We start from the raw sequence: 72,089 nt of genomic DNA on the forward strand, positions 1-72,089 counted from the left end.
ACCGGCAGCCTTCCTTTCTTAGAATCAGCTCGTGAAGGGCCTTAGATGATGTCACGGCTTGTGATTGGTCGCGCGACCGCCCATGTGACCGCTCGCGCGACCAATCACAACGTCACCGAAGGTCCTTCAAGCGCTGATTCTTAGGAAGGAAGGCTGCCGGAAAGAAGCAGGGCGCGTCTGAGGGTGAGTATATACCTAATAGTCTGGAGTCTGCCAGGACATTTTTATGCATTACTATTATGGATCACAGACTCATCTTATTTTTGATGTCACTCCTCGAGTTTACCTTGACCTACAATTTTTAGATTTTTAAGGAGACCCTCTACCTACAGCTACAGGAGACAGCTATGGGGGCTGCTTTCTCATATCTGTCTTTTCCTGCGGGAGAGGTATTTTTTTTCACAAACTCTACTCCTTTGGTTGCCAATGTATTACACTGAACTCATTATTTTGATGACATTCTTGCTATTTTGTAAAGTATAGAACAGGAACTCCTCATGTTTGTAAAATGGCTAAATAATAATGACCTTTCTTTATAGCCAGACTGTCACCAGTGATATTATACATAGGAGCACTGAACATAGTGTCATTGTACAGATAATACTGTGATCACCAGTAAAAAGTTACACTGGAGCTCTGTATATAGTGTCAGTGTACAGGTAATACAGTGATCACAGGTGACATTATACACAGGAGTTCTGTATATAGTGTCAGTGTACAGGTATACAGTGATCACCAGTGACATTATACACAGGAGCTCTGTAAATAGTGTCAGTGTGCAGCCCCTGTACATAGTATACATTATATAGTGTCAGTGTACAGGTAATATAGTGATCACTGATACAAAGGAGCTCTGTATATTATGTACAGATAATACAGCGACTCACCAGTGACACTACACACAGGAACTATGTATATAATGTCAGTATAGAGAAAATACAGTGATCACCGGTGACATTATGCATAGGAGCTCTATATATGGTGTACAGGTAATACTCCTTTGTGAGTTTAAAGTTTAAATATGCAAATCTCCTCTCCAGAGAGCAAGAGGACTTGAACTCTAGTGCCACAAGTTCTCTTCCTCTCTGCGTTGGCGATTTGCATAGTTTTAGTTTTTTTTCTTTTACTACATTGCTATTTATAGTGTATTATACAATCCATTTTTTTTATTTTCTGGATCTACTGATATTAATTCTTATGCCTCAAGTAATTCAAGTTTTTGACTAATTGAAAAGTAATTTATGTACATTAATTTTAATAATCAAAGCCTGAACTTCAGCTTATAAAATGTGAGAATCAGATGTCACAGCATAGGGGAGATTTATCAATATTGTGAATGAATTCCTTTATATCAGTAAAAATGGCAAAATTCCACCAAACTAATCAAAAATTGTACAACCTACTAGTTTTGTCATTCTTTTTTTTTCTTTCCTAATTCCTCCTCATAACTGGTGCATACAGTATATGCACAAATAATTTGCAAAAAAAGGCAAAAATTTATGATTTCTTTTGCCTAAATACCATTGCGAAATTATGTAGGTATCCATAAAACATATGATAGCTGTGGTGCATATGAAGTACCTGGAAAATAGCATACATGACCATGAAGGCAAAGGAGTTGTATCTGCACAATCACCGCAGGAGCCCAGAAATTACTGATAGCCAAGATCCTGCTGCAACAGCTTGGATTTATGATAACTTCAAACCTGATAATTGAGTACATTAAATGACGCATCTAGGTGGCTGACTTAGGGATGGGGAGCCCTCTGTCACCACATTGACCCTCAAGTAATGACTGTGGGTGTGAAAATGGGTTTGCTATAAATGCCCTGTTTTCAATCCGATGGGCGGTGTTTCTTCTTTTTTCCTCCACCCCATCCTTCCCCGCTATCTGCCATATTTTCCGGAATTGGAGTAGGTGTCCTCCATAGTTCACGCGTGCGCAATGCAATCTTATCTCGCCACGCGCAGTATGCTTTGCCCATCTGCAGGCAAAACCAAAAAGCATTACTGTGCATGCGCTGGCGCACTATGTTCCAGAATTATTTCTCTGAGTTCCGGGACATAGTGTGCCGGCAACTGTGCAGTAATGCTTTTCGGCTTTACCCACAGATGGGCAAAGCATACTGCACATGCACAGGACACGATTGCATTGCGCACGCATGAACTATGGAGGACACCTACTCCAATTCCGGAAAATATTGTGGACAGCAGAGAAGGATGGGGTAGAGGAAAAAAGAAGAAACACTGCCCATCGGACCGAAAACAGGGCATTTACATAGCCCGCAAAATTCAGGTGACAGAGTCCCTTTAAATAAAGCTGCTTTGCTTTTGATACTACCTGGTATTTGCCTTTAGCAAAACTTTCTATTATATAAAGAAGAAAAAAGACGGCACCACCCAATGTATGTGAGGGATCCACCTAAAGCATACTGAAAAAGGATATGAAATCTTGAGAGAAAAGAAGCATGCAAATATAAAGGGATCACCTACAAATAACTTGTGTTTATTCAAATGGAATGATAACAAATCCATAATACTAAAAACAATTAAAAAGCCAAAAGGCTATAAATATCAAACCATAAGCACGTCCACAACAGAGCTAATGCCTAACCTCATATGACTACAGGATAGTGCTACACAGGATAATTGAGAAAATCTGAAGATCAAAGATATAAACATGCATAATGGTGACAGAGATGAAAAGTCTGGAAATTTCAGAATGAATATGGGGACATCGTATATTGTGAATAAAAATGTGCATAAGCTGCCGGCAGAACTATTGTAAATTCTGTAGTACTTTCTCTATGCTAATTTATGGCTTTAAGATTAGATGCAGTTTCTACAGTAAAGCTGGAGTCACACATAACGATATCGTTAACGATATCGTTGCAACGTCACGCTTTTGGTGACGTAGCAACGATCCCGCTAATGATCTCGTTATGTGTGACAGTGACCAACGATCAGGCCCCTGCTGGGAGATCGTTGGTCGTTGGGGAATGATCAGGACCATTTTTTGGTCGCTGATCACCCGCTGTCATCGATGGATCGGCGTGTGTGACGTCGATCCAGCGATGTGTTCACTTGTAACCAGGGTAAATATCGGGTTACTAAGCGCAGGGCCGTGCTTAGTAACCCGATAATTTCCCTGGTTACCATTGTAAAAGTTAAAAAAAAAACAGTACATACTCACATTCTGATGTCTGTCATGTCCCCCGGCGTCCACAGGGTTAAAACTGCTTTCCGCAGGAGCGTTGCTAATGCACGCCCTCCGGCCGAGAGCTTCCCTGCACTGACTGTGTCAGCACCGGCCGTAAAGCATTAGCAGCGCTCTTGCCGAAAGCAGTTTTAACCCTGTGGACGCCGGTGGGGATGTGACAGGCATCAGAATGTGAGTATGCAGTGTTTTTTTTTTACTTTTACTGCTGCAGGGGGACGTTGAAGACCGTTTCAACGATGCCAAAGTCATTCCCCTGATCGTTGGTCGCTGGAGAGAGCTGTCTGTGTGACAGCTCCCCAGCGACCACACAACGACTTACCAACGATCACGGCCAGGTCATATCATATCGCTGGTCGTGATTGTTGGTAAGTGGTTTAGTGTGACTAAAGCTTAAGTCTCACATGGGATTTTGCATGTATCTCCTTGCATTGTTCTGTTCCCTGGATTAGTGCCTTTTTTGTCACATTACAGCACATTTTTTTACAGATTAATTACTAATAAAGATTACTATTATGTATTTAGTTGCATTTGCTTCCCTTTGTTTTTAGTTTTCAAATTGTATTTGAAGTGATTTTCATTATTTGACTGTCCCCTTTTTTCGGTATTCAGAACCATATTCTGCTTTGAAAAAAAAACACAACTCAGAGAAGATTTTGTCTAAAAATGGGTTTCTCTGATTTGACTAAAAAACAAAGTCTTCTTTTAAGGCTTCTTCGAGTGTTGAAGGCCACAGTTTCTTTCTGCAGAATGAGAGATATTTTACATTTTGTATTCCAAGAAGCCTAAAAACTCTCAACTAACTGGAACTCTGTGAGTAAATTTAGTACATTTCTTGAGGAGCATTTCCTTCCCAAATATTAGTAAAATATCAAGTCATTTGCAATCAATATAATAAAGCAGGTGTGCACAACATGTTTTGGTCAAAGGGCCACATTGCTATACTGAACACATCCCAAGGGCCACGATTTTTTGAAAGCGATAGTTACATGAATACATAATCAGAACTACATTAAAACATTTCCAGAACCAAATCTATATATATAATTGTCTAAGGGGTACTTCCGTCTGTTTGTCTGTAACGGAAATCCCGGGTTGCTGATTGGTCGCAGCCGGCTTGCCGTGACCAATCAGCGATGGGCACAGCCCGGCCGTGAATTCGTCCCTCCCTACTTGGGTCCAGTCAGTGCCCCCTTCATACTCCCCTCCAGTCAGCGCTCACACAGGGTTAATAGCGTTACCAGACTGTGTTACACCACATTATGCCGCGGTGTAACGCAGTCTGTTAACACTGCTATTAACCCTGTGTGACCAACTTTTTACTATTGATGCTGCCTATGCAGCATTAATAGTAAAAAGATCTAATGTTAAAAATAATAATAAAAAAAAATCATTGTATTCTCACCTTCCAGCGCCTTTCCCGCTCTTCGCGACACTCCAGTCCCAAGAATGCATTGCAGTCTTGCGAGATGATGATGTAGTGGTCTCACGAGACCACTACATCATCATGTGTTATTGCCACAATAACCAGAGCATCACGAGGAGCATCGCTAAATGCCTGGCCTGGATCCAGGGGCCGCCGGAAGGTGAGTATATAACTATTTTTATTTTAATTCTTTTTTAACAGGGATATGGTGCCCACATTGCTATATACTATGTGGGCTGTGTTATATACTGCATGGGCTGTGTTATATACTGCGTGGGTAGTGTTATATACTACGCCTCTGTGCTATATACTACGTGGGCTGTGCTATATACTACATGGCTGTGCAATATATTACGTGGCTGTGCTATATACTACGTGGCTGTGTTATATACTACGTGGGCTGTGCTATGTACTATGTGGGCTGTGCTATATACTACGTAGCTGTGTTATATACTACATGGGCTGTGTTATACACTACATGGGCTGTGTTATATACTACATGGGCTGAGTTATATACTGCATGGCTGTGTTATATACTATGTGGGCTGTGTTATATACTGTGTGGCTGTGCTATATACTATTTGGGCTGTGCTATATACAATGTGGGCTGTGCTATATATTATGTGGGCTGTGCTATATACTATGTGGGCTGTGCTATATACTATGTGGGCTGTGCTATATACTATGTGGGCTGTGCTATATACTATGTGGGATGTGCTATATACTACATGGGCTGTGTTATATACTACATACATATTCTAGAATACCCGATGCGTTAGAATCCGGCCACCATCTAGCTTTAAATATATAGAGTGTTTCTACTCCAAAAAAATCTGTGTGAACACACGCTAACTTCAACTGAGTTTTTAGAGCAGAAACTCTACAAATCCTCCTCATAATCTCAAACCTGAAAACTTTGACACTTTTCAAGTTTTAACATAGCCATGAAATGTTATGGGTTGCTGCATGTGTACAAAATAAGAACCGCTGTCACGAAAACATCAGAAAAATCACCATCAGTACACAAATGCAGCATCAGAACCACCATCAATACATGAATATACTTTCAATACATGATTGCAGCAAAACATACCATGTCAGTACATGAATGCAGCACCAAAAACACCATATGTTTATGAATTCAGCACCAGAAATGCATACATTCAAAACATGAATGCAGTGCCAGAAAAACCGTCAGTACATGAATATCATGAAATAACCTCCATAAGTACATGATCAGACTGCAGGCCATACAGGAACCACAGCACTGATGTGTATCTGAATTATTTACATTCAGATACTTTATAAGTGACATCTTCTCTGATTGGAGTTATACCCATCATAAAGCACATACGACATAAGATTTCATGCTTCTCTCTCCAAACTTGCTTCATCTTTGTCATTAGCAGCACATCCCAACATGGTGCCCTTAAAATAAAAAGCATCATTATACTGCTCCATAAATAAAAATATCTCCCATGCTCTACCCCTGAATAAATAATTTACCATCACTGTGCTTCCCCCACATACTGCCCTTCTCCAAGAAATCTACCCCACTCTGATATTTTCCAAAATATCCCCAACACACACACTGTCCTTCTCCAAAGTATCCTCCCACACCCACCCTTTATATAATATCACCACAGATAATATCCCCCATAACCCCTCTCTGTAATGTCCCCACACAATACAATGGTAAAATAAAGCAGATCAATGTTTTATTTCCACTATGTTAAGATGTTAAAAAAGAAAAAGGGCAAACAAGATGTGCTTGAACTGTGCGCAAAGAAAGATGAATGTCTTGTTTGACATAGGCTTAATAAAACAAGATGAAATTAACTAAAGGCCTGTCTCTGGCTGAAAGATTACCTACAACAAAGCTTGAGTGCGCCTGTATTTTTCTGCAATATAACATTGTAATAGAGGATTTTCCTTCCACTTTTATTAAAAAACATACTATAACGTCCCTGTAGTGACAATAAAAGTCATAAGAGAAAGATGGATTTTGGCGTCATGATGACTATAAAACGGTAATTCTATTCGGCATCTTTTTTATGACACTTAAAATTTTCCCACTTCAGGTATTTTTTACAATGAATTATCAGGTAAACCCAGTCATCATAAATCTTTGTCATTCATCATAAAAGCAATGCACAGTTCCTGAAATTTACAGCAATAGTTGCGTCCTACAGTTTAAATGTAAAGTTAGCATCAACTGCGATGTTGGTTGTGTTTTTTTGTTATACAAAGCCATTTTTTATGAAATGTCAGTGAAGGCACTGAGAAAAAGTATAATAAAATTGAATAGCTGGATATAATGCATGGGCCAGATCAATGAGTAATTAAAAACATAGAAAGCTATGCTGTTGATTTCATTGGGTTACGTTTTACCTGTAATGGCAGTGCAGGAAAATTGAGCATTTCATGCTGAACTCCCTCAGAGAATACAGCTAACAATGGCTCTTTTGAAATTTGAATTTGACCAATTTTGTAAAAAGATACATTTGTGGAGAATAAGGCTTCTTTCACACTAGCGTCGGAATCTCCCCGTCGCAATGCGTCGGGGAGAGATTCCGACGCCAGCGTTTAGCGCATTGCACAATGGAGGCATCGGATGCATTTCTCCGGCGCATCCGCTGCCCCATTGTAAGGTGCGAGGAGGTGGGGGCGGAGTTCCGGCCGCGCATGCGCGGTCGGAAAAAGCGGTTCGTCAGGAGCAAAAAACGTTACATGTAGCGTTTTTGCTCCCGACGGTCCGCAGAAGCACGACGCATCCGTCGCTTGACGGATGCGACATGTGGCAATCCGTCGCAAATGCGTCGTCAATACAAGTCTATGGGGAAAAAACGCATCCTGCAAGCACTTTTGCAGGATGCGTTTTTTCTGCAAAATGACGCATTGTGACGGATTGCAGAAAACGCTAGTGTGAAAGTAGCCTTAATTTGTGCTAATCTCAATACTGGAAAGCTTGGAATTGCTCGACATATACATGTGTAGGGGAGGAGGGAAATTAAATTTCTTTTATTGTTTAAATTACTGCTCCATACTATATTACATGTTTTCTGTGTCATTTTGGTGTTATATTTAAAAATATTAAATGTTTATGTAGTCAACAATTTATCCAGACACTAAAGCGGTTCTTGTTACATTTCACTGGTATAGTAAACTCCAAAAAAAAACCTTCTAAAACTTTTTATGATTCAAAGATTCATCTATACACTGTAATGTGGCTCTTGTTACATTTCGCTGGTATATTAAACTAAAAAAAAAATTCCAAAACTTTTAGGGATTCAAATAGGCATCAACACACTCTAAAGCGGTTTTTGTTACATTTAGCTGCAACCTCCCAAAACTTTTTATAGATTAAAGGATTCATCCACACACTGCAAGGAACTGGTTAACAGCTGTGGGTGGATCGCGATTCCACCTGTGGCTGTTACGGACACATGTCAGCTGTATAGATCAGCTGACGTGTGCCCGGAAAGGTGCAGGCTCAGTGCTGGAGCCCGCACCAAACAGGGAGAGTCCGATGTGGGGGTAGTATTATGCCCAATGACAGAAAAGAGTTAATGTCATACCGTTGTGAATCCTCCGAGTTAGAATAGTTTTTGGTAACATGTACAAATCTACACATCCAACAGCAATTATCCCCACAACTATAAAAGCCCTTGCGAGTGAGCCAAGTGTGACAGTGCTGTTTAGTTCCAAGAAAATGGGACAATAAGATATTTCTGAAAGTTCTTGCTCTTTTAGCCACCACCGAGCACCCGGAGCCCAAGAATAGTATCCTCCTCTAGTAAAGGTAGATATTTAAATACAATATTTTTAATATAATTGAATTGAGGGCTAAACTGTATGGAAAGAACAGGCTTCTTGTCCCACAAACTATTAGCCCTTGATGAACAATTAATGAATTCTGAGTGATTTTTCTTCCCTACAATACTTCTGACCTATTACGAACCCAAGTTGGGTAACCCCTTCTTGTCAATTTGTTTTCACAATCTAATAGTCCCTCTACCAACTTACGTATATCACTGCAGTTACATTCTACACACATGAACTCACACAACGGCAATGCTTTGGTCATATGCTTTGGATGGCCACTGGCAGCATGTAAGATTGTGTTCCCTGAGAGAGATGGTCATAATGTCACTGCCCAAACCTTCTAATCTAAGATCCAAAAAAGAAATGCATTTATCAGGGGAAAAGGAGGCAAATGACAGGCCAAAGTGCTATTAATATAGGACACAAAACTAGGTATGGAAGATACATCGCCCCTCCAAATGAAGATGAGATTGTCAATGTTTCTCCCATACCAAAACAAATTGGTCAAGAAAGGATTAGATGGAACATATAACCAATTCAATTCCCAAAAGGATATCACAAGATTGGCAAGGGAGGGTGAAAATTTTGCAACCATTGATAGATATCCCTTTGCAATGGAGAAACAAATTCTGTCCAAACAAAAAAGTTGTGAGTCATAAGAAAATGTACTAATGTACTACCTGCAGTATGTATCTACACAAATCGGCAGAATAACTACTAAACTGAGACAAATGAAATCTAAGTGCTTCCATGGCTGCCTCCTGAGGTATACAGGTGTAAAGCAAGGACCCATCACAGCTTACACATGAGAAACTAGGATCCCAGGATAACTGTGACTAGGGTTGAGCGACTTACTTTTTTAGGCTCAAGTCGGGCTTCGCGAAACCCGACTATCTCTAAAGTCGAGTTGAGTGAAATCGGCCGATTATGGCGAAAAGTCGGGGATCGACCGAAACACGAAACCCAATGCAAAGTCAATGGGAATTTTTTTTTTTTTTTTTAATTTTTTTTTTTTCTTCTCTCTCTCTCTCTCCCCTCTGTCCCCGAACAGAAAAGCTGGTGTTACACATTGCAAATCGCTACAGCGCACAAGCGACGAGATGACGATAGGCGTCCATGCCCCTAAGACCTATGTCATCACTCTGCCCACGCTCCTTCATTGGCTGAAAAAATGGCGCCAAGCGCGTCATACAAAACGCGACTTTGGCACGAAAGTCGGGTACCGCATGGCCGACCCCACACAGGGATCGGGTCGGGTTTCATGAAACCCGACTTTGCCAAAAGTCGGCGACTTTTGAAAATGAACAATCCGTTTTGCTCAATCCTAACTGTGACAATTGGTTCAGGTAAATTACGATCTATCCCCATTGAAAAAACTTTGCAGGATTAGTATCGCAGGAAAATTTGCACATCTCAGTGGACTTGTTTCACCGAAGGGTGACTGAATGCTTTTCATGCACATCTGATGCAGTATAAATGGCGTATAATATTTCCATGCTCAGAACAATTTGCAGGATTAAGAGCAAAAAGAATACTATTGTCCCTGAGAAGAACTTTTGGTATGAATTGCAGCAGAGAGAGCAGGCAATTAACCCTATCCTGTCCTACACTATCCCTTCAGCACAATCTCTCCCTAAGTGCTATTATAATTAGCCCTCATAAGGGCTGATGTTGCAGTTGAAAGAAATATAAATGGTGCCTAATCCCTGTCTATATGCAACTAAAACTCTTTCCCTAGTTAGGCAGCACCTCTCCATGCTCTGCCTGTTTCTGTTGATATGTCTTGGGTCTTATATAGACACAATGACACTAGGCAGCCAGCCAATCACAGTAATACAACTGTCAACATGGCTACAGTATTACAATGACTGGCAGGCAATCCCCGCATGTTTATTGGCTGTCTAACAAACAGAAAACATGTGGGGCAGGGACTCTTGCTTGTGCGCGAGCAGGGCCGCCATCAGGGCATTACTGCTGTATGGGGCCCGGTCAGCAGCAGTACACAGAGGGGCCCGCAGATCCGGGGCCCCACTGTTGTGCTTCTACTGATCGGGCCCCATCATGCAGTAAAATACTGTGCACTGCGGCGCTGGGGCCCAGGAGCCTTTTTGGAGCTGTGCACGGCCGTCTCACCTAGTCGGCTGCACAGCTCCTGCTCGGCTGTGGCTAGAATGTATGGGCTCCCTGCAGGTCCTGACTACAGCCCATACATTCTAGCCGTCTCAGTAGTGAATGTGCTAGAATGTAGGGGCTCCTGTCAGGTCCTCTCAGCAGCCCATACATTCTAGCTGCTGCTTCACTGCTGGAAACACTAGACGCCCCGGGAACGACTGAGGTAAGTATAAAAAACATTTTTGTTTTTTTAATAGGTGAGGTGAGGTGGGGGGGAGTGAGACTGCAGATGATGGGGTGTGTTTTAGGGATTACTGTACATGATGAAATAATAGGGGGCTGCAAATGATAAAGTGTATTTGAGGGGGTACTACACATGAAATGATTGGGGCTGCAAATGAAGTAAGGGGGACTGCAGATGAAGTGAAGGGGGGATAGGGGACTGCAAATGATGATGTGGGGGTGATGGGGACTGCAAATGATGTGGGGGGACTGCAAATGATGTGGGGGGACTGCAAATGATGATGTGGGGGTGATGGGAACTGCAAATGATGTGGGGATGATGGGGACTGCAAATGATGATGTGGGGGTGATGGGGACTGCAAATGATGATGTGGGGGTGATGGGGACTGCAAATGATGTGGGGGTGATGGGGACTGCAAATGATGTTGGGGGACTGCAAATGATGTGGGGGTGATGGGGACTGCAAATGATGTGGGGGTGATGGGGACTGCAAATGATGATGTGTGGGGGATGGGGACTGCAAATGATGTTGGGGGACTGCAAATGATGATGTGGGGTGATGGGGACTGCAAATGATGTGGGGGTGATGGGAACTGCAAATGATGTGGGGGTGATGGGAACTGCAAATGATGTGGGGGTGATGGAGACTGCAAATGATGTGGGGGTGATGGAGACTGCAAATGATGATGTGGGGGTGATGGGGACTGCAAATGATGTTGGGGGACTGCAAATGATGATGTGGGGGTGATGGGGACTGCAAATGATGTTGGGGGACTGCAAATGATGATGTGGGGGTGATGGGGACTGCAAATGATGTGGGGGTGATGGGGACTGCAAATGATGTGGGGGTGATGGAGACTGCAAATGATGATGTGGGGGTGATGGGGACTGCAAATGATGTTGGGGGACTGCAAATGATGATGTGGGGGTGATGGGGACTGCAAATGATGTTGGGGGACTGCAAATGATGATGTGGGGGTGAGGGGGACTGCAAATGATGTGGGGGTGATGGGGACTGCAAATGATGTGGGGGTGATGGGAACTGCAAATGATGTGGGGGTGATGGAGACTGCAAATGATGTGGGGTGATGGAGACTGCAAATGATGATGTGGGGGTGATGGGGACTGCAAATGATGTTGGGGGACTGCAAATGATGATGTGGGGGTGATGGGGACTGCAAATGATGTTGGGGGACTGCAAATGATGATGTGGGGGTGATGGGGACTGCAAATGATGTGGGGGTGATGGGGACTGCAAATGATGTGGGGGTGATGGAGACTGCAAATGATGATGTGGGGGTGATGGGGACTGCAAATGATGTTGGGGGACTGCAAATGATGATGTGGGGGTGATGGGGACTGCAAATGATGTTGGGGGACTGCAAATGATGATGTGGGGGTGATGGGGACTGCAAATGATGATGTGGGGGTGATGGCAACTGCAAATGATGTGGGGGGACTGCAAATGATGATGTGGGGGTGATGGGGACTGCAAATGATGTGGGGGTGATGGGAACTGCAAATGATGTGGGGATGATGGAGACTGCAAATGATGTGGGGGTGATGGAGACTGCAAATGATGATGTGGGGGTGATGGGGACTGCAAATGATGTTGGGGGACTGCAAATGATGATGTGGGGGTGATGGGGACTGCAAATGATGTGGGGGTGATGGGGACTGCAAATGATGTGGGGGTGATGGGAACTGCAAATGATGTGGGGGTGATGGAGACTGCAAATGATGATGTGGGGGTGATGGGGACTGCAAATGATGTTGGGGGACTGCAAACGATGTGGGGGTGATGGGGACTGCAGATGATGATGGGGGGTGATGGGGACTGCAAATGATGTGGGGGGACTGCAAATGATGATGTGGGGGTGATGGGGACTGCAAATGATGTGGGGGTGATGGGGACTGCAAATGATGATGTGGGAGATGGGGACTGCAAATGATGTGGGGGTGATGGGAATTGCAAATGATGTGGGGGGGATGGGGATAGGTAATGATGTGGGAGTGATAGGGACTGCAGATGATGAAGTGTGTTTGAGGGGGTTCTGCACATGATGAAATGATAGGGGGCTGCAAATGATGAAGTAAGGGGGACTGCAGATGAAGTGACGGGGGGGATAGGGGACTAAATGATGATAGGGGACTAAATGATGAAGTGGGGGTGATGGGGACTGCACATGAAGTGAGTGTGAGGGACGTGGACAGCAATTGAATTGAACTTGGGGGTGGGAAGAGCAAATGATGTATTGAAGGTGGGGAGAGCAAATAATGAATTTTGAGGGTGGGGAAGATCAATTGATAATGAATAGAGGGTGGGAGAGAGAGAAGACGTGGCAATGAATTGAGGCAGAAGGGGCATGTAACTATAATGAATTGGGGTAAGGGTTAGAGCGGGAGGTACATAGTGGGTTCGTTGAGGATAAAGTAACTGGTAATAAATTGGAAGAATACAGGTGCTAATTAATTTATATATTAAATGAGGAAAGTGGCTATATACAGATAGTGGGGGCACAGTGGCGGATTATAATTTATATTTGGAATGGTGGGTTGCATAATAACCAATTATATATTAATGGTGGGTGAACGTCTGTAGTCAGATGTGTAGTGTAGAAGAAAGGGAAAAAATGGGGAATGTGCTCTGGAAGCGGTGCTCTAGATAACTGTGTTATTTTATGCAGATGAGACGAGTCCTGGCAGAAAGAAGTGATAGCGGTCTGCGCTGGATTAAAAAGAAACACAAAGATGAAGGACTTTAGCTAGAGACGTCACTGGTGAGTATGTTACCTGTACACTGACACCATACACTGTATACTGTATACAGTGCTCCTGTGTATAATGTCACTGGTGATCACTATACTATCTGTACACTATACACTATATACAGAGCTCCTTTGTATAATGTCACTAGTGATTGCTGTATTACATGTACACTGTACCCTATATACAGAGCTCCTGTGTATAATGTCACTAGTGATCACTATATTATCTGTACACTATACACTATATACAGAGCTCCTGTGTATAATGTCACTAGTGATCGCTGTATTACATGTACACTATACACTATATACAGAGCTCCTGTGTATAATGTCACTAGTGATCGCTGTATTACATGTACACTGACACTATATGAAGAGCTCCTGTGTATAATGGCATCGGCGACCACTGTATTACCTGTACACACACTGCATACTAAGTACAGATCTCCTGTGTATAATGGCACTTATGGTGATAGTATTTTTTTTTTTATTAATGATCAGTATTGTACTATTCAGTCACAATGTGGTGGTAATATGTTGTCCGGCCATGGTGTAGTGGTATTTGTTCCTTGTGTGTGCTATTATTCGGTCACTGTGTGGTGGTAATATGTGGTCTGTTCATGTTGTGTTGGTATTTGTTCCTTGTATGTAGTTGGTCACCATGTGATGGTAATATGTGGTCTGGACATGCTGCGGTGGTATTTGTCCCTTGTATGTGATATTGTTCAGTCACTGTGGTGGTAATATGTGGTCTGCACATGGTGTGGCGGTATTTGTTCCTTGTAGATAGTATTATAGGTCACTATGTGGTGATAATATGGTGTCTGGTCATGGTGTTGTGGTATTTGTCCCTTGTATGTGGTATTATTGGTCAATTGAAAAATAAATAAAAATACACCTAAATTGTATTGCATATTTTAACAAATGTTTAATAGATTAGAGTAGAGTAGGGCTCGGCCAAAAGAGTCTACCTTGTTGTCGTCTCAAATTTAAAAAAACCTTTTGGCCAAAACAAAAGCTGCTGGCTATGTGTTTGATCTGGTAATGGGAACTGTTAATGTGTGATTTGTGAGAAGTGGAGTTTTGGCAAGAGACAGCGGTGGGGCTGTTGACAGTTCGAGGGGTGGAGGCGGGGCTGGGGTGGAGCCTGGGCGGAGTCTTAAGGGGCCCTGAAAATTTTGCCAGTATGGGGCCCTGAAATTCCTAGTGGCAGCCCTGTGCGCGAGGTTTCAAAAATATTCACTGAGTAACGAGCATCTCTAGCACCCGGATGCTTGAGCTAGTTACGAGCAGTGACAAGCAAGCTTGCTCATCATTATTGCCCACCTATAGACTATTGTGGTCTGGAGTATATTTCATTGCTAGATAACCATCAAAAAACTTGTTTAAAAATGTATTGTTAATATATTTCTCATGCATAGGGTATCACATCTTCTTGGGTGCATTTCGGTGGTATCTAACCCTCCAAAAAATTTTCACAAACATATCTGTAGCATAATGCTCACCCATACACTATTACGTGTTCTTGGGTCCATTTTGTTGCTATATAACTCTTACAAAACGCGTTTAAAAATTTATTGATATTGTATTGCCCATCCACAGGGTATTGTGTCTTCTTGGGTGCATTTCATTGATATATATGCCTCAAAAAACTTGTTTAAAAAATGTATTGGTATGATATTGATCACCCATAGACTATTCCATGGTCTTGAGTACATTTTGTTGCTATATAACCCTACAACAACTTAGTCAAATATTTATCAGTATTATATTGCTCATCCACACAGTATATGCGCTCTTGGGTATAATTTGTTGGCATATAACTCTCAAAAAATTTGTTTAAAAATGTATTGGTATTATATTGCTCATCTATGGGGAGTGGCCTGGCTATGGAGGAGTAAGGGCGTGTGTTTCCTCTATCCTGTCCCTGGACTCGACACAGACCTCGCCTGGACTATTAAACTCTGCCAAAACTCTGCTACCTAAGAAAAAGAAGAATACACTGCAGACATCCAGGTGCCCTCTCACAGACTCTCCTGCAGGTATTACCCACATTATTAGGAGTGCAGCTCCACACAAGCCAGGAGAATCTAAGATGTAGAGTGATGCTTCTGTGCAGCATGGGCTTTGACAGACTGAGACCAGGAGCAGCAGAGAGACAGCAGTAGGACAGACCCTACCCCCACTGCTAGAGAGCAGGCTCCTGAACAAAGAGGCTGCTGATAATTCAGAAGCTGCAGGGGATGAACAGGTCAGTCCCCCCTCTAAGGCTACTTTCACACTAGCGTTTTCTGCAATCCGTCACAATGTGTCGTTTTGCAGAAAAAACGCATCCTGCAAAAGTGCTTGTAGGATAGGTTTTTTCCCCATAGACTTGTATTGACGACGCATTTGTGATGGATTGCCACACGTCGCATCCGTCAAGCAACGGATGCGTTGTGCTTCTGCGGACCGTCGGGAGCAAAAAAGCTACATGTAACGTTTTTTGCTCCTGACGGACCGCTTTTTCCGACCGCGCATGCGCGACCGGAACTCCGCCCCCACCTCTCCACACCTTACAATGGAGCAGCGGATGCACCGGAGAAATGCATCCGCTGCCTCCATTGTGCAATGCGTTAAACGCTAGCGTCAGAATCTCTCCCCGACGCATTGCGACGGGGAGATTCCGACGCTAGTGTGAAAGAAGCCTAAGACTACAGACACAGGTTCTGCAAAGCTGACAGGAAGAGACATTCCCTGCAGTCAACAGGCTCCTCAGCCTCATGTCCCTCTCTCTGCCCATGAGTCAGCTACTTCTCCCTTATCTCTACATACGTGGAATTCTTCCCAAGGGCTGTCTATCCTACATCCCCTGAAAGGGAAGATTGCCATGCACTTCTGCAGAGACTGAAAAATCTGGGAAAATCTTAGAGCACACATACGTGCTATCCCCACCAGGGAGGATATGGAGAACTATTTATCTAGACTGTGATCACCATACAGGGCTGAAGCTGCCTCTTAGAGGGGGAATGCAACAACTAACAGAGAGGGTGTATATTATAGAAAATAGCACAGCTAATCTGAATCCAAAGCTGATCTCATGAAAAAGTTATTTCTTCTGATTCATACCAATTAGAATACTTGACGGATCTTGTAGACGACATTGAAAACAGGATGGCATAACAATATCGGGGTTAGGGGGCATCCTGAAACAGTGGCTCAGAAGGATCTAAATGAGACCCTAAAATATTTCTTCAACTCCATTTTAGGAGCACACCCGGACTCTGGAATAGAATTAGATAGTGCACATAGGTCTCTGGGTCCTAGATCCAATGATGAAACAAAATCTTGTGACATAATTTGTTGGGTTCACAGACAGAAACAGAAGGAAATCATTCTACTCAAAGCCCGAAACATGGATCCTCTCCTATACAAGGATCATTCAATCCAGCTTTTGCTGGACTTGTTGCTGCACATGCTTCAAAAAAGATGGGACCTGATATCACTTCTGGAGGTCCTGAGACAGCGAAACATTCCATAATAATGGGGATTCTCGTTCCGTCTTCAGGTCCATCGGTGAAGGATGCACTCATGTTCTTCAATGCCCTGGTGACTTATCAGCCTTCATTACAGATCTGAAGATCCCACCCATCTTCATCACATCATGGGACTGGCCTGGACTTCCCTAACCTGGAATATAACCCTCAGCCGCAGAGAGCCCCAAGACGTAAACCTGGAAGGGTCTCCAGGATTGGAGGAGACAGTACACATGTTTCTCTTCCTCCTGCCCCACTGGACTGAACTTTTCCTTCTCTCTCTGCTCTCTTCTGAGATATAAGTTGGTAAAGTTTGGTTCCCTTTTTACACAGATTGTCCAACTTGACCCTTGAAGGATCAATAGTCAATGGTTTGATCAGAATTATTGCTGGTAACAAGTTAATGTTGTTAACAGAATTATACTTGTTAGGGTTTGTTTTCTTTTGTCATCTTCATTGTTCTGCTACATGGGTGGGGTTTGATGTTCGGCCAGGGGGGGAGGAGTCCCCTATAGAAGGTCCGCCTCCATACAGGGGATCTAAACTCTGCTGTGCAAGTGTGGAATAAATCTTTCCCTCACTTATTTTCTAACTTGCATTTTTATATTTCATCTAATCCCTTCCTACCTCCCCTTCGATCCTGCCTCCGTTTTCCATTCCTTTTCTCCCAACCATGGCATCAATCAAAATAATTTCGCTTAACATAAGAGGCTTTAATTTTCCACAGAAGCGATCTCAAGTGCTTTATTCCATGCATAAACAGAAAGTACAAATCCTTATGTTGCAGGAATCTCACTTTAAAACAGGACATATCCCTAACTTAAAAAACAGATACTTCCATCATTTGATTCACAGCACTTACCCAGAGTCAAGATCCAGAGGGGTCTCCATAGCAGTTAATAAATCTCTAGCTTTTACTTTTCTTGATTCTATCATTGATGACCAGGGCAGATTCATATTCATTAAACTAAAAATAGCAGACTCCGTGTGTATAATAGGTTAAAAATTACTGACATGTTGGAAACACATTAGAAATAATGGTCCCCAAAATGAGACCAAAGTGAAGGTGCCGAAGCAACTCCAAGCAACAGTTTAATCCTACAGATAACCAGGAGTTATACCCTCAGAAACACATACAATAGTATGACATGAAGTGAAACACTTAAAAATCTGGATATAAAAGTATCTTTATTATATAAACTCACTCACAAAAGTCCATAGGGGCAAGTTGCCCAAATGCAAAAAAATAAGACGAGATTAAAAATGGGGGGGACAAGAACCAATGAGTGTCACAAACCGCCAAGGGGCCTACACGACTACGTTAGTAGCAAAAGAAAGTAACAACAGTGACCCAGAGCAAAAAAGTACATAAATAATTCTAGCAAATGCTGTGCAATGCCCAAGAAATAGGAAACATATTGCTTGTCATGTCAGAGGAAAAAAGCTTCCCCCGGGGAAGCCAACTACGTGAAACACGCGTCGGGGCTTGCGCGTTCAATCTCTGCCAGGTGCACTCCCTCCCACATGGGTAAGCATTAGAATCTTTTTTCCTCTGATTTCATTCTCTGTCCTCCGTAGTACACGCCTGCGCAAGGCAAGATTGATTCACCCTTTCCTTACCCGCTGGCTGCATGCTGGCTGCAATATTGGATTGAAGTTCATTCTCTGTCCTCCGTAGTACACGCCTGCGCAGGCGTGTACTACGGAGGACAGAGAATGAACTTCAATCCAATATTGCGGCCAGCATGCAGCCAGCGGGTAAGGAAAGGGTGAATCAAACACCCGAAAACCCCGCCCATATGACCACAAACCTGCCCAGCCAAAATCAGGTGATGGTTCCTTTTAATTGCTGGCGGAGACTTCAACTTTACCTTAAAACCCTCATTGGATTCCTCATCTGGATGGGGTTCTGTTCCTGTGAGATGGTTGCATTCACTAAAACGGATCCTCCATGCCCTCCAACTGACAGATGTCTGGCGTGTTCTAAATCTACAGGTTAAAGACTACACAAAGACTACACATATTTTTCCCATGCACACAATACATATAGCCGCATAGACTTATTTTTATTGAGTCACCAGGCTTTGGCTTGGCAACCAGCCGCTACAATAGGAGATATTTTGTGGTCAGATCATGCCCCAATCTATCTTTCTTTAACCCTCCCATCTCTGTCCCAACACTCGTGGACTTGGAGACAAAATGACAACCCTCTTAAGGATAGCCTTTGCATTGCAGAATTATCCGAAGCTATAGACTCCTTTCTTCAGATACATACCTCAGATCAAACCCCATCCCGTTACAGTGGGAGACTCTAAAATGTGCAGTGAGAGGCATATTAATCAAACATGGCTCCAGACTTAAATACGAAAAACAGATTCATTTACTGGAGACCCTACGTAAATAAATGTTTTCATCTTCTATTCTAGGGGAATTATCCAAGAAAAGAACCTCTCTCAGACTGTTGTTAGATCAGAAATATCATAGACAAAGAGAAAAACTTAAATGCTACATGTATGAGACAGCTGATAAATGTGGCCGGCCCTTAGCAAGACACCTTCACTAATGGCTGGCAGTTACATAAGTACCGTAAATGAAGAGACACGATGGGAAAGACTCTCATAATCCTAAGGAGATTTGGATACATTTAGGTCATATTATGAGAAGTTATACAATATTAAAGGACAGATTGTATACCTTTCTCCATTGGATCTGTCTGAGCAAATCTGGAAATATATCAAAGAAACAGCTTTACCTACCCTTGACTGTCGTATCTCGGATGCACTAGAGGAAGATATCTCAGAAATTGAAGTTAATACAGTAATTAAATCCACACCTTCAGGTCAATGTCCTAGACCGGATGGATTTAACCCGGCATTTTACAAATTCTTTAGAGACCAACTAGATCTGGTTATGGCCAAAACTTTCAAATAACTAGATGAAGGTAAATGCTTGGCCCTACAATCACTAGAGGCACATATAAGTGTGATCCCCAAACCTGGGAAAGATCCCTAAATTCCTGTCAACTATAGACCTATATCGCTAATTAATATGGACATTAAAATACTATCAAAGATATTAGCAGATAGGTTAGCCCCTTTACTACCAGCAATAGTAAACACAGAGGCAAAGGATAATACAAACAATGCTTATTATTTTTAAGGCTACATCTAAATTTTTACGCCTAGGTCTCTTATCAGTCAATGCAGAAAAGGCCTTTGATTGGGTCCATTGGGGGTTAATGAAAGAGGCGCTGTGTCAGTTGGACATTGGTCCTTGTTATCTGCAAAAGATCCTTACTTTATATAAAGGTCCTACTGCACTAGTTAGGGTAAATGGAACACTCTCTTCTCCCTTTGCTATTCGAAATGAACCAGACAGGGGTGGCCCTGTCCCCTCTACTCTATATATTAGTGATGGAACATCTTGCTAATGCAGTTAGGAACAATCCTAACATACATGGGATAATTATAGGCTCACCAAATTACAAAACAGCATTATATGCAGATGATCTCCTTTTGCACATATCACAGTCCCAAATCTCTTTACCCTCTGTAATGAAAGAGTTTGATAGATTTAGTTTCCTGAGCAACATCAACATCAAAGTGAATTATTCAAAGTCATATCCGACATTCCAATGAAAAGGTTTACTTAGCAACATCAAACTTTCCTTTCAAATGGAGTGCAGATGCCATAAAATATTTGGGAGTCCTCATTCCTTCTGACCCATCCAAACTTTTCTCTCTTAACTAACAAAAACTTTTAGACCGAACCCTTAAGGACTTCGGATCATATAGCAAACTGAGATTCGGAAGGACGAATGCCATTAAAATGAATATACTACCTTCATTTCTACATATATTTCAGACCACTCCTGTATCTCCTCCCTGCAGTTTTTTTTATAAGCTTTGTTCTGCTAGGATAAGATTTGTGTGGGGCAGATCTAGGCCTAGAATTAGCATGCAATCTTTAACATGCCCCAAAGCATTGGGAGGTACAAGGCTTCCTAACTTTAAAAAATACTTCCAAGCTTCTACCATAGCTCGGTTTATAGATTGGCATTTTTCCCCTGGTAAAAAACAATGGGTTTAGATCAAGCAAGAACGAGGGCAGATACCTTTTAAAGCACTTGCCGTGGATTTCGTGGATAAAGGCTTCCAGACTGGGCTGCCCAACAGCAGAGACACTCAAAATATGGCACACTTTCTCCAAAGGAAAATTTCCCTCTGGGTGTATCAGTCCTCTAACATCACTTTTTTTACTCCGACATTTTGCCTAGGTTATTTCAGAGACTTTTCTCTGATGGAGGGCAGTGGAGGACACAGTATCCTTCATTTTCTTATTTATGGTAAGTTGCCAGCATTCTATTCTCTGCAGGCTCAGTACCCATCCAAAGTCCTTTCTTGGTTTGAGTATGTACAATTACAATCTCTTTTATCTTCTAAGGGTCTTAATTATTTTTACAGGAATATCCGCCTAAACATGTGATTTCAGTTATATGCAACTAACTAATCAGAGAGAGATGCGGGGGAAAATGGGCTATCAGTTGGCATGGGAACGGGAACTTGGGGAATCTTTATCTCAGTCAGAGTGGGAGAGAGGATTTCCATTAACACATAAATTATCAATCGCTTGCCCAGCCCAAGAAAAAAACTATAAAATTATTACAAAATTGTGTCATTATCCCTCAAAATTGCATGCTATTTTTCCATCTGTTCCTGACACATGTTGGCGATGTGGAAGAGAAAGGTAATATGATACACATATGGTGGGATTGCAGTAGAATTAAGCCATTCTGGGAAAAGGGTTTTTCAAATTACTCTTTGATTGCGGGTAGAAGTTTGGAGCTCGGCGGTAAGATTGCTCTTCTTTTTATTTTTCCCTCTTCAATTGGTTCTCAAAAGAAAGATAGTCTCCAATTTTGTTTAACTGCAGCACGGTCAGTGATTCCAAAACATTGGAAAACAACTCATACTCCTCTAATGTCTGAATGGTTTGCTGAGATGGCTAATATTTGTAGGATGGATGAACTCACAGCCGAAAGCGCTTGACGCGGTGATAGATTTAGGAGATTGTGGAGCGACTGATTCCTGTTTCAGGATTTTTATAAACTATTCCAATAGGTGGGTTGTTCTCTCGTGAAGTGTTTCTGAGTTGTTGTTCTGTGCTTACCTCAAGATTGTTGCCTCATTTCCCTCATTTTTCTCTCCTTCCCTTTTTCCATACCCCTTCACCCTGTTATCCCCCATTTCTTTCATCTCTCTTCTCCCTCCTAATCCTTCCACTCTCCCTAAAAAATGTTATTTATTTAATTTTTTTCTCTTCTATTTCCCTATTTCTTTTTCTAACCTCTATGTTGGAATTTTCAGTATAATATTTCATTTGCTGATATTAAAATTTAGGTAGTTTCTTTTTTGCAGCTGCAATGTGGAGCTACCTATTTTTATTTCCGCATGAACATTGTTATCACTACAAGTTTTGTTAAGTCCTGCGGGACTTATTTGATCATAATATATTTGGTCTCATGTTATATTTTTTGTTGTATTTTTTTGTATTTTCAAAATTGATTAATAAAACAAATTGAACATATTGCTCATCCATAGACTATTCCTTGGTCTGGAGTACATTTCCTTGGTTTATAACCTTTGAAAAACTTGTTTAAAAATATATTGTTATTGTATTGATCACCCATAGACTATTCTGTGGTCAGGAGGTACATTTTGTTGCTATATAACCCTACAAAAACTTAGTCAAACATTTATCAGTATTATATTGCTAACTCGCAAAGTATAATGCGTTCTTGGGTAGATTTCACTGGTATATAAGACTAAAAAAACTTGTTCAAAATGTTATCAGTATTGTATTGCTCATTCATAAACCATTCTGTGGTCTGGAGTACTTGGTGTATAAGCCTCAAAAGTGCATAGCCTTTATGAGTCCGGGAGTACCAATACATGACAATTTGAACAGAATGTTTTATGTCTAATACAGTGTGCACCTAAGTGCCTCTGAGTCCCTAATTTTTGGCAGTTCTTGCTTTCTTCACAAATGAAGCTGAAATATACTATTTTTTAAATAAAATAAAATAATTTTTTTTCTCATTTATCTCATTGCTTTGGAGTGTTTTATTGTCACTCCTTAAAGTGGAGTAAAAGTTTGGCACCATTGAATTCAGCAGCGCTCTGGGAGTCAGAGATGTTTTTAGGGGTCTTCCACATGCTGTTCTACTTCCATACAGCACTTTCCCCATCCATTTAAACATTTTCACTGCCCCCCAGACCTCTTTGTAGGGCCTGCTGGAAAAAAAAACTCAGCTGGCCCATTGATTCGTTACTCGAAACGAGCATTTGAGTAATAGAAATTGGTTGGTTCGAGCAACAAGCACCCGAGCATTTTAGTGCTCGCTCATCTCTAGTTATACTATCCAAACGTTTAGTAGCTAATTGATGAATAACCTGTACTGTATATTGAATATTTCCATATATTTACCTGAGCCATACGTATTCACAATGTATGTGTACATATTGGCATCTAATATATTTAGTAAGGAAACTTGAGGACGCCATTGGAATAATACAGTACGTTAGTTTATGCTCAAAAGCAGTTCATTTTAAAAAAAATTTTCTATCTGCATTCTATAAATTGCATAATGCAAGTAAATTTTTCAATAGCACCAACATGCAGTATAATTTTTGACATCTGAAACTTAACATTTAAGTGCCAGTTTTACTGTAGCTCTTATTGTAGAGCTCATAGACCCCAGTATGTTACTGTGCTATGTACTATTATCCGTAAGCTTAAAAGAGAACACACATTCAATCTACATCAGCAGGAAATACATTGTGGACAGTATTGATGATACAATAAAGCACATCTTGCTTCTAATCAACACATACTATAATGAAAATCAACGGACCGTGTAGTATTAGAAAATGTTTTTCTTTAAGAACAACCAAACATCACGAAAAGGGATTTCTGTTCCTGTAAATATATTAGTTTGTTTAGATTCAGTTCATGACACTTGTTCTGTCTTCATATACGTTGATACGGTGTGTGATCCAACATACAGCATAAACCACTTCTGTCCTCCAAATAAGCAGACTGTTCTCTGTAGTCTAACTTGTTTATTGGTAAACAGGTATTGTAAACACAGTAAAACTATAAGAATACAAATGACATAGTATTGGGCCAAATAATAGCACAGCTGACATTTTACAACTAACAGAGAAAGTATACAGTATGATGCAACTTGTGAACATAACTACATACAGTAAGTCTCTGATAATACATTTCCTATGTACTGGCTGCCATACAGTGAATCACATTCTGTACAACACTATATTATGAAAACAAAGGTAACAATCTTACCAGATAAACTTAACCAGGATGGCAAGTAAGTGAGATGGTCCAGTACAGCACATGAGCACGTGTGTCCCAGGAGGTACACAGAAAATAATGGAGTTTCCCTCTCCCAGCATACCTTTGTACAAATCCACAATGCAACACTCTAATTGTTACTAAGGCACAGATTATAAATTTAACCACCACTAGATGGTGCTATAACACAGCAAACCAAACACTATAGTACTAAACTTCAATGCATAATACGAGCCACACTGTCCTTACTGGAATGGACAGAACAACACTTCCAATATTTTGATGGGCATTAATAAACTGATAGATTAAGTACTGCCCCAGACAGACAGATTGCAGTCATAAACACTGCTAATGAAATTCTCAATGAAATACAGTACCCGTTGTCCCGGTCATGTCTCAATGTTATGTTTTTATCTTGATAAGAAGTATTAATTAGATTTGATCATAACAATATACCTGATAAAATACCCACGGAATTATCCAGTGGGATTTATGGTGTCTGGGTCATTTCATAAGGTGATAGCATGTTACTAGGATTTTTTATTACTTTCTAAGCTATGGAAAACCAAGGGTACATTTATACCAGGAGAGTGGAACCTTTTTTTGTATCTCCAAGGGCCATTTACATAATTATACCATCACTTGAGGCAATACAAATTCATCAACCTGAAAATTAGCCTGCTATATTTGGTCAAACAATTAATTTTCTCACCCTTAAAGGGAATACCTTTTTAATATCTCCGGCATTGTATGTAAATTTCCTCGGTCCGGTCCAATGGGTGAGGCTTATTCGCCTTCTCTCCCCACCTCCTGTCTTGCTCTACACATTTATTTTTCTTCATTCCTGCTTTCATGTACAATTCCCCCGCATGCGCATAGAAATGGCCTCTCACGCATGTGCAGTATGTTTTGCCCAACAGTGGGCAAAGCATAAAAATCATTATTGCACATGCGCCAGCATATTACATTACGTCCTGTGCACCGGAAGTCTTGCCATGCAAGGGGGCATAGAACGTAATGAAAAATGTGGGCGCATGCTCAATAGTTATTTTATGCTTTGACCACTGTTGGGCAAAGCATACTGCGCAGGTGTGAGAGGCCATTTCAATGCGCACGCGCGGAAACTGTACGGGATCTGTGCTATTCACAGATCTCATTACGTCCAGCAAGCCGAGGAGCGGGGGCAGAGAAGGCGAATAAGCCCTGTCCATTGGACTGGACTGAGGAAATTTACATACAACACCGGAGAGATTAAAAAGGTATTTAGTCATCAAAGGTGGGAGTCAGGGGGCATGAAAGATACTGCTATAATGCAGATCTGAGGCTAAATTGAATGATATATTTACCTCATGTAAAAATAGGGGTGACAGATTCCCTTTAATATGACAGATTAAACTGTTTTTCTTTGGTGAGGCAAGTGATGTTAGGTAGTACTGGGGTAGCAGCATATGCATCACAAAGGAAACACTGAGACTGGAGCTTATACATTACTAAGGAGACACTGGTTCTGGAGCATATACATAGCACATAGCAGACACTCGGGTTGGTGTATATACATCACATGGGAAACACTGGGGTAGAAGCATATTCATCACATAGGAAACACTGGTGGGTATACATTACAAAGGAGACACTTGTTTTGGAGCATATACATCACATAGGAGACACTGGCGCTGGTGCATATACATCACAGATGAGACATCGGAGCTGGTGTATATACATCACATAGGATACACTGAGGCTGGAGTATATTCATCGCAAAGGAGACACTGGGGCTGGTGCATATACACTGAAAACTACCTTCTTTTATCCATGTAATAACAAAAATTAAAGTAATCCTCACCTGTCTGCCGTTAATCCATAATAAGGAGGTCACATAATGATCCCTGACACTGCTACATCTGGATGCTGTGGTGAGCAGTGACATCAGGAACATGACCACTTACCACGGCTGCCAGAACACACTGAGAGTATCATGAGAACCCGGATGCAGTGACGAGAGCTGACGTAATAGAAGTTACCGTAGGTGACAGGCAGCGGTTCTCACAGTAAGTTCTGTGTGAGCTGGCCTGTGAACTGCAGTAACCTTACTGTAAAGTCACTTCAGTTCATAGCAGCTGGTTTTAACATTGTTCAGCGCCGGAGCTGGACTGAAGAAAGACTGCAATTCAGGCACTCATCAGTCTGGCACTAGAGCTACAGTGAGACCCTGTGGCTGTGAAGTCAGGTAACCTTAAAGGATACCACAGATCACAGCCTCGGGTCTCCCGGCAGCTGTGAGGCCTGGAAACCTTAAGATAGCCTTTAATGGAAACTTTAAAGTTGGAAACACAAGAAGATAGGAAACTCTCGGGATGGAGCATATAAATTATAAAGGAGACAATTTTTCTGGAGCACATACATCACATAGGAGACACTGGTTCTGGTGCATCACATAGGAGACATTTGGGATGCAGCATATATATCACAAAGCCGGCACAGAGACTAGACCACATTCATCACATGGGAGACACTGGAGCTGGAGATATATATCACAAAGGAGATACTGAGTGGTGACTGCTGCCTTCTTCATAAGAATAGGACTGGACTGCAGAGCACGATAATTGCTACTGCAAATAACTTTTATGATAACATTTTCAATTTGAAGCGCAAACTTAAAAATAGGAATAATAAAACTGGGGTGGCTGAAAATATTTTTCAAAGTGCTGACAAATTTTGTAGCCATTTTCAACACCCAAAACTCATCAATTTTGGATGTAGTAAAGGACATCGCAAAAGGATATTGTACAATTCTTAAAAAAGTACAGTGCATATGCAAGAGTTCATGGCTTTTGGCTGTTCTATGACATTCTGTTGTATTTGAGTCATCTGTGAAGATTTGAGAGGCTTAAAAAAACTATCAGTGCAGACAACTGTATCGTGATGTGGGTCGGTAGCCATGGGCAAACTACTTGTCTATCAAGCCCCGCCATGTTCCATGAAATTGGTGGTATTGGCTGGTTGTGTGGACTTGTGCTGTGAGGGCGCTACATAATCAATGTTGCTGCTTTGCCAGGACCAGATTTTTCACAGTTCAATGAGGGAGACCACCATTATAAAATAAACCTTTTACTGAACAGAACTTGGCAGGGAATATATACAAGAGATAGAGGGTACACAGTCTTATGAATATTTCCTTTACAACTCAAAGCATTTTCCACATTTTCCTTCCTTCTTTTCCGTATTTTCAGCTTTTCTTGTTACGCTATATTTGTCCTCAGTATCCACTGTTCCTCACTACCTCACAACAACCCAGCTTAATATTACAGTCCTACTTAGCAAGAGTCCTTTACTCGTCCCGCGGTTCCGCATCTTCTTTCCCCTTAGTATGTCAATGTGGCGGGACTTGGCTTCAAGCTCTTTACCACTCTGGAACACCCGTCTTGGACTTTCTACTCATCTCACGTACTCATTCCTGTTTAGGTCTATTATTTTCAAAAGTTATAAACTCTGGACCTTTTTCCAGAACCCATCTCCTACCAATAACTTTGTATTTCAGTTACATCTGCTCTGGGATCTCACTATCTCTTTTCTTCAGTCTCCTCTCACTTTAGGAGCACCCAAAAATGCGGCTCTGCTCACAATAGACCGGTCTTCTTTCAATGCATTCCAAGCCTATTTGACTTCCTAACAGGAAATCAGCACTTTTTCTTCAATGTATCCTTTCCCACCCTGGTCTAGTCCCAAACATTAACTCTAACTGTTCCTAGAGTCATTCCACACACACTATTAGTATTATTAAAACCTTTAATCACAAATCACATCACAGTTCATATTACATTGCATAAAATTTTACTACAATAAACTTGTTTCTTTAAGGGTGAGCATGAGGAACATGTTCATCTCATTATACAACTTCGCAGACAATTCGTTTTTATTTAAAGCCAGAAGTACTCTCTGCAATATTTTTACTATATCTTCTTAAAAGATAGGAGAAAAAAGCATATAAATTACCTGAAAATATCCTTCTTTATCTCTGTGTTCCTGCAATTTCTTCTCATCGTTGTCCTTTATTCTGTGTCTACTAGGCAAGAGATGACTTTTATTCTCACACAGCTATGACACATGCAGCTGCGGAGCCGAAAACCTGATCAGCCGATGTGCTACATGTATTTGGATCCCTCTGCAGCTTATTCAGTAAGCACTATTGCTTGCTCGAATATATTTATGAAATCATTTGAATTATGCAGCAAATTTTTAAAGGGAACCTGTCACCCCGTTTTTTCAGATTGAAATATAAATACTGTTAAATAGGGCCTGCGCTGTGCGTTACTATAGTGTATGTAGTGTACCCCGATTCCCCACCTATGCTGCGCAATACATTACCAAAGTCGCCGTTTTCGCCTGTCAATCAGGCTGGTCTGGTCAGGTGGGCGTGGTGACATCGCTCTTTTCTTCCCCAGCTTTCCGTTGGTGGCGTAGTGGTGTGCGCATGTCGCAGTGACGATTCCACTGCGCGCACGGGAAGAAGCAGCGCGCGATCTGCGCTATTACCCCTGTCATCGGTGGGGGCGGCCATCTTCCTGGGGCCGCGCGTGCGCAGATGGAGTGCTCTGCTGCATGGGGCTTCAGGAAAATGGCCGCGGGATGCCGCGCGTGCGCAGAAGAGATCGCGGCGGCCATTTTCCCAAAGTCGAGTTTGCATATTGCCTATTTAACAGTATTTATATCTCAATTTGAAAAAACGGGGTGACAGGTTCCCTTTAAATATTTGAAATGTCCAAATCTTTTACATTGAATGCCCTTATACCAGACAGTCATAGCATACATGACTTTTTTTGTTAGTATGCTGAAAAGGTTAAAAGGTTCTCAGCAATTCTTCATTTTTTCAGTAAATTTTACAAAACCTTTTAAAGGGACCACTTAAAATTTTAAGTGATTTTGAGGGGTCTAGATGTCAGGAAACCCTTAATCAAGACAACATTTTAAAAAGCACACTCCTCAAGATAGCATACAGAAAGTTTGTTAACCCTTCAAGTGCTTGACAGAAATTAACGTAAAGTGGAAAAAAGAAAAATGACCATCTTTTTTTACAAAAATATTGCTTTCTCACCAAATTTTTCATTTTTATAAGGATAAAAATATAAAATGGATCCCATATTTTGTGATGCATTTACTCCTTGATACCCGTGGTCATAAACTAGTGCTTTAACCCTTTCCTCCCTGAAACTGTTTTCAGCTCTATTACCAGGCCAAATTTTACAATTCTGACCAGTGTCAATTTATATGGTTATAACTTTGGAATACTTCAACGGATCCTAGTGACTATTTTTTCACGACAGATTGCACTTCATGATAGTGGTAAAACTTATTCGATGTCTCTTGCATTTATTTTGTGGAAAAATATGAAATTTGTTGAAAATTTTCAAACTTTTAATTTTTATGCCCTTAAATCAGATAGCTATGTTACCAAAAACATTTAATAAATAAAATTTTTCACATGTCTACCTTATATCAGCACTAGTGTTGAGCATTCCGATACCGCAAGTATCAGGTATCGGACGATATTCACGGTATCGGAATTCCGATACCGAGTTCCGATACTTTCAGTATATCGGATACCGGAATCAGAAGTTCCCATAATGCAAAGTCCCGATTTTATTTAATTCAGCCAATGAGGAATGATTACAAGTGTGGGCACATCCTGTTCTGCATGGTGGGCATGTAACTACTGGCATGGCTGTGATTGGCTGCTGATATGATGTCACGATGCCCTATAAAAGTCGCCGCTGCCATTTTGGGTTCACTCTGCTGTGAATTCAGTTAGGTACAGGATGCTGTGTTCTGACTGAGGGCCAGTTTTGAGATAGCGATTTGCTTCATTGTGCTTTACCCAGACTAATTGGGAGCTGTGAGGAAGCAAGTGCGATTGGGGTGACAACTCTGAGGAATGGAGTAGTTGTGATGTTGAAGTTGACATGGAGGAGAGCCCACTTGAATGAGCACTTGATATCCGTTCAAGCACCTGCTGTTTTTGTGCCTCATCTGGAATTTTTGGCGATGCTTGTAGCGATGGTCATAAGAAAGGGATCATATCAGATTGTCCATGAAAAGAAGTAGACATCTTACTTTGGCTGGAAGTCTTTCTTCTGCAGATGTTACTGTTGCTTTACCACATACCCCACAGACACAACCTTTTTTTTCCCTTTCCAACACGCCTATTCCCCTTTCCACCAGCAGCAGGCCATTTGTCACTCATTTTAGTGCTTAACTAATTGGCAACTCTGTATCTGTAGTTGTTGGCACAACAACCGATGGATGAAAACCGAGCAGAACTGAGTGGCCAAACTGTGGTACTAGGCCCCAAACTAATAACTGGATTAGATGCAGTGAAAATTGAGATACACAGGCAGTATAGTTTGTTTCACAGGCGGGCTACTTTGCTGACGTGCAGACACTGCTCCTAGGCCCAAAACTATTAACTGGATTAGATGCAGTGAAAATAGAGATACACAGGCGGTGTAGTTAGTTTCACAGGCGGGCTACTCTGCTGACGTGCAGACACTGCTCCTAGGCCCTAAACTAATAACTGGATTAGATGCAGTGAAAATAGAGATACACAGGCGGTGTAGTTAGTTTCACAGGTGGGCCACTCTGCTGATGTGCAGACACTGCTCCTAGGCCCTAAACTATTAACTGGATTAGATGCAGTGAAAATAGAGATGGACAGGCGGTGTAGTTAGTTTCACAGGCGGGCTACTCTGCTGATGTGCAGACACTGCTCCTAGGCCCTAAACTATTAACTGGATTATATGCAGTGAAAATAGAGATATACAGGCGGTGTAGTTAGTTTCACAGGCGGGCTACTCTGCTGACGTGCAGACACTGGTCCTGGGCCCAAAACTAATAACTGGATTAGATGCAGTGAAAATTGAGATACACAGGCGGTGTAGTTAGTTTCACAGGCGGGCTGTTAGGACTGGCGGAACGCACCAAGTTTAAGATGTAATAGTACTAGGTGCGTTCGCAGTCCGAGGTCCACTGTGCAGGTGAAAACCCTGCTGAAAATAGATACTCCAGCTCCGATAAAAACTTGAAATCTTTAACCCCTTCCCGACCTTTGACGCCACGTAGGCGTCATGAAAGTCGGTGCCAATCCGACCCATGACGCCTATGTGACGTCATGGAAAGATCGCGTCCCTGCAGATCGGGTGAAAGGGTTAACTCCCATTTCGCCCGATCTGCAGGGACAGGGGGAGTGGTAGTTTAGCCCAGGGGGGTGGCTTCACCCCCCCGTGGCTACGATCGCTCTGATTGGCTGTTGAAAGTGAAACTGCCAATCAGAGCGATTTGTAATATTTCACCTATTATAACTGGTGAAATATTACAATCCAGCCATGGCCGATGCTGCAATATCATCAGCCATGGCTGGAAACACTAATGTGCCCCCACCCCACCCCACCGATCGCCCCCCCTAGCCCTCCGATCTGTCCGGTACACAGCTTCGGCTCCCCTCCGTCCTGTGCTCCACTCCCCCCGTGCTCTTGTCCGCTCCCCCCGTGCTCCAATCACCCTCCCCGTGCTCCAATCACCCCCCCTGCACTCCGATCCATCCCCCGTGCTCCGTTCCACCCCCCCATGCTCTGTTCCACCCCCCCGTGCTCCGTTCCACCCCCCCGTGCTCCGTTCCACCCCTCCCACGCTCCGATCCCCTCCCCGTGCTCCCCCCACCCCATCATACTTACCGATCCTGCCGGGGTCCGTCCGTCTTCTCCCTGGGCGCCGCCATCTTCCAAAATGGGGGGCGCATGCGCAGTGCGCCCGCCGAATCTGCCGGCCGGCAGATTCGTTCCAAAGTGCATTTTGATCACTGAGATAGATTATATCTCAGTGATCAAAATAAAAAAAAATAAATGACCCCCCCCCTTTGTCACCTCCATAGGTAGGGACAATAAAAAAATAAAGAATGTTTTTTTCCCACTAATGTTAGAATAGGGTTAAGGTGAGGGCTAGGGTTAGGGGTAGGGTTAGGGGTAGGGTTAGGGCTAGGGTTAGGGCTAGGGCTAGGGTTAGGGCTAGGGTTAGGGATAGGGTTAGGGCTAGGGTTAGGGCTAGGGCTAGGGTTAGGGCTAGGGTTAGGGCTAGGGTTAGGGCTAGGGTTAGGGTTAGGGTTTCGGTATGTGCACACGTATTCTGGTCCTCTGCGGATTTTTCCGCTGCGGATTTGATAAATCCGCAGTGCTAAACCGCTGCAGATTTATGGCGGATTTACCGCGTTTTTTCTGCGCATTTCACTGCGGTTTTACAACTGCGATTTTCTATTGGAGCAGTTGTAAAACCGCTGCGGAATCCGCACAAAGAAGTGACATGCTGCGGAATGTAAACCGCTGCGTTTCCGTGCAGTTTTTCCGCAGCATGTGTACAGCGATTTTTGTTTCCCATAGGTTTACATTGAACTGTAAACTCATGGGAAACTGCTGCGGATCCGCAGCGTTTTCCGCAGCGTGTGCACATACCTTTAGAATTAGGCTATGTGCACATGGTGCGGATTGGCCGCTGCGGATTCCCAGCAGTGTTCCATCAGGTTTACAGTTCCATGTAAACCTATGGAAAACCAAATCCGCTGTGCCCATGGTGCGGAAAATACCGTGCGGAAACGCTGCGTTGTATTTTCCGCAGCATGTCAATTCTTTGTGCGGATTCCGCAGCGTTTTACACCTGTTCCTCAATAGGAATCCGCAGGTGAAATCCGCACAAAAAACACTGAAAAAATGATGCTGAAAAATCTCACACGAATCCGCAATGTGGGCACATAGCCTTAGGGTTAGGGTTGGAATTAGGGTTGTGATTAGGGTTATGGCTACAGTTGGGATTAGGGTTAGGGGTGTGTTGTGGTTAGGGTTGTGATTAGGGTTATGGCTACAGTTGGGATTAGGTTTAGGGGTGTGTTGGGGTTAGTGTTGGAGGTAGAATTGAGGGGTTACCACTGTTTAGGCACATCAGGGCTCTCCAAACGCAACATGGCGCCACCATTGATTCCAGCCAATCTCGTATTCAAAAAGTCAAATGGTGCTCCCTCAATTCCGAGCGCCAACGTGTGCCCAAACAGTGGTTTACCCCCTCATTTGGGGTACCAGCATACCCAGGATAAACTGCGCAACAATTACTGGGGTCCAATTTCTCCTGTTACCCTTGTGAAAATAAAAAAATGCTTGCTAAAACATCATTTTTGAGGAAAGAAAAATTATTTTTTATTTTCATGGCTCTGCGTTGTAAACGTCTGTGAAGCACTTGGGGGATCAAAGTGCTCACCACATATCTAGATAAGTTCCTTGGGGGGTCTAGTTTCTAAAATGGGGTCATTTGTGGGGGGTTTCTACTGTTTAGGCACACCAGGGGCTCTGCAAACGCAACGTGACGCCCGCAGACCATTCCATCAAAGTCTGCATTTCAAAAGTCACTACTTCCCTTCTGAGCCCCGACGTGTGCCCAAACAGTGGTTTACCTCCACACATAGGGTATCAGCGTACTCAGGACAAACTGGACAACAACTTATGCGGTCCAATTTCTCCTGTAACCCTTGGGAAAATAAAAAATTCTGGGCTAAATAATTATTTTTGAGGAAAGAAAACGTATTTATTATTTTCATGGCTCTGCATTATAAACTTCTATGAAGCACTTGGGGGTTCAAAGTGCTCACCACACATCTAGATAAGTTCCTTTCGGGGTCTAGTTTCCAAAATGGGGTCACTTGTGTTTTTTTTTTACTGTTTAGCCACATCAGGGGCTCTGCAAACGCAACGTGACGCCCGCAGAGCATTCCATCAAAGTCTGCATTTCAAAACGTCACTACTTCAATTCCGAGCCCCGGCATGTGCCCAAACAGTAGTTTACCCCCACATATGGGGTATCACCGTACTCAGGAGAAACTGGACAACAAATATTGGGGTCAAATTTCTCCTGTTACCCTTGGGAAAATTAAAAAATTCTGGGCTAAATAATTATTTTTGAGGAAAGAAAACATATTTATTATTTTCACGGCTCTGCATTATAAACTTCTGTGAAGCACTTGGGGTTCAAAATGCTCACCACACATCTAGATAAGTTCCTTTCGGGGTCTAGTTTCCAAAATGGGGTCACTTGTGGGGGGTTTCTACTGTTAAGCCACATCAGGGGCTCTGCAAACGCAACGTGACGCTCACAGAGCATTCCATCAAAGTCTGCATTTCAAAACGTCACTACTTAACTTCTGAGCCCCGACATGTGCCCAAACAGTGGTTTACCCCCACATATGGGGTATCAGCGTACTCAGGAGAAACTGGACAACAACTTTTGGGGTCAAATTTCTCCTGTTACCCTTGGGAAAATAAAAAATTGCAGGCTAAAAGATCATTTTTGAGAAAATAATTTTTTATTTTTATTTTCATGGCTCTGCGTTATAAACTTCTGTGAAGCACTTGGGGGTTCAAAGTCCTCACCACACATCTAGATTAGTTCCTTTGGGGGGTCTAGTTTCCAAAATGGGGTCATTTCTGGGGGATCTCCAATGTTTAGGCACACAGGGGCTCTCCAAACGTGACATGGTGTCCGCTAATGATTGGAGCTAATTTTCCATTTAAAAAGCCAAATGGCGTGCATTCCCTTCCCTGTCATGCGCCCAAACAGTGGTTTACCCCCACATATGGAGTATCAGCGTACTCAAGACAAACTGGACAACAACATTTGGGGTCCAATTTCTCCTATTACTCTTGGCAAAATAGGAAATTCCAGGCTAAAAAATCATTTTTGAGGAAAGAAAAATTATTTTTTATTTTCATGGCTCTGCGTTATTAACTTCTGTGAAGCACCTGGGGGTTTAAAGTGCTCAATATGCATCTAGATAAGTTCCTTGGGGGGTCTAGTTTCCAAAATGGGGTCACTTGTGGGGGAGCTCCAATGTTTAGGCACACAGGGGCTCTCCAAATGCGACATGGTGTCCGCTAACAATTAGAGCTAATTTTCCATTCAAAAAGTCAAATGGTGCGCCTTTCCTTCCGAGCCCTGCCGAGTGCCCAAACAGTGGTTTACCCCCACATATGAGGTATTGGCGTACTCGGGAGAAATTGCCCAACAAATTTTATGATCCATTTTATCCTATTGCCCATGTGAAAATGAAAAAATTGAGGCGAAAATAATTTTTTTGTGAAAAAAAGTACTTTTTCATTTTTACAGATCAATTTGTGAAGCACCTGAGGGTTTAAAGTGCTCACTAGACATCTAGATAAGTTCCTTGGGGGGTCTAGTTTCCAAAATGGGGTCACTTGTGGGGGAGCGCCAATGTTTAGGCACACAGGGGCTCTCCAAACGCGACATGGTGTCCGCTAACGATGGAGATAATTTTTCATTCAAAAAGTCAAATGCGCTCCTTCCCTTCCGAGCCTTACCATGTGCCCAAACAGTGGTTTACCCCCACATGTGAGGTATTGGTGTACTCAGGAGCAATTGCCCAACAAATTTTAGGATCCATTTTATCCTGTTGCCCATGTGAAAATGAAAAAATTGAGGCTAAAAGAATTTTTTTGTGAAAAAAAAGTACTTTTTCATTTTTACGGATCAATTTGTGAAGCACCTGGGGGTTCAAAGTGCTCACTATGCATCTAGATAAGTTTAACATAGAAGAAAAGGTGTGTAGCCAGCTCACCAGTAATCACCGCAGGTGCACGGAACTTCGCTGCAGACAGGCGAAATATTCATTCATGTAGAAAAAGAAATCGTAGTTCCAGCTCCTTAAAACGATTAGTTTATTGAGTCCAAAATATAAAACCCAAATATTCAAAGTGAAAACACTCCCAATGGTTGGTGCTAAGATAGCAGAGACTGAATGGCAACGCGTTTCGATCAGATTGATCTTTGTCAGAGCCACATATCAGTATGGTTGCGTCTTTCCTATATAGGGAGACTTGTCCAACCAAAACACAGATATAAGTCATATGACTACCTCGAAGGTCCTGTCTTAAAACCGATACTATTACAATAGAAATACAATTATACAATGAAAATAAACATAAAATAATCATCTTACATTCAGCAATAGTGCAGCATAATTTCGTTTCTCTTATTTAGTCCCATTGGAGCACGGGTGTTCAATTGCAGAGTCCAATACGCTTCCCGTGTAAGAAGCCGGCGCCTAATATCACCGCCGCGAGGGGAAGGATTAACCCTCTCTATTCCTTGGACCTGAAAATAGCTTATACTGCGTGCATGGTGCATAACAAAATGTTTTGATGCCGCTGACATGTTTCTGTTTTGATTACCTATATTGCTAATGTCATACAGGTGTTCCCTAATGCGTACTTTTAATTTTCTGGATGTACATCCAACATATGTTAAATTGCATTCTGTGCATCTAATATTGTATACTACATTGGATGAATTGCAATTAATATATTGTTTTATATCAAATTCCATAGTCCTATCTGCATTATGGAAAGTTTTGGCAATAGTAGCCACTTTACATGTGCCACAGTTTTGTATGCCACATTTAAAAAATCCTGGATAATTTAACCAGGTTTTTTTAGTTTTCCTTCCTTCCGAACTAAACATGCTAGGGGCTATTTTATTGCCAATTGTTGGTGCCCTCCTGGATACAACATTAATACCCGAATTCAAAATTTCGTATAATTGATGGTCTTCATACAATATTGGCAAATATTTGTGAATGATATTCTTGATTCTGGAAAACAAACTGGGGACTATATTGAAAACATATATATGGTTTCTTTTGCATTTGTGCATTATTATTACTTTTTTGGGATGCAATGAGCTCTCTTCGATTTTTTGTATTAACAATTACCTTTGCCCGATCAATTGTCCATTGAGGGTATTTTCAGCATTTTAGTTTTTTCGTTATCTGATTAAACTCCCCATTAAGATCCTTTGCTGAGCTACAATTCCGCTTGATCCTGGTAAGTTCACCCACAGGTATTGATTTAATCGTATGCTTACTATGGCTACTATGGGCGTGTAGAATTGTATTCCCCTTAACCGGTTTATGATATGTTTTGGTGGCAATTCCCTGATCAGCATGTCCCAGGAGGGCACCAACAATTGGCAATAAAATAGCCCCTAGCATGTTTAGTTCGGAAGGAAGGAAAACTAAAAAAACCTGGTTAAATTATCCAGGATTTTTTAAATGTGGCATACAAAACTGTGGCATATGTAAAGTGGCTACTATTGCCAAAACTTTCCATAATGCAGATAGGACTATGGAATTTGATATAAAACAATATATTAATTGCAATTCATCCAATGTAGTATACAATATTAGATGCACAGAATGCAATTTAACATATGTTGGATGTACATCCAGAAAATTAAAAGTACGCATTAGGGAACACCTGTATTACATTAGCAATATAGGTAATCAAAACAGAAACATGTCAGCGGCATCAAAACATTTTGTTATGCACCATGCACGCAGTATAAGCTATTTTCAGGTCCAAGGAATAGAGAGGGTTAATCCTTCCCCTCGCGGCGGTGATATTAGGCGCCGGCTTCTTACACGGGAAGCGTATTGGACTCTGCAATTGAACACCCGTGCTCCAATGGGACTAAATAAGAGAAACGAAATTATGCTGCACTATTGCTGAATGTAAGATGATTATTTTATGTTTATTTTCATTGTTTTATTGTATTTCTATTGTAATAGTATCGGTTTTAAGACAGGACCTTTGAGGTAGTCATATGACTTATATCTGTGTTTTGGTTGGACAAGTCTCCCTATATAGGAAAGACGCAACCATACTGATATGTGGCTCTGACAAAGATCAATCTGATCGAAACGCGTTGCCATTCAGTCTCTGCTATCTTAGCACCAACCGTTGGGAGTGTTTCCACTTTGAATATTTGGATTTTATATTTTGGACTCAATAAACTAATCGTTTTAAGGAGCTGGAACTACGATTTCTTTTTCTACATGAATGAATATTTCGCCTGTCTGCAGCGAAGTTCCGTGCACCTGCGGTGATTACTGGTGAGCTGGCTACACACCTTTTCTTCTATGTTATATTTGCCGTTGGACTGCCGTGCTACCAGTATTGCTCCCTTGAAAATTGACTTTGGTACTGTTGTACTCATATATTCGGTTGGATTGCCTATAGATGTGGAGTTTTGTTGTTTATCATCTTGCATACTAGCATGGTCATGGATTTGTCCAGAGAAAGATTGCGGAAAGCAGCACAGGTGTTCTCTATGCAATCAGATGGGGATTCGGATTTGTTAACCCTTAATGAGAACATGAACAGACTAGAAACACTCATGACGCAAGAAACAAAACTATGGTGGGATCATACAACATTAAATAATTATGTGGCAAAAGATATGATTCCGAGAGGATTGCGAATCAAAAAATTACCCACAACCACCTACTCGGCAGAGTTTACTGAGGAGTGGAATTCCATATTAAGTAACTGCTCGTTGAACTTGATGAAACTTATCATTAAATATGAGGATAACAGACTCAAAAATATACAGCAGGAATTGGATGAAGTAAACTCTGCCCTGAGTGAATATAGAACAGCCGCACAATTTGATAATTTAATGGCGAAAATCAACGAAAGAATAGCAGACCTGGAGGAACAAATTATGGATCGCAAGAAAAGAAAATTTACTAGAGACTCTAATGACTATTCCACGAATAAAGTTTATGACTGGGGCAATTGGACAAATATAAATAAAAATCCCAAGTCAATATTGAAACAAAGTCAATCTCAATATAAAAAGAAAAGTTTTAAGAAAAGAACAAGGTCACATGTATATTTCACTTCATCAGACCCGGAATCTTCAGACAATCAAGGTAGTGCTTCAGATGTTTCCCTCAGTGAAAATAGAGCATGCACCTCGAGAGATGGTCACCGCCAGACAAAAAACGTAAAAGGCGGGGGGGGGAGAAAGCACAGACGAAGGGGGGATGGTAACACGCAACAAGAAATTGCATGCGAAGTAAATGAATACACTAATGTGTTGAATTTATCATCCAAACCCCTATCATTAGACCAAACTCAAGTTTTGTCGTTGGGACTAAATTTTGTCCCCGATCAGGACTTTGATCTATTCACCACTATTATGGATACCAACAAATTCGTGAGAAATTTGACCATCAGGAAACATTTTTGGAAAGAAGAAAATCTTATGGAGGACTCCAATCAAGAGGAGACTAGTATTCCAAATGGACTGGAAAATGAATTTTCGCACATGGACTTTAAAGAACAAGTAGCGCTAATTGCCTTACAGGATCTCAGTGCCCCAGTATTGCCAGATCATGATCGGATGCATTTCTCTCAAAATTTTAAGACTAAAAACCCATATTTTTATCCAATTCAGACCAGGTCGGAATGCATGGATAGATTTCAAGAAAGTGTCGAAAAAGAGTTAAAACGATTATACGAGGACACAAAAAGTAAGAAAGGGAATAGTCAGAGAAATATATCTATGAAACATCGCAAAGCAATAAAAGAACTTCAAGATATGCCAGACTTAACTATTAAGATGTCAGATAAAGGGGGAGTAGTTGTGGTACTCAACACAACGGATTATAAGGAGAAGATGGTAGAATTATTATCTGATCATACAATATATAAAAAATTAAAATATAATCCCTCCTAGGAAATCATTAAAAAGAGAGATCAAATCATAAAAGAAGGAGAGAATCTGGGGGTATTAACTAAAAAGCAAATAGAATATCTCACAGTACAAAATCCAGTTATCCCCATTATTTATGGGGTACCAAAAATACATAAAAAAGAAGGTATTCCCCCCATGCGACCCATAGTGTCCGGAATCGGATCGTGTAATGAAAAACTGTGCCAGTGGGTGGACTCTCTTCTCCAGCCATTAGTGAAACGTACACCGGGACACATTAGAGATTCTAAAGAGATCCTATGTATTTTTGAGAACAAGGTCTGGCAATCGAATTACTCATGGCTTTGCTGCGATGTGATATCTTTATACACTTGCATCCCACATGATCTGGCAATGCGGGCGATATTATACCACCTTGAGAAATTTAGTAACTATTCTGTGGAACTGATTGAATATTTACTTATGGTTATACATTTTTTGATGACAAATAATTATTTCTCGTTTGATGGCCAGTTTTTTGTTCAACAAGCAGGAGTGGCTATGGGTGCCAAATATTCACCCTCCCTCGTAAATCTAGTTATGGCGTTTTGGGAGATGGAGTTTGTTTTTTCTGTAGCTAATCTGTTTCTGGAGCATCTGGTGTGGTATGGTAGATACATAGATGATACCCTCATAATTTGGGAGGGGGCTGTATCTACCATACCACACTTTATGGAGTACTTGAATTGTAATACGTATAATATCAGATTTACATATAAAGTTGATAATGGTAATATCTCTTTTTTGGACTTGGAGCTTACGGGACATGCTGATCAGGGAATTGCCACCAAAACATATCATAAACCGGTTAAGGGGAATACAATTCTACACGCCCATAGTAGCCATAGTAAGCATACGATTAAATCAATACCTGTGGGTGAACTTACCAGGATCAAGCGGAATTGTAGCTCAGCAAAGGATCTTAATGGGGAGTTTAATCAGATAACGAAAAAACTAAAATGCCGAAAATACCCTCAATGGACAATTGATCGGGCAAAGGTAATTGTTAATACAAAAAATCGAAGATAGCTCATTGCATCCCAAAAAAGTAATAATAATGCACAAATGCAAAAGAAACCATATATATGTTTTCAATATAGTCCCCAGTTTGTTTTCCAGAATCAAGAATATCATTCACAAATATTTGCCAATATTGTATGAAGACCATCAATTATACGAAATTTTGAATTCGGGTATTAATGTTGTATCCAGGAGGGCACCAACAATTGGCAATAAAATAGCCCCTAGCATGTTTAGTTCGGAAGGAAGGAAAACTAAAAAAACCTGGTTAAATTATCCAGGATTTTTTAAATGTGGCATACAAAACTGTGGCACATGTAAAGTGGCTACTATTGCCAAAACTTTCCATAATGCAGATAGGACTATGGAATTTGATATAAAACAATATATTAATTGCAATTCATCCAATGTAGTATACAATATTAGATGCACAGAATGCAATTTAACATATGTTGGATGTACATCCAGAAAATTAAAAGTACGCATTAGGGAACACCTGTATGACATTAGCAATATAGGTAATCAAAACAGAAACATGTCAGCGGCATCAAAACATTTTGTTATGCACCATGCATGCAGTATAAGCTATTTTCAGGTCCAAGGAATAGAGAGGGTTAATCCTTCCCCTCGCGGCGGTGATATTAGGCGCCGGCTTCTTACACGGGAAGCGTATTGGACTCTGCAATTGAACACCCGTGCTCCAATGGGACTAAATAAGAGAAACGAAATTATGCTGCACTATTGCTGAATGTAAGATGATTATTTTATGTTTATTTTCATTGTTTTATTGTATTTCTATTGTAATAGTATCGGTTTTAAGACAGGACCTTTGAGGTAGTCATATGACTTATATCTGTGTTTTGGTTGGACAAGTCTCCCTATATAGGAAAGACGCAACCATACTGATATGTGGCTCTGACAAAGATCAATCTGATCGAAACGCGTTGCCATTCAGTCTCTGCTATCTTAGCACCAACCGTTGGGAGTGTTTTCACTTTGAATATTTGGATTTTATATTTTGGACCCAATAAACTAATCGTTTTAAGGAGCTGGAACTACGATTTCTTTTTCTACATGAATCTAGATAAGTTCCTTGGGGCGTCTAGTTTCCAAAATGGGGTCACTTGTGGGGGAGCTCCAATTTTTAGGTACACGGGGGCTCTCCAAACGTGACATGGTGTCCGCTAAAGAGTGGAGCCAATTTTTCATTCAAAAAGTCAAATGGCGCTCCTTCCCTTCCAAGCCCTGCCGTGCGCCCAAACAGTGGTTTACCCCCACATATGAGGTATCAGCGTACTCAGGACAAATTGGACAACAACTTTCGTGGTTCAGTTTCTCCTTTTACCATTGGGAAAATAAAAAAATTGTTGCTAAAAGATAATTTTTGTGACTAAAAAGTTAAATGTTCATTTTTTCCTTCCATGTTGCTTCTGCTGCTGTGAAGCACCTGAAGGGTTAATAAACTTCTTGAATGTGGTTTTGAGTACCTTGAGGGGTGCAGTTTTTAGAATGGTGTCACTTTTGGGTATTTTCAGCCATATAGACCCCTCAAACTGACTTCAAATGTGAGGTGGTCCCTAAAAAAAATGGTTTTGTAAATTTCGTTGTAAAAATGAGAAATCGCTGGTCAAATTTTAACCCTTATAACTTCCTAGCAAAAAATAATTTTGTTTCCAAAATTGTGCTGATGTAAAGTATACATGTGGGAAATGTTATTTATTAACTATTTTGTGTCACATAACTCTCTGGTTTAACAGAATAAAAATTTAAAATGTGAAAATTGAGAAATTTTCAAAATTTTCGTCAAATTTCCGTTTTTATCACAAATAAACGCAGAATTTATTGACCTAAATTTACCACTAACATGAAGCTCAATATGTCACGAAAAAACATTCTCAGAACCGCTAGGATCTGTTGAAGCGTTCCTGAGTTATTACCTCATAAAGGGACACTGGTCAGAATTGCAAAAAACGGCAAGGTCTTTAAGGTCAAAATAGGCTGGGTCATGAAGGGGTTAATAATCCAAATGGTTAAAATAGACAATCCTTACATGTGGTGGACCAGACAGGTGTTTGTAATAGGTAAGGCTACGCTTTTCGACCTGAATCGGTCTTACTCATGCCTGTGTTACATTGCAAGTGAAAGCTACACATATAGTGTTCCTAGACAGAAGGTTCCGCCCTCTCCTCATCACATGATCTCTAGTGAAAGGTCCTACAAGGTCCTACAAACACATATGTGAGTATAATATGCAATTTAAAACAAAAACACTAAACGATTAGCAATAGTAGTATAATAATTCGTTTCTTTTGTTTAACCCTGATGGAAATCGAGTGTTGAGATTAAAAATCCAGAACGCCTCTCTTGTGAGAAGACGTCTTTTTATGTCTCCTCCTCGATTAGGCGGATAGATTTTTTCTATGCCATGCACCTTAAAGGATGAAGTATCACCATTATGCATCATACGAAAATGTTTTGCAGCCATTGATATATTTCTATTAGTCATATTACATATATTGACATCTTTCAGGTGCTCTGTGTTAGGAGTCGAGTTTCCTCTGCTGCACAGGGGGAATCTCGATCCGTGTCTGCCCATTGGTCCTCTTGGCAGGTCCTGAAAGGGCAAAACTTCTGTAGCTGCTTCCTGTGCTGCAACTATATAAACTGCGCATGACCGCACGGCCATGCGCTAATACTGTCTTGATAATGTGTGTGTGTAGGTGGATGTATGTCGATGGATGAAAGCTCCTAAGTATCCCTCCCTAGTGTTGTTGACTGCTCGTGGATGATGGTAGCTATCTAGCGCCCGACTAGCCATCTGCACATAACACACATCACTGCGTCCAGTTGATGTGTCCGCCAGTACGGCGCCGTGCGCTTCCTCTGCGCTTTCCTTACCCAAGCCTGGGTGGTTAGTGGCGTCCGTCAGTGCGGCACCGCACGCACTCTCGTGCCTTTATATTCTATTTATTAGTTTCCTTACACACCCAGTTGCGGTGTTGTGCCAGCAAGTGTCTAATCGGACTTCAATCCTGAGTAGGGGTTGAGTTCGCTGACTTCTTGCTCGCGCTCTATGTGCAGTACTGCGGTCCTGTGGCGCAACGGGATCGCTTCCTTCACGCAGGGTGAAGTTAACCCATGTGTGTATACTTAGTACCGCCATATAGTCCGTCTTACTAGCAGCAGGGTCTTTACCTGCACGGTGGACCTCGGACTGCGAACGCACCTAGTTTCATATCATCTTTACTTGGTGCGTTCCGCCGGTCCTTAACATAATACTAGCGCCAAGGTCTGGCTAGTAAATGGCGGACATTCAGCAATCTTGGCGGTATATCCAGCAGCTGGAGGGTAGGTTGTCGGCTCTCGAGAGCTCAACCTCAGCTGTGGATGTTACCGCAGTTGCTTTACAGGCTGTTAGCGTGGCTGCAGCAACCTTGTTCACTGCCACCCCTGTTCCGACATTATCTCGCCTCCCGTTGAATTTTCTGGAGATTGCAAAACTTGTAGGGGATTCGTGAGCCAGTGCTCTATCCACCTTGAGCTCCTGGCTGCACGTTTTCCTACAGAGCGGGCTAAGGTGGGATTTATTGTCTCTCTCTTGTCGGACAGGGCGTTGGAGTGGGCTACGCCGCTGTGGGAGCGTGATGATCATGTGGTGCAGAGTGCTCCATTGTTTCTGAGCACTCTGAAAAAGGTCTTTTTAGGACCTCAAGTCACCCATGACAGCGCTCCAACTACTGGCATTAACTCAGGGTGAGTCCTTGGTCAGCCATTTTTCCGTCCGCTTCTGTACTTTAGCTTCTGAGCTGGAGTGGTCGGATAAAGCCCTTATCCCCATATTTTGGAGGGGCCTGGCTGATCACGTTAAGGACGCTCTGGCCACTAGGGAGATTCCTGCCACACTGGAGGAGTTAATATCTGTCTCTACTCGTATTGACCTCCGTTTTAACGAGCGGAGGTTAGAGCGAGCCCAGTATAGGCAGAGGTTTCGGCTGGCTCCCACCTTCGCCAAACCTTTGGAATCTCCAATCCAGGCATCTGAGTCACATGAGGCCTTAGAGGTGACACGAGCGGGATCCAAATCTCAGTCCGCCCGTGCACATAGGGTCCGTCATGTTTGCCAGCAGTCAGGACATCTTGACTCCAAGGGTCCTCAGCGGTCGGGGAAACATCAGCGTCTAGTGGCAGTTGGAGGAGGTACACTAGACACGGCGATGTTTGCCTCAAAGTTGTCCTTCAAGGGGACAATTACCATAGGCCCATACACTCTTATGGTCGAGCTATGCGTGGATTCTGGGTCAGAGGGTAATTTTATGTCTTCCTCTTTTGCCCAGCATCACGCAATACCCTTGGTGATGCTCGCCAAGCCTGTAACCGTTCGAGTGGTAAATGGGTCAACACTACCCTCACAGATTACCCACCAAACCATTCCTTTCACCCTTTCTGTGTCTCCATCACATCAGGAGATAATCTCCCTATTAGTCATTCCTGAGGGAATTGATGAGGTCCTGTTGGGGATACCATGGCTTCGCTACCATTCTCCTCATATTGAGTGGTCCTCTGGGAGAATTTTGGGATGGAGTAAATCCTGCGACGGTAGATGTCAGAGGGAGTGCGTTCAGGTTGCTACTACACAGGTACCCGCAGATCTTTCCTCTCTCCTCAAGCACTATTGGCCCTATGCAGACGTGTTCTCCAAAAGAGCTGCGGAGACCCTTCCGCCTCACCGCCCCTATGACTGTCCTATTGACCTCTTGCCTGGTGCTGAGCCTCCCCGGGGTCGAGTCTATCCGTTATCTCTCCCGGAGACGGAGGCAATGTCTCAGTACATCCAAGAGAATCTGGCAAGAGGATTCATTAGGAAGTCAGTGTCACCGGCAGGGGCTGGGTTCTTCTTCGTACAGAAGAAGACTGGAGACTTACGTCCATGCATAGACTACAGGGGTCTTAACGCCATCACCGTTAAGAACAAGTACCCATTACCCCTGATATCTGAGCTGTTTGATAGGCTACGGGGAGCGAGGATATTTACTAAGTTAGATCTGCGGGGTGCTTACAACCTGATTCGCATCCGTGAGGGGGATGAATGGAAGACGGCTTTTAACACCAGGGATGGGCACTATGAATATCTGGTGATGCCCTTCGGGCTCTGTAATGCCCCAGCCGTTTTCCAAGACTTTGTGAACGATATCTTCCGGGATATGCTCACCACCTCGGTCATAGTCTATCTGGATGATATTCTCATCTTCTCTCCAGATATTGACTCCCATCGGAGAGATGTTCGCAAAGTCTTCGACCTCTTACGGGCAAACTCACTCTATGCCAAGTTGGAGAAGTGTGTGTTTGAGCAGGAGTCCTTGCCTTTCCTTGGTTATATCATCTCTGCCCAGGGTTTGGCTATGGATCCTGCCAAGCTACAGGCTGTAATGGACTGGCAGGAACCCCATTCTCTTAAAGCGGTGCAGCGCTTTATGGGGTTCATTAATTACTATCGCCAGTTCATTCCACACTTCTCAACTTTGGTAGCTCCCTTGGTTGCCCTCACCAAGAAGGGAGCGAATCCCAAGTTGTGGTCAGAGGAGGTCTCCAAAGCCTTTCTCTCGATCAAGTCACACTTCGCTAGCGCTCCCATCCTACTTCACCCCGATGTTGATAAACCATTTATCTTGGAGGTGGATGCCTCATCCGTTGGTGCTGGAGCAGTCCTTTTCCAAAAGGATGCTCAAGGTCGGAAGCATCCTTGCTTCTTCTTCTCCAAGACCTTCACACCAGCGGAGAGGAATTATTCCATCGGGGACAGGGAGTTGCTAGCCATGAAGTTGGCTTTTTCTGAGTGGAGATATCTCTTGAAGAGAGCTCGCTTTCCCTTCCAAGTCTTCACTGACCACAAGAACTTGGTATATCTACAAACGGCCCAGCGGCTGAATTCTCGCCAGGCTAGATGGTCCCTGTTCTTCTCCTGGTTTCATTTTACTCTCCATTTCCTCTCCGGGGAGAAGAACGTTCGTGCTGACGCTCTCTCCCGCTCCGTAGTGTCATCGGAGGAGGAGGAGGAGGAGCCTCGGCTTATTGTCCCTTCTGAGAGCCTGAGAACTGTAGCTCCGGTTTCGCTAGAGTCTGTGCACCCGGGCAAGACTTTCGTACCAGCTAACTTGCGACCGGAGGTTCTCTCTTGGGCTCACTCCTCCAGAGTGGGTGGGCATTTTGGGACCAAGAGGACATCTGAGCTTTTGGCGAGAACATACTGGTGGCCGCATATGGCCCGAGATGTCAGGGACTATATTCAGGCATGCGTTTCTTGCGCCCAGAATCGGTCTCCTTGGCAACGGCCTGCTGGGTTGCTTTACCCTCTACCGGTGGCAGACAGGCCCTGGGAGATGGTCGGGATGGACTTTGTGGTGGGCTTACCCAAGTCGCGTGGCTGCTCCATTATTTGGGTTGTCACCGACCATTTCTCTAAGATGGTGCATTTGGCGCTGCTTCCTCGGTTACCCTCTGCACGGGCCTTGGCGGTGTTGTTCATTAAGCACGTTTTCCGATTGCATGGTATGCCTGATAAGATTGTCAGTGATCGGGGTCCCCAGTTCGCGTCTCGGTTTTGGAGAGAGCTCTGCCGTTTACTCAGCATAGAGTTAAACCTCTCCTCTGCATACCATCCCGAGACGAATGGGTTGGTGGAGAGAACCAACCAGACTCTGGTGACATATTTGCGACATTTCGTCTCTGCTAGGCAAGATGACTGGGCATCTTTGCTACCTTGGGCGGAATTTGCCTTGAACAACGCCGTAGCCGATTCCACTGGTCAGACTCCTTTTCTCCTTAATTACGGCCAGCATCCGCGTGTCCCTGTGCCCATGCCCGTGTCATCCACTGATTCTAGGGTGGCAGACTGGGCGGTGGAGGCACGTGACATCTGGGACCGCACACAGGATGCCATCCGGGCCTCCAAGGAGAGAATGAGGGTTTCGGCTGATACACACCGGCGCCCCGCTCCGGTCTTTGCTCCTGGCGACTTAGTGTGGCTCTCCGCCTGTAACATCAGTGTTATGAAAGGTAATTCAGTACCACAATGGACATAGAGGTCAGCGCACATACAGTGACCTGGCAATAACCCAAAAAACAAGAACGAGCTCTGAGACGTGGGAACTCTGTTGACCGCAATCCCTAATCCTCTCAAACCACACTAAAGGCAGCCGTGGATTGCGCCTAACGCTCCCTATGCAACTCGGCACGGCCTGAGAAACTAGCTAGCCTGAAGATAGAAAATAAGCCTACCTTGCCTCAGAGAAATACCCCAAAGGAAAAGGCAGCCCCCACATATAATGACTGTGAGTTAAGATGAAAAGACAAACGTAGAGATGAAATAGATTTAGCAAAGTGAGGCCCAACTTTCTGAACAGAGCGAGGATAGGAAAGGTAACTTTGCGGTCAACACAAAACCCTACAAAAACCACGCAAAGGGGGCAAAAAGACCCTCCGTACCGAACTAACGGCACGGAGGTACACCCTCTGCGTCCCAGAGCTTCCAGCAAGCAGAAAAAAACAAATTGACAAGCTGGACAGAAAAAAACAGCAAACAAATAGCAAAGAGTAACTTAGCTATGCAGAGCAGCAGGCCACAGGAACGATCCAGGAGGAAACAGGTCCAATACTAGAACATTGCCTGGAGGCCAGGATCAAAGCACCAGGTGGAGTCAAATAGAGCAGCACCTAACGACTTCACCACATCACCTGAGGAAGGAAACTCAGAAGCCGCAGTACCACTTTCCTCCACCAACGGAAGCTCACAGAGAGAACCAGCCGAAGTACCACTTGTGATCACAGGAGGGAGCTCTGCCACAGAATTCACAACAGTACCCCCCCTTGAGGAGGGGTCACCAAACCCTCACCAGAGCTCCCAGGACGACCAGGATGAGCCATATGAAAGGCACGAACAAGATTGGGAGCATGGACATCAGAGGCAAAGACCCAGGAATTATCTTCCTGAGCATAACCCTTCCACTTAACCAGATACTGGAGTTTCCGCCTTGAAACACGAGAATCCAAAATCTTCTCCACAATATACTCCAACTCCCCCTCCACCAAAACCGGGGCAGGAGGATCAACAGATGGAACCATAGGTGCCACGTATCTCCGCAACAATGACCTATGGAATACGTTATGTATGGAAAAAGAATCTGGAAGGGCCAGACGAAAAGACACAGGATTAAGAACCTCAGAAATCCTATACGGACCAATAAAACGAGGTTTAAACTTAGGAGAGGAAACCTTCATAGGAATATGACGAGAAGATAACCAAACCAAGTCCCCAACCCGAAGTCGGGGACCCACACAGCGTCTGCGATTAGCGAAACGTTGAGCCTTCTCCTGGGACAAAGTCAAATTGTCCACTACATGAGTCCAAATCTGCTGCAACCTGTCCACCACAGTATCCACACCAGGACAGTCCGAAGACTCAACCTGCCCTGAAGAGAAACGAGGATGGAACCCAGAGTTGCAGAAAAACGGTGAAACCAAGGTAGTCGAGCTGGCCCGATTATTAAGGGCGAACTCAGCCAAAGGCAAAAAGGACACCCAGTCATCCTGATCAGCAGAAACAAAGCATCTCAGATATGTTTCCAAGGTCTGATTGGTTCGTTCGGTCTGGCCATTAGTCTGAGGATGGAAAGCCGAGGAAAAAGACAAGTCAATGCCCATCCTACCACAAAAGGCTCGCCAAAACCTCGAAACAAACTGGGAACCTCTGTCAGAAACGATATTCTCTGGAATGCCATGTAAACGAACCACATGCTGGAAAAAAATGGCACCAAATCAGAGGAGGAAGGCAATTTAGACAAGGGTACCAAATGGACCATCTTAGAGAAGCGATCACAGACCACCCAAATGACTGACATCTTTTGAGAGACGGGAAGATCTGAAATAAAATCCATAGAGATATGTGTCCAAGGCCTCTTCGGGATCGGCAAGGGCAAAAGCAACCCACTGGCACGAGAACAGCAGGGCTTAGCCCGAGCACAAATCCCACAGGACTGCACAAAAGTACGCACATCCCGCGACAGAGATGGCCACCAAAAGGATCTAGCCACTAACTCTCTGGTACCAAAGATTCCAGGATGACCAGCCAACACCGAACAATGAACCTCAGAGATAACTTTATTCGTCCACCTATCAGGGACAAACAGTTTCTCCGCTGGGCAATGATCAGGTTTATTAGCCTGAAATTTTTGCAGCACCCGCCGCAAATCAGGGGAGATGGCAGACACAATTACTCCCTCTTTGAGGATACCCGCCGGCTCAGATACACCCGGAGAGTCGGGCACAAAACTCCTAGACAGAGCATCCGCCTTCACATTTTTAGAGCCCGGAAGGTATGAAATCACAAAGTCAAAACGGGCAAAAAACAACGACCTACGAGCTTGTCTAGGATTCAACCGCTTGGCGGACTCGAGATAAGTCAAGTTCTTATGATCAGTCAAGACCACCACGCGATGCTTAGCTCTTTCAAGCCAATGACGCCACTCCTCGAATGCCCACTTCATGGCCAGCAACTCTCGATTGCCCACATCATAATTTCGCTCAGCAGGCGAAAACTTCCTGGAAAAGAAGGCGCATGGTTTCATCACCGAGCAATCAGAACTTCTCTGCGACAAAACAGCCCCTGCTCCAATCTCAGAAGCATCAACCTCGACCTGGAACGGAAGCGAAACATCTGGTTGACACAACACAGGGGCAGAAGAAAAACGACGCTTCAACTCTTGAAAAGCTTCCACCGCAGCAGAAGACCAATTGACCACATCAGCACCTTTCTTGGTCAAATCGGTCAATGGTTTAGCAATACTAGAAAAATTGCAGATGAAGCGACGATAAAAATTAGCAAAGCCCAGGAACTTTTGCAGACTTTTCAGAGATGTTGGCTGAGTCCAATTATGGATGGCTTGGACCTTAACAGGGTCCATCTCGATAGTAGAAGGGGAAAAGATGAACCCCAAAAATGAAACCTTCTGAACACCAAAGAGACACTTTCATCCCTTCACAAACAAAGAATTAGCACGCAGGACCTGAAACACCGTTTTGACCTGCTTCACATGAGACTCCCAATCATCCGAGAAGATCAAAGTGTCATCCAAGTACACAATCAGTAATTTATCCAGGTACTCTCCGAAGATGTCATGCATAAAGGACTGAAACACTGATGGAGCATTGGCAAGTCCGAACGGCATTACTAGATACTCAAAATGGCCCTCGGGCGTATTAAATGCAGTTTTCCACTCATCGCCTCGCTTAATACGCACAAGATTATACGCACCACGAAGATCTATCTTGGTGAACCAACTAGCCCCCTTAATCCGAGCAAACAAATCAGATAACAATGGCAAGGGGTACTGAAATTTAACCGTGATCTTATTTAGAAGGCGGTAATCTATACAAGGTCTCAGTGAACCATCCTTCTTGGCTACAAAAAAGAACCCTGCTCCTATTGGCGACGATGACGGGTGAATATGCCTCTTCTCTAAAGACTCCTTCACATAACTCCGCATAGCGGCGTGCGCAGGCACAGATAAATTAAACAGTCGACCTTTTGGGAATTTACTACCAGGAATCAAATCGATAGCACAATCACAATCCCTATGCGGAGGTAGGGTATCGGACTTGGGCTCATCAAATAAATCCCGGTAATCAGACAAGAACTCAGGAACCTCAGAAGGGGTGGATGACGAAATAGTCAGAAATGGGACATCACCATGTACCCCCTGACAACCCCAGCTGGACACAGACATGGATTTCCAATCTAATACTGGATTATGGACTTGTAGCCATGGCAACCCCAACACGACCACATCATGCAGATTATGCAACACCAGAAAGCGAATAACCTCCTGATGTGCAGGAGCCATGCACATGGTCAGCTGGGTCCAGTACTGAGGCTTATTCTTGGCCAAAGGCGTAGCATCAATTCCTCTCAATGGAATAGGACACTGCAAGGGCTCCAAGAAAAACCCACAACGCCTAGCATACTCCAAGTCCATCAAATTCAGAGCAGCGCCTGAGTCCACAAATGCCATGACAGAATATGATGACAAAGAGCAGATCAAGGTAACAGACAGAAGAAATTTTGACTGTACCGTACCAATGGTGGCAGACCTAGCGAACTGCTTAGTGCGCTTATGACAATCAGAGATAGCATGAGTGGAATCACCACAGTAGAAACACAGCCCATTCAGACGTCTGTGTTCTTGCCGTTCAACTCTGGTCAAAGTCCTATCGCACTGCATAGACTTAGGTTTAAGCTCAGGTAATACCGCCAAATGGTGCACAGATTTACGCTCGCGCAAGCGTCGACCGATCTGAATGGCCAAAAACATACACTCATTCAGACCAGCAGGCATAGGAAATCCCACCATGACATCCTTAAGGGCTTCAGAGAGACCTTTTCTGAAAATAGCTGCGAGCGCACCTTCATTCCACTGAGTGAGTACGGACCACTTTCTAAATTTCTGACAATATACCTCTATTTCATCCTGACCCTGACACAGAGCCAGCAAATTCTTCTCTGCCTGATCCACAGAATTAGGCTCATAGTACAGCAATCCGAGCGCCAGGAAAAATGCATCGATATTACTTAATGCAGGATCTCCTGACGCAAGAGAAAATGCCCAGTCCTGAGGGTCGCCACACAAAAAAGAAATAACGATCCTAACTTGTTGAACTGGGTCACCAGAGGAGCGAGGTTTCAAAGCCAGAAATAGTTTACAATTATTTTTGAAATTCAGAAACTTAGTTCTATCTCCAAAAAACAAATCAGGAATAGGAACTCTCGGTTCTAACATAGAATTCTGAACCACAAAGTCTTGAATACTTTGTACTCTTGCCGTGAGCTGATCCACAAATGAAGACAGACCTTTAATGTCCATTGCTACACCTGTGTCCTGAACCACCCAAATGTCTAGGGGAAAAAAAAGGCAAAACACAGTGCAAAGAAAAAAAATGGTCTCAGAACTTCTTTTTTCCCTCTATTGAGAATCATTAGTACTTTTGGCCTCCAGTACTGTTATGAAAGGTAATTCAGTACCACAATGGACATAGAGGTCAGCGCACATACAGTGACCTGGCAATAACCCAAAAAACAAGAACGAGCTCTGAGACGTGGGAACTCTGTTGACCGCAATCCCTAATCCTCTCAAACCACACTAAAGGCAGCCGTGGATTGCGCCTAACGCTCCCTATGCAACTCGGCACGGCCTGAGAAACTAGCTAGCCTGAAGATAGAAAATAAGCCTACCTTGCCTCAGAGAAATACCCCAAAGGAAAAGGCAGCCCCCACATATAATGACTGTGAGTTAAGATGAAAAGACAAACGTAGAGATGAAATAGATTTAGCAAAGTGAGGCCCAACTTTCTGAACAGAGCGAGGATAGGAAAGGTAACTTTGTGGTCAACACAAAACCCTACAAAAACCACGCAAAGGGGGCAAAAAGACCCTCCGTACCGAACTAACGGCACGGAGGTACACCCTCTGCGTCCCAGAGCTTCCAGCAAGCAGAAAAAAACAAATTGACAAGCTGGACAGAAAAAAACAGCAAACAAATAGCAAAGAGTAACTTAGCTATGCAGAGCAGCAGGCCACAGGAACGATCCAGGAGGAAACAGGTCCAATACTAGAACATTGCCTGGAGGCCAGGATCAAAGCACCAGGTGGAGTCAAATAGAGCAGCACCTAACGACTTCACCACATCACCTGAGGAAGGAAACTCAGAAGCCGCAGTACCACTTTCCTCCACCAACGGAAGCTCACAGAGAGAACCAGCCGAAGTACCACTTGTGACCACAGGAGGGAGCTCTGCCACAGAATTCACAACACATCAGGCTGCGAGTTGAGTCCACTAAGTTTGCTCCTCGCTACATTGGCCCGTTTAAGATTCTGGAACAGGTCAACCCTGTGGTCTACCGTTTGGCTATTCCTCCACGCCTTGGTATCACCGATACTTTTTACGTTTCCCTCTTAAAGCCCGTTCATTTGTCCCGGTTTTCTGAGTCATCTGCTGGGACATCGGGTTCATCCACGGATGAGTTTGAGGTGAATGCTATTGTGGGGTGCAAGGTGGTACGTGGCAAGAAATTTTAACTGGTGGACTGGAAGGGTCACGGCCCAGAGGATAGAACCTGGGAGCCTGTGGAGCACATTCGGGCTCCGCTGCTTATTGCAGCTTTTGAGCGTAGTGAGGCTCAAGGAGGGGGGGGCCCTAGGAGGGGGAGTAATGTTAGGAGTCGAGTTTCCTCTGCTGCACAGGGGGAATCTCGATCCGTGTCTGCTGCGGTCTCCCATTCTGCTTCGGCCACAGTGGGCTATGCTCAGCGGAGGCGCCGCTCCCAGCATCTTGCTGGGACTGATTCTGTGCAGGGGGTTACTGCTGCCTTTTCTGGCTCTCCTGTTGTACCCTGCACTGATCTGCGGCGAGCGGGCTTCTCTGGGACTAAGTCCTTATTTGCACACACTGAGCATGCCCAGGGCAAGATCTCCCGTTGGAGATCGAGGGTCACATGCTCAGGCACTGCAGCACATCCCATTGGTCCTCTTGGCAGGTCCTGAAAGTGCAAAACTTCTGTAGCTGCTTCCTGTGCTGCAACTATATAAACTGCGCATGACCGCACGGCCATGTGCTAGTACTGTCTTGATAATGTGTGTGTGTAGGTGGATGTATGTCGATGGATGAAAGCTCCTAAGTATCCCTCCCTAGTGTTGTTGACTGCTCGCGGATGATGGTAGCTATCTAGCGCCCGACTAGCCATCTGCACGTAACACACATCACAGCGTCCAGTTGCTGTGTCCGCCAGTACGGCGCCGTGCGCTTCCTCTGCGCTTTCCTTACCCAAGCCTGGGTGGTTAGTGGCGTCCGTCAGTGCGGCACCGCACGCACTCTCGTGCCTTTATATTCTATTTATTAGTTTCCTTACACACCCAGTTGCGGTGTTGTGCCAGCAAGTGTCTAATCGGACTTCAATCCTGAGTAGGGGTTGAGTTTGCTGACTTCTTGCTCGCGCTCTATGTGCGGTACTGCGGTCCTGTAACGCAACAGGATCGCTTCCTTCACGCAGGGTGAAGTTAACCCATGTGTGTATACTTAGTACCGCCATATAGTCCGTCTTACTAGCAGCAGGGTCTATACCTGCACGGTGGACCTCGGACTGCGAACGCACCTAGTTTCATATCATCTATACTTGGTGCGTTCCGCCGGTCCTTAACACTCTGTAATGCGAGTTTTTAATTTGCGCAATGTGCAGCCCACATAGGATTTCTGACATGTAGTGCACTCTATTTCATAGACTACATTTTTTGTATGGCAATTTATAAAGCTATTTATATTATAGCTTTTAAATTTGTCAGAGTTCCAGAATTTATTTCCCAACTGCGCATGAATACAAGTGCTGCACGCTGCGGTACCGCATTTAAAGAAACCCTTGCAGTCTAACCAAGTAGTGGACTTAGATTTAGTTTTAGATTGAAGTGAATTGGGGGCAATTATATCACCAATGGTTTGTGCCCTTCTAGCAACTATATTTACACCATCCTTTAATAAATGTGATAGCCCTTCATCTTCATATAGAATAGGTAGTCTGTTATTAATAATATTTCTAATTAAATTAAACTGTGGGGAAAATTGTAACCATAAATGTAAATTATTTGCATACTTTCTGTTTTTATTTTTATTTTCATTAGCACCTTTTTTATTTTAGAAGGGACTAGAAGGTCCTCCCTTTGTTTTTTCTCCACTATATTAATAGCCCTATTCAGTGTCCAATTTGGATAATTTCTAGCTTTTAGCTTGGTTTTTAGTTCCTGGAACTCTTTTGATTGATCCTCTTTTTTGCTGCAATTTCGTTTCAGCCTGGTGAACTCCCCCACTGGTATGGATTTTATAGTGTGAGATGGGTGACTGCTATTAGCATGTAGAATTGTATTGCCACTAATTGGTTTTATATGAGTTCGACTAGTGATTTCTTCGCCAACAGTACCACTCAGCTCCAGATCTAAAAAAGAAATGGATTTGTTGTCCTGAACATAAGTGAATTTTATACCAAAATTATTAGAATTAATGTATTCCACAAATCCCGGTATGGCAGACACATCACCCCCCCAAATAATGAGGGTGTCATCTATGTATCTGCCATACCAGGCGATGTGGTCAACATAGGGGTTCTCAACAGCATAAATAAATTCTTGTTCCCAATAAGCCATTGTCAAATTTGCCAGAGATGGTGAGTATTTTGCCCCCATTGGGACTCCCGACTTCTGAATATATATTTCACCATCAAATGAAAAAATATTATGTTCCATAAGAAAGTACGTTACTCTCAGTAGAAAATCTATCAGGTTTTGAGAGTATTGACCATAATCTTTTAAATGGAACTCTAGCGCTTTCATGGCTACATTATGGGGTATGCTTGTGTATAACGAGATTACATCACAACTGAGCCAGATGTGATTAACCTCCCATTTACGATTTTTAAATGTTTTTAAAATTTCTCTGGAGTCTTTCACATATCCTGGCATTTTTTTCACCAAAGGTTGCAATAATGAGTCAACCCATTCACATAGGTGTTCTGACATGGAGCCTATGCCCGAAATTATCGGTCACATGGCTGGTAAACCTGTGCTTTTGTGTACCTTAGGAAGGCCATACATGATAGGCAGTTTTGGGGTTTCTACATATAAATATTCAGCTTGTTTTTTACTCAGGACTGCTAAAAATGCACCCTCCTCAATTAATTTTTTTATTTTCTCATTCTATTCTTTAGTTGGATTCTTTTTTAATTTGTTGTAGGTAGCATTATCAGATAATAATTCATACATTTTGTCCTTGTAATCCTTTTCATTTAAGATAACTATTAGACCCCCTTTATCACTTCTTTTAATGATAATATTTTTAAAGGATTTTAGTTCATTAAGTGCTTTCCGCTGCCGATAAGAAAGGTTTCTCTGCATTTTATTGTTACTATTCAAACTATGTTCTAAATTCTTTAGGTCTTTTTCGACTAGTTCTTGAAATTTATCCATACATTCCACTCTAGTCTGTATAGGGTAGAAGTATGGGTTTTTAGTCTTAAAGTTTTTAGATGCGTTTGTAGTTTGTAGAAAACCCTGCTGCTAGTAGAGACGGACGATATGGCGGTACAATGTGAATACACACATGGGTTAACTTCACCCTGTGTAAAGGAAGCGAACCCTGTTGCGTCACAGGGCCGCGGTACCGCACCAAGAGCGCAAGCAAGGAGTCTCAGAACTCAATCCCAAGACTCAGGATTTGAGTTCATAAAGACCTCATGCGCTTGACACCGCTACTGGGGTGTCAGAGAGACAAAAATAATATTATTTATGAAGCACGAGAGTGCATGCGGTGCCGCACTGGCGGACGCCACTAACCACCCAGGCGTGGGTCAGGAAAGCGCAAAGAAAGCGCACGGTGCCACACTAGCGGTCACAGCAATTAGACGCTGTAATGTGTGTAACGTGCTGATGGCTTGGTCGGGCGCTAGATAGCTACCCTCATTCGCGAACAGTCAACAACACTAGGAATGGGAATGATTTAGGAGCTTTCATCCATCGACATACATCCATCTACACACACACATTATCAAGTCAATACTAGCGCATGGCCTTGCGGCCATGCGAGCCTTAAATAATTGCAGCACGTTTTGGACCTTCAGAGAAGGACCAATGGAGTTGCTGCAGTACCTGAGCATGTGACCCCAGATCTCCACTGAGAGATCTTGCCCTGGGCATGCTCAGAGTGCAAAGCAGGACTTAGTCCTAGCACCTACAAGAACCTTCCAAGAAGGACCAATGACCTAGCTGCAGTATCTGATCATGTGACCCTTGATCTCCACTGAGAGATCTTACTCTGGGCATGCTCAGAACGTGAAAAGCAGGACTTAGTCCCAGAAGCGTCTGCTCGCCGCTGCCCAGCACTGACTTCAATGGCAGAAGCAGGAAATGCAGCAGTAACTCTTAGCACAGAGTCAGACTGAGCGAGACGCTGGGATCGACGTCTCCGCTGAGCAGGTTCCACTGCAGCAGGAGAAGAATGGGAGACCGCAGTGCTCCTAGGCCCTAAACTATTAACTGGATTAGATGCAGTGAAAATAGAGATACACAGGCAGTGTAGTTAGTTTCACAGGTGGGCTACTCTGCTGACGTGCAGACACTGTTCCTAGGTCCAAAACGATTAACTGGGTTAGATGCAGTAAAAATTGAGATACACAGGCGGTGTAGCTAGCTTCACAGACGGGATACTCAGATGACTAACAGACAATGCTACTAGCCCAAAAGGATTGGCTGAGCTAGATTACACCAAATGCTGTGACAAACACTTGCACAGCACTGGCACAGACCTGCCTGCAAACAGTGCTATGAACTGCTGTAACCTACCCTGAAAAGGGCTGATATTACAACTAGTCCCGACTCCTCCCGACTCCCTAAACCTATCTCTCTGACAATTCGCTCCAAAAAAACACTCTTAGGCTAGTTTCACACTAGCATTCCCCTGATGTGCGGCGGGCTGCGAACTTCTTTCGTGAAGCCCAGCCCTCGGCCGCACCTCCCCGCATGCGACCTGCGTACCTATATTTAACATTAGGTACGCAGGTCGTGCGGCTGTATGCGGATGGTGCCGCATGTGTTGTTTTGACGATGCGGCGACCAGCGGAGATGCAGCCATGTAGCATTTTTTTTTTCCGCATCGTCAAAATGACGCATGCGGCACCATCCGCATACAGCCGCACGACCTGCGTACCTAATGTTAAATATAGGTACGCAGGTCGCATGCGGGCCACATACAGATGTAGGCGGAGATAACAGCGGAGGTGTGGCCGAGGGTGGGGCTTCACGGAGGAAGTCCGCAGCCCGCCGCACATCAGGGGAACGCAAGTGTGAAACCGTCCTTAGTCTGTATAGCGCCCACAGCAGCAGCGGTGCCATCTAAACACTAAGCTGCAGAAGTGAGGAAATGGTGGCGACTGGGCAAATGGCTGGTACTTATAAGGCAAGGAGGACATGTGACATACACAGCCAATGACACATGCCCTTGCTTGTGTGCATCACATGCACATTGCTGTGTGCACACTGCTGATAGGCTGAGAGACTGCACCGCCCCACAGATCTATCCCCCGCCCCCCCACACCCACTATACACTGAAACAGTCTATTAACAATGATAAACAGTTTTAATGTGCAAATCAAGCTAGGCTTTTGGTGAACGAACAGTTATCGAACAGAAACTCGAGCAGCCGAATTTTAAGCAAATTGTTCGGGTTCGACGAACGACTCGAACACCGCCCAAAACAGCTCGAATTTGAAATTGGTGAACAGTTCGACTCGAACACCACTCACCACTACACCTGAGGACTTTTTTGGGGCATTTTCATCCTTGTGTAATTATTACTTGGCATGGCTGTGATGAGAGCCCACAGTCTAAATGCCTGTTAATTTGGCTGCATTGCAACCTTTTAATAAGCCTTTTTTGACTGGCAAACCCAAACAGGAAACCGGACATACAGCAAAATGTCCGTGTTCAGTATTTGAGTCCGGTACAAACGTTCCGGTTCGGATTCGCTCATCCCTAGAAGTTTTGCCTTTGGAGAAAAGGTTTTCCTTTAACAGTTTGCAGACACAATTTGCAGAGTCCTTAAGTAAGCAGAAAGTAAGCAGAAACCCCTTCAAGTGAACCCATTTTGGAAATGTTACTATTCTGGAAATTCATTTGAGTGTACTGACTATTTTTACTCCACATGTGTTTTCCAGAAACAGGCATACAGTTGGTGCTGCAAAATAAAATAACAAATATGCTATCTTAGTACCCAGTACACGTGCCCAGCTCAGGCTTTTGTTTAAAATTACGGTATATAGAATTTGTATTTTTTATCTGTTTTTTTGTGGTGTATAACAAAAAATGTGAAAAAATGGAACAGCACAACATCAGTAAGTGGGTGCATTGGATAATCAAGATAAAGAAAAATGAAGGCAGCACTCCATAAATTTGTAGTGAAAAAGACGTGGATTTTATTCAGACTCACATGGTATGGCGACGTTTTGGCTCACAATGAGCCTTTCTCAAGCAAACAAAAAATGTGTAAATTAAATAATTTTCTTGGAGAAACACATCATCTTATGCAACAATTTCAAGGGTGCCAGCACTTTCAGCCATGACTGTATATAATATATTATTTTTACATTGCCATATTCTGAGCACTATGGGAGTGATTTATCCGAATTTTTGGCAGAGGTTGCACAAACTATAATAAACTATACTGTAATATTCATCCACCCCCGTATGGTGATTGGCAACACTTTGAAGAGCTGTCTGATTTTACTGCGCAGACACTAGCATACTGACATTAGAGCTGTTGAGCTCCGGAACACAACGTGTCAGTGTGTGCAAGGACCAAGTTCACATCCCTCTCTGTGTATGCACTTTCTCAGCATCTTATGCGTCAGTATGTTGAGCGCTGCCAATCGCCATGAAGTGGAGTATTATAATTGAGGGGGGTGCAAAGGTGCAATAAAGACCCTTCACTTACAGTGTCAACCAAAAGTTTAGTAGTTTTTTTTAAGTGTGATTACTTCTGTCTGGTTGTTGTGATGCCATTTTTCTGGTGATGAACTGAAAGTGCATGAAATTGTCATCATGCAAGATCTTAATTTTAACCAAAATGGCTTAGAAGATACAGGTGCTTTTCACAAAATTAGAATATCATCAACATTAACAGAAATAAACACTTGAAATAGATCACTCTGTAATGAATTTATATAACATATGAGTTTCACTTATTGTATGGAAGAACTGAAGCAAATCAACTTTTTGATGATATTTTAATTTTGTAAGAATCACTGAAAACTGACTGCCAAAAGTTTTGCATATACTATTTATTGATAACATAGTGAGTTATTTATTATTTGCAATGCCATTACTTAAGGTACCGTCACACTGAACGATATCGTTAACGATATCGTTGCTTTTTGTGACGTAGCAACGATATCGTTAACGAAATCGTTATGTGTGACAGCGACCAACGATCAGGCCCCTGCTGGGAGATCGTTGGTCGCTGGGGAAAGTCCAGCACTTTATTTTGTCGCTGGATCTCCCGCTGACATCGCTGAATCGGCGTGTGTGACGCCGATCCAGCGATGTCTTCACTGGTAACCAGGGTAAATATCGGGTTACTAAGCGCAGGGCCGCGCTTAGTAACCCGATGTTTACCCTGGTTACCGTTGTAAATGTAAAAAAACAAACACTACATACTTACATTCCCAGTGTCTGGTCAAGTCCCCCGCCGTCAGCTTCCCGCACTGACTGGTGAGCGCCGGCCGGCCGTAAAGCACGCTGACGTCACCGCTGTACTTTACGGTCGGTGCTCAGTCAGTGCAGGAAGCTGAAGGCGAGGGACATGATCAGACACCGGGAATGTAAGTATGTAGTGTTTTTTTTTTACATTTACAATGGTAACCAGGGTAAACATCGGGTTACTAAGCGCGGCCCTGCGCTTAGTAACCTGTTATGATCCGGTGGTTAGCACAAATAATGAACCTGATTGTTACTGATAATAAAGACGAGCTCTGGGACGTGGGAACTCTGCTGACCGCAATCCCTAAACCTATCAAAACACACTAGAAATAGCCGTGGATTGCGCCTAACGCTCCCTATGCAACTCGGCATAGCCTAAGAAACTAGCTAGCCCTGAAGATAGAAATATAAAGCCTACCTTGCCTCAGAGAAATTCCCCAAAGTAAAAGGCAGCCCCCCACATATAATGACTGTGAGCAAAGACGAAAATACAAACACAGAGATGAAATAGATTTAGCAAAGTGAGGCCCGACTTACTGAACAGACCGAGGATAGTAAAGGTTACTTTGCGGTCAGCACAAAAGGCCACGCAGAGAGTGCAGGGAAAAATACCTTCCGCACCGACTAACGGTGCGGGAGGCGCCCCTCTGCGTCCCAGAGCTTCCAGCAAGCAAGGCAATATTGACAAAAGCAAGCTGGACAGAAAAAATAGCAAACAAGCAAAATAGCACAGAGGAACTTAGCTTCTGCTGGAACAACAGGAACTCAGAACGATCCAGGAGCGAACTAGAGCCATAGTACAACATTGACAGCTGGCATGGGGCAAAGATCTAAGTGGAGTTAAATAGAGCAGCCCACTAACGAATTAGCCTCATCACCTGTGGAAGGAAACTCAGAAACACCCACAGGCACCAGAGAAAGTCCATGGACAGAACCAGCCGAAGTACCATTCATGACCACAGGAGGGAGCCCGACAACAGAATTCACAACAGTAACCCGATGTTTACCCTGGTTACCCGGGGACTTCGGCATCCTTGGTCGCTGGAGAGCTGTCTGTGTGACAGCTCTCCAGCGACCAAACAGCGAAGCTGCAGCGATTGACATCGTTGTCGGTATCGCTGCAGCATCGCTTAGTGTGACGGTACCTTTAGTATTTTGCAGCATAATCTCTTTCTTTAATTACTAAACCACACTGACAGATCATTGAAGGCACTAGGGTATCCAAGACATCCTAAGGGATCTCCATTTCATTTGCAAATCTGCAAACAATTCATCTTTACTGCTATGGATATGGGCTTCAACTTGTCACCCTAACTCATCTCAAAGGTTCCCTATAGGGTTTAACCACTTAAGTAAATGCTGATACGCATTAAAACGGGGGCATCTAAGGGGACTTAGTCCCTTACTGCTGTTTTAAAACGGCAATCGGGAATAAGGCTGTAGCGACCCCCAGAGTAAAAAAATCTCCAGGGTCACAGCTACTTGGTGTAGGGGAGACCGTGGAGAACATGATCAGGGACGATCACCGCTATTAAGTGAATAACAGCGATCATAAAAAATGTGCTTGTCATTAAAATCGTTTCTCTCTCTTCTGACATGATATACATGTTAGAGGAGAGAGAAATGAGGTCCCCGAGACACACCTAGGAATAGGAATTTTTTCCTATTAGTTACTTTTGGTAACTGTGATAGACACTATTACAGTGATTAGGAGAGAAAAAAAAATAAAATCCCACTTTGTCACTTCCTTAGTTAGATAAAAATTATAACCTATATATAGAGATTTTTTTCCCTTCTTTACAGTTAAGGTTGGGTTTAGGTTTAGCATTGGGGTAGGGTTTGTGGTTAGAGTTCAGGTTAGGGTTGATGTTAAGGTTGGGGTTAACTTTGGGGATAGGGTTAGGGTTAGCGTTGTGGTTAGAGTTGGGGTTAGGGTTGTGTTAGGGTTAGGGTTAAGGTTGTGTTGAGAGCAAGTACTCGCTACTCAAGTTTGCATTGAGTGCTTGGCTATGCATGGAGTATCACAGATCCCTGCATTTTTTTGGGTGTCTAGTAGCCATGAAACCTGCAGGGCAAGGACTTGCGCATGTCACTAGAGCACCCACGATATTCGGTGCATACTCGAGCACCTGATAAAATTTGTAGTAGTGAGTATTTGCATGCAACAGTAATGACGACTTATTCAATATGACAACCTATCAAATTCTGTGTAGTACTTGTGGGTTCAAAATGCTGTTTTTTCCCAAATGGTGTCACTTATGGGGGTTTCCACTGTTTAGGCACTTCGTGGGCTATCCAAACGTGACATGGCGTCTTCACTCGATTCCAGCAAAACAAAACATCAAAGGGCGCTCCTTTTCTTCTAAGCCCTGTCGTGCATCCAAACAGTAGATTTCTCTCACATATGGGGTATCGATGTACTAATGAGAAATTGCAGAACAAAGTTGGTGGTCTGTTTTTTCTTTTTACCCTCATGAAAATAAAAAAAACATGGGTCTAAAGTAATTTTTTGGGTGAAAAAAGTAGAATGTTATTTTTTTTTCTTCCTCATTGCTTCAGTTTCTGGTTTTGAGCAGCTTGAGGGTTGTAGTTTTTAGAATGGTGTCACTTAGTGGTATTTTCTGTCATATAGACCCCCAAAGTCACTTCAGATGTGATATGGTCCCTAAAAATGATTTTGTAAATCTTGTTGAAAAAATGAGAAATGGTTGGTCAACTTTTAACCTGTCTAACTTCCAAAAAAAAATGTTTCAAAAATTGTGCTTATGTAAAATAGACATGTGGGAAATGTTATTTATTAACTATTTTGTGTGACATAACTTTCTGGTTTAAGGGCGTAAAATTAAAAGTTAGAAAATTGCTAAGTTTTCCAAACTTTCACCAAATTTCCATTTTTTTCTCAATTAAACGCAAATTATATTGAACAAATTTTACCACTATCATAAAGTACAGTATGTCATTAAAAAAACTTTCTAAGAATTAGTGGGATCCGGGGATCTGTGAAGTGGTTATTACCACATCAATTAACACTGATCAGAAGTGTAAAATTTGGCTTGGCCATTATGGTCAAAATTGGCTCAGTTGCTAAAGGGTTAAATCAGATGATTGTTTTAGTCATTGCAACAGGTGAACAGTTTTCTTTGCTAACTAATTTTTGACTAAATTGGATGTGTGCTTTTGATCATTATCTTGCTGGAATCTCCAGTCCCTTGCTTCTTTGGTTTTACCATGTGGCAGCATTATGTTCTCCAGTACATTCTTGTACATGAAAAAACACCACAAAAAAAACAGGCAAAGGTGCAGCCCGCCACATGGCGTTACTAATAGGCTAGGATCCAGTTGCTGTGCATACTCTGTGTGAACACTGCTGCAGATTATTTATTTGCACTGGTGTGCCAAGCAGCCATTCCCTGATTGTAGGCTGGCTGTCTTATCTGGTATTATCACACCTGTGTAGTCGCCATCTTTACTTGGGCCCACTGCACCATGGGAGTGCATTTGATTTGATGCCTAGACAGGTAAGCACCTTTGCCTGTTTTTCTGTGGTGTTTTTTCTAGAATAGTGGAGGTTTTTTCCTCCTTTTTTTCCTCCTTTTGAAGTTTTTGCTGTTAGACTAGGACTGGCAAGCGTGAGGACCCTTGTCGTGGGTTGCCAGCTTATGTATTGTGGCCATAATATTAACTAATACCTTACATATTTTGATATGTTCTTGTGCACTTTTTTTACTTTTACTTTTTGAGGTGCAGTTGGGCTCTGATGGCTTTGTAAGTTGTGGCCTCTGTTCACACGGGACGCATTACAGTTAGCGCTGGTCAGCCCGCCACATGGCGTTACTAATAGGCTGGGATCCAGTTGCTGTGCATACTCTGTGTGAACACTGCTGCAGATTATTTATTTGCACTAGTGTGCCAAGCAGCCATTCCCTGATTGTAGGCTGGCTGTCTTATCTGGTATTATCACACCTGTGTAGTCACCATCTTTACTTGGGCCCACTGCACCATGAGAGTGCATTTGATTTGAGGCCTAGACAGGAAAGCACTTTTGCCTGTTTTTCTGTGGTGGTTTTTCTAGAATAGTGGAGGTTTTTTCCTCCTTTTTTCCTCCTGTTGTAGTTTTTGCTGTTAGACTAGGACTGGCAAGCGTGAGGACCCTTGACGTGAGTTGCCAGCTTATGTATTGTGGCCATAATATTAACTAATACCATACATATTTTGATATGTTCTTGTGCACTTTTTTTACTTTTACTTTTTGAGGTGCAGTTGGGCTCTGATGGCTTTGTATGTTGTGGCCTCTGTTCACACGGGACGCATTACAGTTAGCGCTGGTCAGCCCGCCACATGGCGTTACTAATAGGCTAGGATCCAGTTGCTGTGCATACTCTGTGTGAACACTGCTGCAGATTATTTATTTGCACTGGTGTGCCAAGCAGCCATTCCCTGATTGTAGGCTGGCTGTCTTATCTGGTATTATCACACCTGTGTAGTCGCCATCTTTACTTGGGCCCACTGCACCATGAGAGTGCATTTGATTTGATGCCTAGACAGGTAAGCACCTTTGCCTGTTTTTCTGTGGTGTTTTTTCTAGAATAGTGGAGGTTTTTTCCTCCTTTTTTTCCTCCTGTTGTAGTTTTTGCTGTTAGACTAGGACTGGCAAGCGTGAGGACCCTTGACGTGGGTTGCCAGCTTATGTATTGTGGCCATAATATTAACTAATACCTTACATATTTTGATATGTTCTTGTGCACTATTTTTACTTTTACTTTTTGAGGTGCAGTTGGGCTCTGATGGCTTTGTAAGTTGTGACCTCTGTTCACACGGGGCGCATTACAGTTAGCGCTGGTCAGCCCGCCACATGGCGTTACTAATAGGCTAGGATCCAGTTGCTGTGCATACTCTGTGTGAACACTGCTGCAGATTATTTATTTGCACTGGTGTGCCAAGCAGCCATTGCCTGATTGTAGGCTGGCTGTTTTATCTCGTATTATCACACCTGTGTAGTCGCCATCTTTACTTGGGCCCACTGCACCATGAGACTGCATTTGATTTGAGGCCTAAACAGGTAAGCACCTTTGCCTGTTTTTCTGTGGTGTTTTTTCTAGAATAGTGGAGGTGTTTTCCTCCTTTTTTCCCTCCTGTTGTAGTTTTTGCTGTTAGACTAGGACTGGGAAGCGTGAGGACTAGGGTTGAGCGAAACGGATCGTTCATTTTCAAAAGTCGCCGACTTTTGGCACAGTCGGGTTTCACGAAACCTGACCCGACCCCTGTGTGGGGTCGGCCATGTGGTACGCGAATTTCGCGCCAAAGTCGCGTTTCAATGACGCTAAAAGCGCCATTTCTCAGCCAATGAAGGTGGACGCAGAGTGTGGGCAGCGTGATGACATTGGTCCTGGTCCCCACCATCTTAGAGAAGGGCATTGCAGTGATTGGCTTGCTGTCTGCGGCGTCACAGGGGCTATAAAGAGGCGTTCCCGCTGACCGCCATGTTACTGCTGCTAATCTGAGCCTAGGGAGAGGTTGCTGCCGCTTTGTCAGAAGCAGGGATAGCGTTAGGCAGGGTCCATTAACCACCAAACCGCTTGTGCTGTAGCGATTTCCACTGTCCAACACCACCTTTTGTTTGCAGGGACAGTGGAAGCTACATTTTTTTTCCTCAGCGCTGTAGCTCATTGGGCTGCCCTAGAAGGCTCTCTGATAGCTGCATTGCTGTTTGTATACCGCTGTGCAAACCAACTGCTTTTTTCAAAGCACAAATCCTGTTGTTCCTTCCTTTCTGCACAGCTATCTTTTTTGTTTGTCCACACTTTTGATTTAATTTGTGCAGCAGTCCACTCCTTCTTATTGCTGCCTGCCATACCTGGCTGAGATTACTGCAAGGAGATAGTAATTGTAGGACAGTCCCTTTTTTTTTTTTTAATTCTCCCTAAAAAAAAAAGTTGTGGGAGATTAATATTGGCCTTTGTGCGTGTGTGCCATCCCTGTGTGTGCCATGTCTCTCAAATAGTGGGCCATAGAAAGCCTATTTTTTTTTTTTAATTTGGTTTATAAATTCTCCCTGACCAAAAAAAAAAACAGTGGGAGATTAATATTGGCCTTTGTGCTTGTGTGCCAGTCCTGAGTGTGCCATCTCTCTCAAATAGTGGGCCATAGAAAGCCTAGTGTATTTTTTATTTTTTTTATTGGGTTTATAAATTCTCCCTGACCCAAAAAAACAGTGGGAGATTAATATTGGCCTTTGTGCTTGTGTGCCATTCCTGAGTGTGCCATCACTCTCAAATAGTGGGCCATAGAAAGCCTGTTTATTATTTTTTTCTAAATTTGGTTTATAAATTCTCTCTGAAAAAAAAAAAGTGGGAGATTAATATTGGCCTTTCTGCTTGTGTGGCAGTCCTGAGTGTGCCATCTCTCTCAAATAGTGGGTCATAGAATGCCTAGTGTATTTTTTATTTTTTTTATTGGGTTTATAAATTCTCCCTGACCAAAAAAAACAGTGGGAGATTAATATTGGCCTTTGTGCTTCTGTGCCAGTCGTGTGTGCCATCTCTCAGAAATAGTGGGCCACAGAAAGCCTAGTGCCTGTTTTTGGTTATTAAATTCTCCCTGAAACAAAAAAAAACAGTGGGAGATTAATATTGGCCTTTGTGCTTGTGTGCCAGTCCTGAGTGTGCCATCTCTCTCAAATAGTGGGCCATAGAAAGCCTTTTTATTTTTTTTTCTAAATTTGGTTTATAAATTCTCCCTGAAAAAAAAAAGTGGGAGATTAATATTGGCCTTTCTGATTGTGTGGCAGTCCTGAGTGTGCCATCTCTCTCAAATAGTGGGCCATAGAAAGCCTAGTGTATTTTTTATTTTTGTTATTGGGTTTATAAATTCTCCCTGACCAAAAAAAACAGTGGGAGATTAATATTGGCCTTTGTGCTTCTGTGCCAGTCGTGTGTGCCATCTCTCAGAAATAGTGGGCCACAGAAAGCCTAGTGCCTGTTTTTGGTTATTAAATTCTCCCTGAAACAAAAAAAAACAGTGGGAGATTAATATTGGCCTTTGTGCTTGTGTGCCAGTCCTGAGTGTGCCATCTCTCTCAAATAGTGGGCCATAGAAAGCATTTTTATTTTTTTTTTCTAAATTTGGTTTTTAAATTCTCCCTGAAAAAAAAAAAAGTGGGAGATTAATATTGGCCTTTCTGCTTGTGTGGCAGTCCTGAGTGTGCCATCTCTCTCAAATAGTGGGCCATAGAAAGCCTTTTTTTTTCTAAATTTGGTTTATAAATTCTCCCTGAAAAAAAAAAAGTGGGAGATTAATATTGGCCTTTCTGCTTGTGTGCCAGTCCTGAGTGTGCCATCTCTCTCAAATAGTGGGCCATAGAAAGCCTAGTGTATTTTTTATTTTTTTTATTGGGTTTATAAATTCTCCCTGACCAAAAAAAACAGTGGGAGATTAATATTGGCCTTTGTGCTTCTGTGCCAGTCGTGTGTGCCATCTCTCAGAAATAGTGGGCCACAGAAAGCCTAGTGCCTGTTTTTGGTTATTAAATTCTCCCTGACCAAAAAAAAAACAGTGGGAGATTAATATTGGCCTTTGTGCTTATGTGCCAGTCCTGAGTGTGTGGCATCTCTCTCATTTGGTGCCACAGAAAACAGAGTGTGTAACATTGTGCCTGATTTTCCTTGCGGTCTCAACCACCTATAAAGGGATATCTAAATCATACAGAAGTTAGAGTTCACCTTGTAAGTTGTTTGACAGTAACAAATACCGTTACTTTGGTGACGTTTTTAAAACAATGAGGAAGTCTGGTGGAAGAGGTCGTGGCCGTGGGCGTTCATTGCCAGCTGGTAATGATGGTAGTGGTGGTGGAGCATCAGGTGGTCGTGGGAAAAACAATATAGCACCTAAGTCTCGAGCTGTGGAGCCAGGTTCGTCGTCTGGGTACACAAGGCCTCGAACGCTCTCTTTTCTGGGAGTAGGAAAACCGCTTTTAAAGCCGGAGCAGCAAGAGCAAGTTTTGGCTTACCTTGCTGACTCAGCCTCTAGCTCTTTTGCCTCCTCTTCTGAAACTGGTAAATGTAAAAGCAGCGCGTCATTAGTGGATGTTCACGGTCAGGGACAAGTCGCTTCTTTGTCCTCTTCAGCAAAAACAACAGAGAAGGATGCAGCAGGTGACACAACGGGTTACTCCATGGAGCTCTTTACACATACCGTCCCTGGCTTAGAAAGTGAAACAGTTAACAGGCCATGCCCATTACAAGTTGAATCTGACATGGAGTGCACTGATGCACAGCCACAGCCAGACTACTATGCTGTTCCTTTGACTCAGACCACAACATTGCCCTCGCAGTGTACTGATCCAGAATCAGACCCTGATGAGACTATGGTGCCCCGTCACGAACGCTATACCACCGACTTACACGGTGACACAGACGAAGTTGCACACGAGATAGAAGAGGAGGTTATAGATGACCCAGTTGTTGACCCCGATTGGCAGCCATTGGGGGAACAGGGTGCAGGCGGCAATAGTTCTGAAGCGGAGGAGGAGGGGTCGCAGCAGGCATCAACATCGCAACAGGTTCCATCTGCCGGGCCCGTATCTGGCCCAAAACGCGTGGCAAAGCCAAAACCTGTTGGAGGACAGCGTGGCCATCCGGTTAAAGCTCAGTCTGCAATGCCTGAAAAGGTATCCGATGCTAGAAAGAGTGCAGTCTGGCCTTTTTTTAAACAACATCCAATTGATCAGCGCAAAGTCATCTGTCAAAAATGTTCAACTACCTTAAGCAGAGGTCAGAATCTGAAAAGTCTAAATACAAGTTGCATGCATTGACATTTAACCACCATGCATTTGCAAGCCTGGACTAACTACCAAACGTCCCTTAAGGTTGTAGCACCCTCGGCCAATGAAGCTAGTCAGCAACGCTACATCCCTTCCGTCACTGTAAGGCCACCATTTTCCGCACCACCTGCAGTATCGGTGCAGGTTTCTTTGCCAGGCCAAAGCAGTCAGGGTCAGGGAATCACCAGTTTCATAGTAGGAAACACTGCATCTAGGGCACCGGCGGCAACAATACCGTCTCCAACCGTCTCTCAGTCTGCCATGTCCACCGGCACCCCAGCTAGTTCCACGATCTCCAGCTCTCCAGTCCAGCTCACCCTACATGAGACTCTCGTTAGAAAAAGGAAGTACTTAGCCTCGCATCCGCGTACACAGGGTTTGAACGCCCACATAGCTAGACTAATCTCGTTAGAAATAATGCCCTACCGGTTAGTTGAAAGCAAAGCTTTCAAAGCCCTGATGGACTACGCTGTACCACGCTACGAGCTACCCAGTCGACACTTCTTTTCGAGAAAAGCCATCCCAGCCCTCCACCAGCATGTTAAAGAGCGCATCGTCCATGCACTCAGGCAATCTGTGAGTACAAAGGTGCACCTGACAACAGATGAATGGACCAGTAGGCATGGGCAGGGACGGTACGTGTCCATCACGGCACACTGGGTGAATGTGGTGGATGCAGGGTCCACAGGGGACAGCAATTTTGGGACAGTTCTGCCTAGCCCATGGTCTAGGAAACAGTTGGCTGTAGCCGTTCGCACCCCCTCCTCCTCCTCCTCATCCTCCTGCAGAAGCGAGAGCTCGTCCACAGACCGCAGTCACCTAACCACTCCATCCGCAGCTGCCACTGTTGCACACCAGTTGTCCCATTATGGGGTAGCTACTGGCAAGCGTCAGTAGGCTGTATTGGCTATGAAGTGTTTGGGCAACAACAGACACACCGCGGAAGTTCTGTCCGAGTTCTTGCAGAAAGAAACGCAGTCGTGGCTGGGCACTGTAGATCTTGAGGCAGGCAAGGTAGTGAGTGATAACGGAAGGAATTTCATGGCTGCCATCTCCCTTTCCCAACTGAAACACATTCCTTGCCTGGCTCACACCTTAAACCTGGTGGTGCAGTGCTTCCTGAAAAGTTATCCGGGGTTATCTGACCTGCTCCTCAAAGTGCGCGGACTTTGCTCGCATATCCGCCGTTCGCCCGTACACTCCAGCCGTATGCAGACCTATCAGCGGTCTTTGAACCTTCCCCAGCATCGCCTAATCATAGACGTTGCAACAAGGTGGAACTCAACACTGCACATGCTTCAGAGACTGTGCGAACAGAGGCGTGCTGTTATGTATTTGTGTGATGATACACATACACGGGCAGGCAGTAGGATGGCAGACATGGAGTTGTCAGATGTGCAGTGGTCGAAGATACAAGACATGTGTCAAGTCCTTCAGTGTTTTGAGGAGTGCACACGGCTGGTTAGTGCAGACAACGCCATAATAAGCATGAGCATCCCCCTAATGCGTCTGCTGATGCAAAGTTTGACGCACATAAAGGAGCAGCCGTCTGCAGCAGAGGAAGAGGAAAGCCTTGATGACAGTCAGCCATTGTCTGGTCAGGGCAGTGTACAGGTCGAGGTAGAGGGCGAACAGGAGGAGGAGGATGAGGAGGATGATGGGGATGAGTATATTTATAATGAGGAAGCTTTTCCGGGGCCACTGGAAATTGGTGGCGTGGCAAGGCCGGGTTCTGGTTTTTTGAGGGACACAAGTTACGTAGATTTGCCTGAAACTGCCCCTCAACCTAGCACAACCGCA

This window comes from Ranitomeya imitator, chromosome 1 (genome assembly GCF_032444005.1).
Source record: "Ranitomeya imitator isolate aRanImi1 chromosome 1, aRanImi1.pri, whole genome shotgun sequence".
NCBI lineage: Eukaryota > Metazoa > Chordata > Amphibia > Anura > Dendrobatidae > Ranitomeya > Ranitomeya imitator.